Source organism: Rhipicephalus sanguineus, chromosome 3, assembly GCF_013339695.2.
Source record: "Rhipicephalus sanguineus isolate Rsan-2018 chromosome 3, BIME_Rsan_1.4, whole genome shotgun sequence".
Classification (NCBI taxonomy): Eukaryota; Metazoa; Arthropoda; class Arachnida; order Ixodida; family Ixodidae; genus Rhipicephalus; species Rhipicephalus sanguineus.
The window spans coordinates 26,066,670-26,138,758 of NC_051178.1; the positions used below are offsets into that span (position 1 = coordinate 26,066,670).

Consider the following 72,089-nt stretch of genomic DNA (forward strand, 5'->3'; position numbering starts at 1 on the left):
AAGAAACCAGCCCAACGAGTCGTCATCCCGTATGTTCCGGGAACTAGCGAACAGCTCGCCAGGGTTCTCGGAAAAGCTGGGGTCACGGTGGTTCACAAGCCGGCCTCAACGCTCGCTCGCTTACTACCGCGGCCGAAAGATCGACCATCCCGGGAGCAACACCAGGGCGTGGTCTACAAAGTGTCATGTGCTGACTGTCCAGCGAGCTACATAGGCGAGAGTAAGTGCTTCCCGGAAAGAATGCGCCAACACAAAAACGACGTCAGAAAGATGGAAATACAACGCAGTGCCCTTGCAGAGCATTGCGAGAAGCACGACCACAAAATTGACTTCGAGGGCGCTTCCATCATAGAAACGGAAAGGAATCTGGGAAGGAGGCTCTTACTCGAGTCGTGGCACATCCAGAACACACCTGCGAATGTGAACCGGTCCCTCGGAACAATGCCTCCGATCTACGTGCACGGCCTCCGGAACGTGTGGGAAAGAGAAAGGCGGAGCCAAAAACAAGCTGCGACGAAGCCCCCCTGATCAGCACAGTCACCCCTGAAGAAGAGACCAAGGCGGTCTCGAAACGTCGAGTTTCCTCCAAGAATTTGTGGCTGGAGGTATTTCAACTTCTTAATCATGGCTAAATACGCAACAGTCGCTGGAAAATAGCATTGGGTTTTCTGCACTCTACGTTGATCGTTTTATATTTTGGTGAATGCTGCAGTGGTTTTACTGCTGCTGATTATTGGGATGATCTTTGGAGGAAGTGGTACGTCTATTTCTAACTCATGGACGTTACGAAAAACTGATTTTTCATGGAAGAAATTGACTCATCGGCGTATGCGATCTTGAAGCACAACTTTTGACGAACAATGGGACCATTGGTATTCTCGACCCTTGCAGAAAAAGCATAGACTGTCACGAACAACGCCCCGGCGAGTCTTATAAATTGCACATAAAGAATGTACAGTCAAGGATGTACAAAGAAGCCACTAAAAGCGCACTGCAACGGCAACAAGGCGCGTTTCACTAACGCCGCACGCTATCCGGACGGACGACGGTTCGCTATCGTCGTGATCAACTCCGAGAAAACGACAACGCACGCAGCTAGCGCCAAGACCCGACACCTGGAGGGGGCTGAAGAGGTGGCCATCGGGCTGGCCATAACTGACGCAGACACTCAGACTATACTCAGCGATTCGCGCACAGCTTTGTGAAATTTCGGTAATGGTAGGGTCTCTATTAAAGCCCTTCGTATACTCATGAATGCTGGACAGGTTTCCCAGGCTACCATGATCTGGTTTCCCGCCCATATGGGCGAAGTGTGCCCACACCTCCCCAACCTCAACGAGGAGGCACAGTCCGCCGCACGCGTCGCTATAACCCGTGCAGGAGGAGGTTAACTTGTCGAACACTACGCAGACCGGGATCGACTTACGGGATACAAGGTTCTACATGGCCTGACGGTGCTACCCTCCGCCTCGTAGCAATCTATGCACAGCTCAAGCAGTTACCCGGAGACAGCTGCATACTAACACTTATCCCACTCCACTGCTATACCATCTAATCTACCCCGAGACCCGTCACACCAGCATGTGTAAGGTCTGCCAGACAGACACAGCTACGCTTAAGCGCATGCTCTGGGAATGCGAGACTAAAGCTAAAAGTATTAATCCCAATGCTCTCTCGGCTTGGTGGAGAGCCACTCTGCGCAGCTCCAAGCTCGCCACCCAGCTCTGGGCAGTCAAGTAGGCCTGTGAAGCGGCGGAGAGGCAAGGCCCTGACGTCCCGATATGGAAGGCCTGTGCCCGGGCCGTTATTTGCCGGGCAATCAATGAAGTTTTTCCATCCATCCATCCATCCATCCATCCATCCATCCATCCATCCATCCACTCACCCATCCATCCATCCATCCATCCATCCATCCATCCATCCATCCATCCATCCATCCATCCATCCATCCATCCATCCATCCATCCATCCATCCATACATCCATCCATCCGACTTTCCTCACCGAATGTTTGCTACTTGCGCAGCATCATCAAAGAGATGCCGACAACAGTTGGAGGTGCACGTGATTTCCTTTCCTTGGCGGAATGTGTGGACGCATTGTCAGAGTGGAGAGTGCCTGGGACCTTTGCAGTGTTTATCGAACTAATTATAACGTCGTAAAAGAAGGTAAGCGTGCAACGTGCAAACACGGACGCAACAAATCATGAGAACACAAAGGCTTGTGCTGCCTTGACCCGTGGTTGCACGCCTAGCTTTCTTTACGATGAATCTTTGCCTGTCGTTAGAATCATTACAATGCCTACCTAAGGCAAGAGGCTGACAACCCACGTCCTCACCGACGAGTGCACCCTGCCCGCCACCACAGCACGACTGTCTTCGTTCACGTCTCTTTCTCACATTTGTTGAGTAAGGTGGATAATTGGGCAAGTTGGTATATCTTCATCTTAACACAGCGCACACACACGAACACAGAAGAATAAGGAAACGACGACACGAGCGCTGTGTCGTCGTTTCCTTATTCTTCTGTGTTCGTGTGTGTGCGCTGTGTTAAGATGATCACATTTGTTGTTCGCACAAATTGGACAAGCATTAGCACGTAAAATAGCATTTGCGGTTTTCCGATGTCTTGCCCCTGCGAGGCGTATTGGGTCATCAGTATTGCGACGGCATTTACTGAGCTAAAGAGTCTGTCAGGAGGCGACATTGCAAAATCAACCTCTTTTCGACAAAAATGACTCTTGGCGATTGCCTCTCTGAGACCTACTTTGCCGCGCAACCCGGTGTGTGGCTAACGTGAATGCTACTTAAGTGCCCGTGAAACTACGATTAACGTCCTTAAAGGGCCCTGCAACACTTTTCAGCAGGGTCAAAAAAAAAAAAAACGCTGCCGATCGGTATTCGAGGCTCCTGAGTACATGCGAGCCAAATATTATAGCACAGCACACAGCCTGGAATTTAAGATTAATTCTCTAAGTCGGCTAGAAATCGAGAAATCGTTCTCTCATCTCTCGACAAACGATACCATAAGTCCAAATGACCGCGCCATAAACACAATGTCCGCGACCATTGGCCGATTTGAGCATCGTGAGCTGCATAGTTATCGTGGCCGCCGTGGGATGCAGCCCCGTGCCTTCGCGCGCTCTCGCAATCACACTGACAGTAAGAAACGTGTTCGAAGGAAAAAATAAAGTGCTCAAGGTCATGATGTGCGCAGACGAAAAGATGAATCTTCTTGCCCCCTTGTCATAGCAACCCCCCCCCCTTCCTTAGCTTTCAGCGCGCTCGCTGGTAATAAAGAGAGAGAGAAAGTGTCTGAAGCGTGCGACATATCCCTGTAACTCCGCTCGTACTTGACGGATTCTAAACATTTTTGTGGCAGTCCATTCGTGAAGAAATAAGCTCTTTTTATCAAGACAGAGGATAATTACCTAAAAAAGTGTTGCGGGGCCGCTTTAAAGTATCTTTGCGTTTTATATTTGTGTCAATGCGTGCTCTCTTCGCCAAGTTTAAACTGCCAATTTTGTTCATTACAGAGATTAGCCTCAGCCGCACTTCCATGCCCAGCTTCCACGCCTCTACGATTTGTGATTTACTATAAAAAAAAAAAACTCCCTATTGCTTCCCGCTAACACCTCTAACCTGTCCGATCCAATTCATTGGAAAGTCATGACTATGCTACTAAGGTTTGTGTTGCCCTTACTTATCGCTTTCCATCTGTAGAACTGTGGCGTTGATATGTCGGAATTTATCATTTTGTTTATTAGTAGCTTACGGAAAGAATTCAACTTCCATTGAGGACGACGCAGCAAGCCACGGAAAAAACTGACAGGTGTAACATTCAGGGACAAGAAGAGAGCAGAGTGGGTCAGGGAACAAACGGGTTTTAAGTAAACGGTCGGCGAAATCAAGAAGAACAAATGGTCATGGGGAGGGCATGTAGCGCGATGTCAAGGTAACCGCTGTGCATTAGGAGTAGCAGACTGAATTCCAAGAGAAGGCAAGCACGCGAAGGGGTGACAGAAAGTTAGGTAGGGCAATGAGATTAAGAATTTTGCGGGTGTAACGTGGCCGCAGCAAGCACAGGACAGGGTCAATTGGCGAAGAAGTGGAGTGTCCTTTGCCCTGCAGCGCGCGTATTCAGGCTAGTGATGATGATATTAGTAGGTCGCCTGTGTGACCTACTAATATTTCTCCAGCACAGGCGACCTTAGTAGGTCGCCTGTGCTGAAGAAATGGATGCAAATACAGCTCATGACCGATGTAAGCAAGAGGAACGGTCATGTTGTGTAGAAGCCTTCGTACCATAAGTGTATGTTATTCACGCCTGCTTTACTGAAAGGTCCCGAAGAGTCACATGTTTTAAGGGCGAATTTACACAGAATTGTTTATTTTGCACTCATCGGTTGGCCATGTATTTGGCACTGTAGATTGTAACAAAAACGCACTGTAAAGATGCGCATAGATGTAATAGAAATTTGCTGCGGTTATTTTTTAAATCAGCGTAATTATAAACTCACATGTCCATCAGATATGAATGCTCTAGTACATCATATCTTATAACAAAGAATTGCCACAGCCTTCCTCCAGAAACCGGTATCTATTTGTTGGCATCGCGCATGAATGCTGTGCAAAATAGGAAGCAAAGTACAAGAAAAAATGGCGATCAGCAAAGGGTGTAAAAAAGGGAAAACATTTTTAGAGAAATAAATGGAATAATAGGGAGAGACAACGGTAAATAGTTGTTCTTTTCGTTGCATTGAATTTAATCTACGTTTCGTTTTTATTTCAACCGTACAAGAATGTAAATATCTGTTGTCAAAGAAAGTCATATTGTGCAGCACTTTGCATTTGCAGATTGCTTCTGTAAATTACTGTAGACTGCACTTCGAGGAATATAAAACTATAATGCATTTCCGTGCGACATCCTGAAAACGCAAAATAATCATTTTGTGAATATTTTACGTCACAGGAAGCAGCTGCCTTTCACTAAAAATGTGCCAAGGTATTTTGTCTCACGCGTATGTATGCAGGTCGGGGCCACAATATCTGCATTTAGAGCTTGGGAGAGAGCTGGTGTTTGGTACGTACGAGTGGTAGGCAGTTGCACGCTCAGCAGTAAGACACAGCAGCTCGCCATCAAGCCTTGGCCTGGTTGGCTAATATTCTTTTATTTTATTTTACGATGTTTGTCGAAGCCGTAGATGACGCGCTGTATCTCACTACGCTCGTTCGCCATGGCAACACCAAATGGCCCAACCTTTCCTTTTTTGGTAAAGTAATACAGGCGCGTAGAGACCCAGTTTTCTTCAAGTAGAAGAAAGAAATGCGTGCGTGCGCTATACGCGCTATCTGAGCAATAGCCACACATGAGATAAGATTTCTGGGTGCCGCCATGTCGCGTCGTTATAAGGAATGCCTTCGTATCTCGGGTGCTGATAGGAAGGCACGAAGTCTGGCACTCAGTGACTGGGCTTCTTCTGCTGGTATTTCACGCAGAGAAATACCTATTTGACCACCCAGCAAAGTAGGGAAAAACACACTCAGCACATCATTTTATGGATATCATTGCAGAAAGTTCCGCAGAAGTTTCATAGTGAATGAGGTGAAAATGAAAAGAGAAAAACGAAAACTATTAACAAGTATGCCGCTCTTCAAGCAGAAACCAGTACGGAGGAACTGCCACTTGTGCCATTACAAATGCTCTGTGATCCTTGAACCTGTTGGGGCCCACAGGTTGAAATTAATTTTTTTTTTCGCCATACAAAGTCACTCACAAGAACACACACGCAGATCAGCAAAAGTTTAGGGTTTTGGTTTCGCACACTTAGTCACTTCACATTGCACGCATTGGGGCGTGTTTGTGAGGGGTTCGCTGCACCATTTGTCGCGTTGCGGCTACTGCGCCTGCTCTTGCGATCGTCGGCTGAGGTTTCTTTCCTGCTTCACAGTAGGGTGTCGAGGTTTTCAAGACTTGTGTCGGAGACTTGGGCTTTTGGAGACTACTTTTGGAGACTTCTGGCTTTGGAGACTTGTGTTGCTGAGGTGACGTAATCTGCGTTACTCTCTGGTGTGCTGAAGGCCATGAAACGTCATCATGCCAGTCGTAGTGTGCTTTGCAGTCATTTTTTGCCCGAGCAGATAGATGGTGAGCTACACCCGACCTTCGGTGGAGTAGCGTGTCGAGAGACCTGCAAATGCAATGTTTCAAGTGGCGCGTGGAGCGTCATGCAATATACTATTGGTTACTAACGCCTTCTTTCGAGCGAGCTTCGAATCCTTTCGATGAAATGGAGAGTTACAAGTGCCGGTGCCAGCAAACCTTGACAATGGCCAGCAGGAAGAACCCGGCAGCCACGCCCAAAAGTGCTGCTCCCAGCTGGGTGGTGGGCACGTCGTAGTAACCGGCCAAGCTATTGGACTCCGGCTCAACCATGAGCGACAGTGCCAGCATGACACCACCACTTATCAGCAGAAATGCTCCGACTACGAGAAAGGCACAGGACCAGCCGATCATGCGGTCCCGTGGCGCATAACCATCCTCGGTGAGCTCCTTGAGCAGCGCCGGATCGCTGTCGTGTCGTTGGTCCTGGAGACGGCGGCAGTCCAGGACAACCTCACGCGGCTGCGACACAGACTCCCCATCGGCTGACCTGTCTGTTGAGTATTTCTGCGAAGAAAGAACGAGTGATGGCGTTAGCCGTGGTCGAGTTCGTGCACGCATGTGCGACCATGAAGAATTTTTTTCTGCTAGTAATTTTGCGACAATATGCCAGTAGCGACCGCATCCACAGCGTTCACGAATGATGATGCGTTGTATTACACTTGCGCTACGTGCTATGCTACATCCATGATAGGAACACAAAGTTATACTTGCAGCGTTCAGTATCCACTTAGCATTCGCAGCATGGAATACCAAAAGCATTCTTTCGCAGCGTATGCCCCCTACATATAGCTATCACGATGCTCTGAAAGTGAGCGAAGAAAATCAAAGTGAGGCATTTTGACCTCGGAAGCTTCTAGCGAATATGCGGGACTGACGACGGCAACCGCACCACATATCCCCCCTCAGTTCTGGTACACTGGAAGGAACAAACTTTATGTCACTGAGTGCAGCACGTGTATTCGCTATTTAGAGAGCACTTATTTTTGTGTACAAACACTTGAAATTGTCCATCCATGACATAAGCAACAGAATGCTGATGTTTCCATGTTGCTGTTTCGAGTACTAGTACTAGAGGGCAAACGGGGCGCTGTCTCTATACACGATTAAAAGAACACTCCGGATCCTTCAAGTCCTGCACGTACGCGAATCTGCCTTCGCACTGCAACACGTGTGGGTGTACGCCTTTGTACAATGAAACGACAGTGCTCTTCAAACATAGTGATCAGATGACAAGAGAACTGGTAGAAGCCTTCTATATCATAAAAAGAAGGGGAGTCCTGCGTTAGTCAAACATCGGTACCATTGCATGAGAAAGAAGAAATATTAATCAGTAGCATGTTTGTTTGACAACCATTATTGTCGCGCCTGCGCAGTCACTCGCAGCCTTAAGTCTGTAATGACGTAGACAAGGTTCCTCGCTGGCCCCTCTGCGCATGTTCTATGTGTTTATCGCAAGTGTTCAAATTATTTGTTTGTTGTAATAAACCTTCAGCTGAGAGTCAACGCTTGTTTGTGTTCCCTTCTATCCGTCCCGTGAGTGTGTGCGCTGTTACCGCCCATACTAGAATAACATCACTATATTGCAAATGATAACTAGTCAAACATCGAATACACTCTTCCTTTGACACACGCACACAAACACACAACCCGCCAGGCAAATAACATTTATACATACATACATACACACATACATACATACATACATACATACATACATACATACATACATACATACATACATACATACATACATACATACATACATACATACATACATACATACATACATACATACATGCGTATGTGCGTGTCCGACTTCATCGCGACGCTGCAATATCGGTTTTTGGTACCAAGTGACAAGTTTCTAGCTTGGGGATTCTGCTGTTTTTCACCAAAAAATGTCCGACACTCGTCGCAAAACACTTCCGCGCATTATTGAAAAACCTCATTGTTTAAGTCATATAACTTTACCTGGGCGCAGGAGGTTGTTTTAACTTGCTCCTAAGCATCAAGAGCGATTGGCTACGTTGTCGTTTTTGTTGATCCATGCTTCGCTATGGAAACTTCTCCGAACTAGAAATATGGTGCGGTTAGAAGCTGCTATAGAGTTCCTTTTATTACTATTGTTACTATTTAGTATGTATAAATAAGCACACAATTACAGATATCAACGTGGGAAGGATCGGGCTGACGACTGCTACCTTCAGGGGCACAACGCCTGCCTACTCTATCGGACAAAGGGCATAAATAGAGGAAAGAGAAATTGGAGGAAAGAAAGACACCAGAAAATATGAAATAAACAAATGATGGAGACTCGGAAAAAAAAAAAACAAGCAGATACACGAAAATGTGCGTATAAACGGGACACCAAATGCGTTTTGTTTTCATGAGAGTTAGAACGGCTAGATGGGCATGGTTACGTACAGCACTTCTTTTGCCTATTTTTGCAGTGGTTCATTATTTGTTAAGAAAAAAAAAACTAGGGTCATGTTTTCGTTATTTGAACTGAAAAATAAGTAGCAACATGAAAAACAGGAGGGTAAACGTGGGCAAAACTAGCACAGCGAAGCTTACAATGCGCCTGCTTTTTTTTTTCCCGTATGTTTCTATGACCTAAATTATTACTCAGTCGGCTGTATCTCTGCCACGTGCTGCTATCCATGTTCTTTGGGTTGCAGAAACAACGCAGATGCTAGCAGAACAATGATATTGCAACGTAGCAAAGATTTAGGGCATGCAAATAACACAGGTGTCTGACATCCGAAGGCAACCTCTATTTGTAATTCTCCGCCAAGCAAGAAAACGAGCCCTCCACGCGCCTTGTCAGTAGTTCTAACAGCTTATCTATGTTCGCGGAGATGTAGTACGCGTATTTATGTGCTCGCTGCTCGCTAGTCGAATTGACACGATCATCGTATTTCTGCGCCCTATTTTATTTATTTATTTACTTATTTATTTATTTATTTATTTATTTATTTATTTATTTATTTATTTATTGAAAATACCTTACAGGCCAACTGAAGGGCATTGAGTAAAGGGGTCATCAGCAGTTCCATGCAGGGTGTTGGAACACATTATTTTTCGTTTCGGTTTTAGTTTCGTTCTACCGCAAAAAGTTCCATTCTGTTTCTGCTCCGGAACGAAAAAAAAGAATGTTCCGTAACGGTTCGTAACGCTTCTTCTTGTATGGAAAATTTTGAAGCTAATCATAAAAAAAACATTGGATTTGTGATGTAGTTACTTGCCCTCCTCTTAAAAAAGTGGGACAGGGGTAAAACACGTTCTTCCCACGTTCTTCAGAGGAGCGGAAGTAACTGTACCACGAATTCCTACCAACTTGCACAAATCGGTCTACTTTCAAAGCCATAGTATTTATTTTCTCAAAACGCGATTACGATTTTTTTAGCGGGCTCAATGTTTATGTTAAGGAAGTGAGCACTATCTAAGAAGCAGCACGTCATTGAGTGTACTACTCTCTGATGTGCGAGACCGCTGTTCTGATAAAAAACCGCCAAGCCTGCGCAGAACACGCAGCACAGTCACAGCGAAAGCTGGAAGACAGGCCTTTCTAGACTCCGTTGTAGACTCTTTCGGGCCAACTAATACAAGTACACATGCAAGGTACCCGCCATAAATCATCGTCAGTTTTCTGAAGTAGCGAAGCACCCACTATGCCACTCTTCGTCATTCTTCGGAGCATCGTGGTATCCGCTACACATCTTTAGGGCATTATGCGCAATTTGTGCTGTGGCTGATGACGATGAAGAATTCTGGCTGAGCCCTTTGTAACGGGTTGGAAGCATTCAACGACCGACTCGTTGCGCAATTTGCATTGTGCGACGCCAGGTTGTTATTTTACTCTTCTGCCACGCTATATTACATATATTAACATGATTCCTTGCCCAACATGACGATTGTATAGAGTATTTTTGCGAAAGAGTTACAAGCGCCGGCGTGGCACTGTGGTGGAAGCTTCGACTGCCACGCAGAGGGCGCGGGTTAAAATCCCGTCGCATCGCAGAAATTTCTTTCTCATTTAATTTTTTTTTCTTATTTCACGCGATAGCGGTTACCAACACCAGCGGCGGTGGACAACTATGGCGCCAAATCAGCCGTTGTGATCTCATAACAGCTTTCCTGTAACAAACTTCAGCGCCGAGAATGCCCTCTCCACTTTGGCCTGCGTGAAAGGCGCGCAAAAGTACACTTGCGTTATATAAACATCTCTGGTAGCCACCGTTTTCGTTTTTCGCACTATTTCAATATATTTTGCTTTGGAATTCCTGCCTGAGGGACGCGCTAATACTGTACCCTGAAATATGCAAACATTGCATGAGCTGAGTTGTTCCGGATTGCCAAGTTTTCTCGTGAACCGAAAATTGATTGAACAAATTTCGCTTTCACTCCGGAACGAAATGATAGATAAAGTTTCGGTTACGTTTTCGTTACGGTCAAAAATATCGTTTTTTTTTTTCGTTTTTCGCTTTCGGTTTGCGGTCCGTTCCGACACTCTGATTTCAAGAAAAAAAAAAGAGACAAAAAAGAAACAAAACGAAGATTAGAAAGAGGAAGGTGTAACAATGTTATAGAATACTAACACGCAACGAAATCGGGTTATCACGGAAAGTTTCACGATTATAGAAGGATACAGTGTGATAAGAAAAAAATTAGGCAGATCCCACGTCTTGTGGGAATCGATTTCATGCAAAGTAATCAGCGAGTAGTTGTCTATGCTGCATTATTTTGGCTTCGATCCAAGCGTTACGAGATAGATCGACGTGTTTTTGTGAGCGTAGTAGCTGTGTGCAAATCGTGGCCTTACTAGTCACGTCAACTACACTGGCGTTTCAAACCAAACTTAAGGAGCACAGACGTGAATATTATGGAAGCGAAGGGCACTTTTCGGTGCGATGATGTGAATATCATAAGTAACTTTCGTTAGCGTATTCCTCCGGGGTCGAGCAACGCTTGAATATACCTTGCTGAATCACAGGAATGCAAATATAATGTTTATTAGATATCCATGAAAGCGGAGCTAACAATGTAACCACAATTTACGCTAACCCGGCATGACGCCTGTATCATAGGAGAATATATGTAATGTTTATTGCTCTTTTATAAAAGTGCATAGGCACCACTGCATTCAGAATTGACGCTGCTCCTATATTACGCCTGCATAGGGTCTTTCTCCAAAGCAGTTGCAATACGTGGCGTGGCTCTGTGGTAAAATACCTGACTGCCACTCAGAATGCTCGCATTCGATTCCTGCTGGGATCCTGGTTTTTTTTTTTAATGCATTCGTCGGGTCAACGCTGCCGATGGCGGTTTTTCTTTACACTCTTGCATTTAAATTACCAATTATTGTTTTCTCTGTTCCTGGGAAGATATACACTGTCAATCACCTGCGGCGCATATCCGCTTACCGTTTCCCGTGGTAAACGGGTATGTGCCACACGTGTCTGGAGGAAAGGGTTTGACAACGTACGCGACAGGATTTTCACGTTATTGATGTCATCACCAGACAGTCATATTCGCCAAAGCCTCTTACCCTCCCATGCCAATTTCTGTCTACACCAAGCTAAGGAGGCGATCAAGATTGAGAGCAGCCAGACGTAGGCGGCTAGATAGATTGATGGATAGATAGAAACGCTCAAGCTACCTTGGGCTCGTTAAAAAATGATCCGCATTAAAAATGAAGTGAGAAACAAATTTCTATGATCGGATGGGATTTTGACCCGCGCCTTCTGCGTGGCAGTCTAGTATTCCACCACAGTGCCACGGTGGTGCTTGTAACTCGTTCGCAAAAATACTCTATACAGGCGTCATGTCGGGCAAGGAATCCAGAGTGCCGTGGAACCCTTAATATTTTCTTGAGCATGTAGGTGATAACGCCTGTCGACGCGCGCAACCACAGTATATTAAGACTGCCGCGTTGGCCTGAGCTCTCTCTCTCTCTCTTTTATTTTTATATGGAAAGCCATCGCCATTGATGTAGAACTCCCTATAATAGAATTGCGATCCCCCCCCCCCCCCCCCCGCGCTGCTTCTCCAGTCGCGTAAAGGGACCACCGACCGTAGACTGCATGCTTCAGGCACCGAGCAGCGTAAGAAATGCGTTGACGCAGACGAAGCGCCGGACGCACCGCGGCCTGTTTTACTATTTGCAAAACAAAACAAAAAAAAAAAAACATTGGCCGCGTATCTGCGTGCTTCGCTGCAAATGTTGTCGAAAGACGATAGTCTTCTGCCGAACGTTTCTGCGCCGTTTCAGCGCAGCCTAAGAAACACTTGCATTTTCTGCGCAGCCTAAGAAACACTCGGGTCTTTAGAATTACGTATATATGTATTTTCCAGTAAAGGAAAACACCACCTAGTACTTCAGTATTGATGTTGCACCTCAGATAAGCGTAATATTTGCTTTTTGATCGACAATGTTCACAAGTATGAACGCCGCTACCAGTTCAATGGTAAAAATGTAAAACAGCGCTTACTTAAACACAAGACGAAGAAAGAAGAGACACACACGGCGCTGAACTTGCAACTGGTTTAATGAAAAACAACACGTACTTTTCAAGGCGAGCGCGAATGCTCATTGTCAAAGATAAATCACTTGTCAAACCATAAGGCAAAGCCTCATGTGAGCCCCCTAGTCACCCCTGGTTAACAGGCACATTTCTTTCGAAGATAACGCCAGGGAAGGTTGGCTAACGCAATCACTGGCCTTCCTTGATATGTGAAATGCCTCAGCTACTTCTCTAGTGTAGCTGTCATTATGAACAAACAAGATTTTTATGTCGACAAAAAACGGCCGGGTGTTCCGCAAGTGCTGAAACTTCGGCCGGGTGGCTGAAATTGATGTGTGACAGACAGACAGACAGACAGACAGACAGACAGATAGATAGATAGATAGATAGATAGATAGATAGATAGATAGATAGATAGATAGATAGATAGATAGATAGATAGATAGATAGATAGATAGATAGATAGATAGATAGATAGACCAACATTTCTGCGCTTAAGTTCCCCAAGAAAGACTATCGTCGTTAAAGAAGGAAGCCTGTCAGTCGCACAGTGAAACGGCCGTCGACCGATACACCGGTCGTAAAGCGAAGTCTAAGTGCTCGTGTAGCCGGCACGAAGCGACGCCTCTCACGCGTATCAAAGCACTCGTTTCGTGTTTTGATGACAAAACCGACATATAATGATAATTATTGGGGGTTAACGTCCCAAACCCACGATGTCATTAGGATAGACGCCGTAGTGGAGGGCTTCGGAAATTTCGACAATGTGAGGTTTTTTAAAGGGACCGACAACCGATCTTTATGGTACCTATTTTCTTTAGCGCAACGGAAAACGCAGTGGTGATAGCGTCTAATCACGGAATGGCAACATGTAAAACGCCCTGAAACATTTGTAGCCAGAATATTTCTATCTGCGACGAATATGAATTCGTATACACACGTGGCGACAGATGCTGCAGATACCGAGAGCGAGATCGGTTCGTATTCGAGCGGTTCGCATGCGCGCGGAGTGCGCGCATGCGCCGCAGCTTGATATGTTCCACTGGCTGCCGCGAAGGCAGCGCGGCAGCCAGTGGAACATCAATTCTCATCGCGCAGCTCCTTTTACCTCGTAAGCAGCGCAGAAAAGAGCGAGGATGGATAATAATATACACACTCTAATTCTGAGGACATGACCGCATCAGACTATGTGACTATGTACATCAAAGTGATTGACTCCATAATTCAGCTTCAAGGCTCTCCCGCTAGGCTATACGACTCACCGGTTTATTGTTACTTTTAAACGCGATTTAAAAATATATATCCTAGTCACGACGCGAAAAGTATGGTGGAGCCTATCACTATATTTCACGGTCTTTTCATTTCTGCCAGGATCTTATCACACGTTCTGGTCAGTTGTGCGTCCCTTTGTGTGCCTGAATAACGAAACCGACATAGAGCAGTGACAAATCACCGTGTATGAAAACTGTGCCACATGATCGCCGACGCGCCAGGCGCCATGGATAAAGCGCCGAGGTGCTTGTTAATATCGTTTGAACTGGTTTGAACGCTCACGAGCTTGAATAAGCAGCGCCCCGCGCGTTCTGGGTCCGCAAATTATGCAGTTTCATGGCGCGCACTAGATGACGAGTATTTAGTACCCGCGGACGCGGCGTGCGATGGCTTCGTTAAATGCAAAATTCCGCGAAGCTAGTTTGAGAACCCATGCTTTAGGTGATTATGTGGAGCGACAATATTAAGAAATTTACAGACTTCAAATGCAATCAGCTAGCGCAGGACATGGTGCATCGGATGTCACTAGGAAAAGACCTTTGTCTTCCTGTGGACATAGGAAAATCTGACGATGATGATCATGAATAAATAATTCAATCAGCCACACGAAAGCTCCGAATGCAGCAAAATCAGCGGAGCTGCTCGGGAGGCTATGCAGAGATACGCAGTGCAGTCAGATCGAAAGGTACAAAACTGGCTACACAGTTGAAACGTCACAATCATTGACCAGCCGGAATCTAATTGTCTCAAGGTTAAAATAGGAAGCAATGTTATCATGGAAAGTGTTTGGCAGAGAAATAACACCTGCCAGTGCTGAACTAAGATATGAAGAGAATGCGATTGCACTTTGACTAATTGCACAGTTTTTGTGATGTGCAAGAGGCTTCTTTCATACGTTCAATATTGATAGAGCGACTGCGTCATTGCGATAGAAGGAATATTTGGCGTGTATTTACGCTTGCCATAAAATGTGGAGCTTGATTGCGGTTATATTGAAGAACGCTTTACTAATAAGCATGATTGCTTGAATTGGACCAATTTGCCCATTTTTGATGTTTTGTGGTAGAGCAATGAAACATTTTTTTTCTGAGCCTGATACTTAACAGAGATACCTTTAACTTGGGTATAGTGCCGGGGGCTTGCTTTCGCGATTTATCGAGAGATTTTCTTAAGCGTGCGTGACGTCCATTGTTCGTGAAATATACAGCATGATTAAACCACGACATGTCAGTGCAATAAACGTAGAATTGTCTCCGTGTTTCTGCCTGGACGATGACACTTCGATTGAAATTTCCAGAAATGCTCATCGGCCAAAAATGTTTCGTTTGAATGAAATTATTCTGTAGTCGCTGATACATTGCAGGACATGAGCAAAGCAAAACAGCTTTTTGGCCCAAATCACATTCGTCAGAATCATGTAGGCACCAACGCACGAGTGGACAGAGTTATGTGTGGTCTAATATGCAGCGACCTCCCTCATTCTCGTACTTTCCAAAACACTTTATAGTGGCATGTGGCAGGAAGAGCTTTGGACTGCGTTGCACACTGTATAGTTATAGGTGAAGAATTATGCGGAAGTATGGTTGAACATCGCCTTAACGAAAAAAAGAGGCCAGAGTACGCTGCTTCGAGGCTGCAGTATAATAATAAAATCAAGAATAAAAGCAAGGGAATGCACGTTGGGCTAGTTGGTGTTGCATAGCCTGAAGTGAGGTCTGTAGTGTATGGTCTGAAGCTTCTTAGACGTGTCTCGAGTATAGAAAGGTTTTAATCACGATTAAAAACATGCTTTCATCATATTTGGTTACATTTGATTTTCTTGTCTCGCGCATGCGGGGCAGGCTGTTTTTTATTTTGGTTTCTTTATATAGCCTTGGTGTAATAAAAAGAAAACGTTCGTATTCGGCGCTGCTGTCGTTCTTCTCTTTTAGTCCGTGTCGTACGCGCTGTGTTTTACTTCGGAGAACGCACCAGTGACGTGCACAGACCATGCACACTCACACAAGCGACATGCTTAACTGAAACATAAGAAGAGTTAGATAAGAGCTTAAAACTCGTCAAGAGTTTACGGCGTTGTCTCTGCCAATAAACAACGTAGAAATTACTCTTCATGATCGCTGACGCAACATGTACACCTCAAAAATTTATCCACTCTCGAGTTGCTTTATTTGCCGCAACATGGCGCGACACGAATTCGGTGAGGCTCTAGTTCAAGTCGCGGTGGTTTGTGGAGCAATTTGAGCACGTTGTATACTTTCGCAAAAGGGAGGAGTACTAATACAACACTGAGGAAAGATAACCACCTGGTGATCCTATATGCAGCAACTGCGATAGCTCGTTGCGGTAAAGTAATCAGGCACTAGGTCGTATGCCGCGTCGGCAGGCCCCCACCATCCAGGCAGAGACGTCATTTCAGTTGCTGGCACACGTTGACAGCTGTATGTGAGTGATGCCTTTATGAAAACTCCTGTATGTAAATGTTATATACTCAAGTGAAGCTTTATGGTGAGATTCTGATGCAGTGCACTGGCAGAAAAGGGCATTGTGCACGGAGTTTGTACTTATTTATGCTGCTTTTGTTACTGCCGCAAACGGTAATGCCTTGTTGGCATCTGAAGTGCACTTGTGCACTTTCATATATATATGTGCCCAGCGTGCCGTTAGATTCACGTCTTCTTCTCAGTGGCCGGCACAGTATTGTAGAAATGATTTCCTCACTTGAGCACTCAAACAAACTTTCTATATATATATATATATATATATATATATTGTAGCAAAGCGTTCGGAGTCGGTAATGGGTCGTCCTCTCGAGCGCCTTCTAGTGGGTCGCCTCTTCTCTGAGAGCACGCTCCTCGTGCAGAGAGTCGGCCCCGCTTTTGACTGTCGCCGTCGCCGAGTGCCCGCTAATAAACGTCTTGCCAATTTGGTGGAGAGTGCTGTGCCCTTTCAACAACTACGGTCCGCATTCGATGCCCTTGGAGCTTCGATCCCGTACCGTGCCTGCTACCATGACTCAAGACGCCGCCCAGCAAACGCCTCCTCTTGCGCCGACGCCATGTCCAGGTGTCCCCCGCATCCGCGACCCTCCTGTCTTCACCGGCGCGGATGGCACCGACGTCGAGGACTGGCTCGCGATCTACGAGCGTGTGAGCGTCCCCAATAAATGGGACGAGGCAGGCAAACTGAGCAACCTCGTTTTCTACCGCGCGGGTGTGGCCGGCCTATGGTACAACAACCGCGCATCCGATTTCGCTACGTGGTCGGCTTTCAAGACCGCCATCACCGACGTGTTTGGCCGCCCTGCCGTTCGCAAGCTGCAAGCCGAACAGCGTTTACGTGAACGAGCCCAGCAGGCCGGCGAGTCTTTCACGAGCTACATTGAAGACGTGCTCGACTTGTGCAAGAAAGCCAATGCGACAATGTCTGAGTCCGACAAGATCCGGAACGTTATGAAAGGCATCGACGACGATGCCTTCACCATGCTGCTTGCCAAAAACCCTCGCACTGTGGCAGAGGTCATCACACTGTGCCAAAGCTACGAGGAGCTGCGCCGGCAGCGGCTGATGACGCGTCGACCTCCATCACGCGACGCCGATCTCACTGGCTTGTCGGCCACGTCGGATCACTCCGTCTTACTCACCGAGATCAAGTCCTTCGTACGCGAGGAAATTGCCCGCCAGTTTTCTCTACTGGCCTTCGCTCACCCACAGCATGTTGAGCAGCCGTCGACCACACTGCTGCCTCCCCTACGCCGGGCAATCGAGCAGGAAATCGCGGACGTCATGCCGGAATACCACCAGCCCCCTCCAGCGCCTGCGCCTCTCAGTTACGCGCCAGTTGCAGCCAGGCCGCCCCCAGCGCTCCCTGTGGTGCCCCCGATAACTTACGCCGGGGCCGTCGCCAGGCCTCAGGCTTTCGAAGCGAGTGTGCCGGCTGCGTACGCCGACGTCATTCATACGCCTCGACTGCAGACCACCATGCAGTCATATCAGCCGTCGCCCCGTCCCTCGCGTCCTGCGACGCGTCCTGCGACCTAGTCCGGCAAGCCGATGGCGCACTGCCGACAACCGCCCCATCTGCTTTGATTGCGGTTGGGCCGGTCACGTCGCCCGCTATTGCAACCGCGTGCAGCCGCCTCGAGTCGGATTAACCGTCACCAACCAGTCCAGCCGCCCGTATTACGACCCACCGCCGCCTTTGTCGCCGACGTCACGACCAGCTTCATCTACCCGCCGTTCACCGTCCCCACGACGCCGATCACTGTCGCCAATGCGGCCTCGTCCGGTCGCACGGGAACAGGAAAACTAGTCGTCGCAGTCCAAGAGGCAAGGGCTGCGACGCTATCGAACTGCCAAAGCCCTCAGCAAAGCCCATCAAACGTAGTAGACGTGTTTGTAGCTGGTGTGCGCACATCGGCCCTTGTAGACACTGGAGCTGCTGTATCCGTTATGGACGCTAAATTTAGCCGACTACTACGAAAAGTGACGACGCCACTTTCCGGGCTCTCCCTCCGTACAGCCAGCGCCCAAAGTATTCACCCGACAGCGGTGTGCACCGCCCGTGTCATGATTCAGGACGCTGTGTACGCCGTCGAATTCATCATAATTGGTTCATGCTCCCACGACATCATCCTGGGATGGGATTTTCTCGCACGTCACGACGCCGTAATTCGGTGCGCACCAGCCGAAATAGAGCTCTCACCATTCCCAGATTTGACGCCGGCGGACAGTCTACCGGCTGCGACCAAGGTACTCGTCAAAGACGACACCACACTTCCTGCAAACTCGTCAACGGCTGTGTCAGTCTATTGCACCGGTCTCGCTGACACCGTTGCACTCCTTTCTCCATCTGACCGCGTTTTCAACAGGAAAGGCTTGCTGGTGCCATTTGCGACCGTGCAAGTTACTCAGGGCGACACCGATATTTTTGTTACGAACCCATCCCCGTACATTGTTACACTGGTGCTAGGGGAATGTCTCGGCACAGCGGAAGCCCTCGAAGACGCACAAGTTATGGACGCACCGGGTGACACGCACTGCGCCAGCTCCCGTTCGCTCAGTGCTGTTTCCACATCTGATTCGTCACCCGCTGATGTATTTGGTTCCTCGATTGCTGACAACCTTACATCGGTCGAGCGTTCCCAGCTTCTATGCCTGTTGGAAGAATTTCGTTCTTCGTTCGATGTCGCGCAAACTTCTCTCGGCCGCACGTCTGCTGTCACGCATCACATCGACACTGGCACCCAACCACCACTGCGGCAACGTCCATATCGCGTATCGCCAGCAGAGCGTCGTGTAATTAACGAGCAAGTCGAAGACATGCTTCGCCGCGATGTTATTCGACCCTCCAACAGCCCGTGGGCTTCTCCTGTCGTTCTCGTTGCGAAGAAGGACGGCTCTGTGCGGTTCTGTGTGGACTACCGACGACTCAATAAGATTACCCGTAAGGACGTTTATCCCCTACCTCGAATAGACGACGCCATTGACAGCCTGCAAGGAGCAGAATTTTTTTCATCGCTCGATTTGCGCTCAGGGTACTGGCAAGTCCCCATGGCTGATGACGCTCGACCGAAGACAGCGTTTGTCACACCCGACGGCTTGTACGAGTTTAACGTCATGCCGTTTGGGCTGTGCAATGCGCCCGCGACCTTTGAGCGCATGATGGATACCGTTCTGCGCAACTTGAAATGGCACACGTGCCTGTGCTACCTCGACGACGTCGTCGTTTTCGCCCCGGACTTCTCCACGCATCTTCAACGCCTGCGGCATGTTTTGACGCGTTTGAGCGAGGCCGGGCTACAACTGAATCTAAAGAAGTGCCGATTTGCAGCACGGCAGCTGACGATACTAGGATACGTCGTGTCCAAGGACGGAATTCTCCCTGATCCAGCCAAGCTTCGGGCCGTGACAGAGTTCCCCAAGCCTACGTCCGTGAAGGAACTGCGCAGTTTCGTAGGATTATGCTCCTACTTTCGGCGCTTTATCCGAAACTTTGCGACTATCATATCGCCGCTGACGAAGCTCCTTGGCAGCAACGGGCCCCTCAATTCGTGGTCGTCACAGTGCGATGACGCTTTCGCAAAGCTCCGTCGTTTGTTGACGTCTCCTCCCATACTACGCCACTTCGACCCAACGGCTCCTACAGAGGTACACACGGACGCCAGCGGTGTTGGCCTCGGCGCTGTCCTTGCGCAGCGCAAACCTGGGTTCCCAGAATATGTCGTGGCATATGCAAGCCGTACGCTTACTAAAGCCGAGACCAACTACACCGTCACGGAGAAAGAATGCCTGGCAATCATCTGGGCCCTTGCGAAGTTTCGGCCTTATTTGTATGGTCGCCCATTCGATGTTGTCACCGACCATCATGCACTGTGCTGGTTGTCGTCGTTGAAGGATCCCTCAGGCCGTCTCGCCCGTTGGGCACTTCGCCTGCAAGACTACGACATCCGCGTGCTGTACCGCAACGGACGCCAGCATGCTGACGCCGACGCCCTGTCGCGCTCTCCCTTGCCTGACGAAAATGCCCACAGCTGAATGTCTCACTTTGCCGTTTCTTCCATCGACGTTCACACCATTGCTACCGAACAGCGCAAGGACCAATGGATTGCCTCACTGACAGACTTACTGAGTGATCCGTCAGCCACACCATCTACTCGCGCGTTGCGTCGTCAAGCCCACCATTTCGCCGTTCGCGACGACCTGCTCCATCGACGCAATTACAACGGCGACGGCCGCCGGTGGCTACTAGTAATACCCCGCAGTCTGCGTTCTGACATATGCGAGTCGTTCCACTCTGATCCGCAGTGTGCACACACTGGTGTATCGAAAACCTACCACCGCATTCGCCAACGGTACTTTTGGCGAGGCATGTACCGCTACGTGCAGAAGTTCGTTCGCTCCTGCATCGACTGTCAACGCCGCCAAACTTCAACACACCTGTCGCCGGCAGGTCTGCACCCTCTACCTTGCCCTGACCGACCGTTTGGGCGCGTTGGCATCGATCTGTATGGGCCACTTCCTCTGACATCCGCTGGTAACCGCTGGGTCATCGTCGCTGTAGACCACCTCACGCGATACGCTGAAACTGCCGCCCTCCCTGCGGCTACAGCGCGCGATGTGGCCTCCTTCCTGCTCCAACGATTCATGCTGCGTCACGGTCCGCCCCAGGAGCTGCTCAGTGATCGAGGCCGTGTCTTCTTGTCGGAAGTCGTGGAAGCCATTCTCAAAGAGTGCAACGTTGTTCACCGCAAAACTACTGCTTACCACCCGCAGACGAATGGCCTCACCGAACGCTTTAACCGCACGCTCGGCGACATGCTCTCGATGTCCGTCGCCGCCGACCACACAAATTGGGATGCCATTCTGCCCTTCGTCACGTACGCCTACAATACCGCCTCTCAGAGCACTACTGGTTTCTCACCATTTTTCTTATTGTACGGCAGGCACCCGTCGCACACAATCGACACCATCCTTCCCTACAAGCCAGATCAATCTGAATGCGCGCCTCTTTCGGACACAGCCAGGCTTGCTGAAGAATGTCGCGAGCTTGCGAAGACCTTTACAACGCACGAACAAGAGCGGCAGAAGAGCATTCGCGGTGACACCACCACTTCTGAGTCTACGTTCCTCCCTGGAGCGCTCGTGTGGCTCTCGGTCCCGACCACTGCAGCTGGCCTCTCTTCCAAACTACTGCCCAAATACGAAGGCCCCTACCGTGTATGGAACGCACATCCCCGGTCAACTACCTGATCGAACCCATCGAACCATCTTCGGACATGCGCCGTCGAGGGCGCGACATTGTCAACGTGGAGCGCCTGAAGCCCTACCATGACCCGCTCATAGTGACAAGCTGCTAGGTCGCCAGGCGGCTCCCTTTTCGTACCCGGGGTAATTGTAGCGAAGCGTTCGTAGTCGGTAATGGGTCGTCCTCTCGAGCGCCTTCTAGTGGGTCGCCTCTTCTCTGAGAGCACGCTCCTCGTGCAGAGAGTCGGCCCCGCTTTTGACTGTCGCCGTCGCCGAGTGCCCGCTAATAAACGTCTTGACAATATATATATATATATATATATATATATATATATATATATATATATATATATATATATATATATATATATATATTTATATATATATCCTATGGGACGTTAAAGAGGCGTGTGTGGATTTTGATGCAAAGTGCTTGAAGCAGGACTGTGTTGCACGGGCATTACTGGGAAAGCCGAGCGTGCCGTTAGATTCACGTCTTCTTCTCAGTGGCCGGCACAGTATAAATGATTTCCTCACTTGAGCACTAAAACAAACTTTCTAAAGTTACGCCCGATATTAACGAATAACTTCCCAGCGGCTCCCACAAACTGAAGTGTCATTCGGCTACATACTCTTAGAGCATTAGACGGCACATAGAAAAATGCCTGCGGCACAGACAGGCCCACCTTCGTTCCGTTTTACGCGCTGTGATTATGAAACTTAAAAACCAACTCGCCCAGTATATTGTATTGTGTGTTATACAGCAGGCGCTATGATTTCCTCAATAACGGCCCGCAGAGCATTCCCATTTTTCCGCCTATTTATTCAGCATCCTTGGAGAAGGTTAACATATATTCATGCATTTAGATTATCTCCTCGTTGCTCTTCTTAATTTATGCTGTCTACATTCTTTGGTGGACTGCAGAGCTGTAGTGAGACGGCCTCTTTCTGAAGTTTACATAGGTCACATGTGTTCAAAATATGCATGACCATCAACTCTTTAACCGTCACGGCATCTGAAATATAATGCTGTAATACAATAGATGAATTGTCATGAGTGACAGGAGTGTCGCCTTACTCGCCGGCATTCTTGTATTTTTTTTTCGACTATGAAAGATCTCTGTTACATCTGCGAGTTTTGCGCACGTTTTCTGCCTAAAAAGATCTGATTCGGATTGGAAAAACCGCAAAAAAGAATATACAAAAACTAATAATAAAACGTACGACTGAAGCGATGCGCCTACTTTTCTGCTGTGAAAATCTGATCGCATCACACATCCTGCTACAGAGGTTATTGTACAGGAAAGCAAACATATCAATGGCTCATCGACCTTGCAGAGTGGATGCTATCGATTTCCGCTTCTGTGAAGTAAAATGAAGACCGCGGTTGTTTACCGTGTCGATGGACAACATGAAATGAATTCGAAATGCTCACAGGGGATAGGAGAAAGACATCGCACCCTGCGAAAATGCGTAAGAGACGTGGGCGCAGTATTCTTCCATTGCTCTTTATATCCCCGTGCAGCGTTGTCGCTTACCGTTAACATGAAATATACGCTAAGTTCACTTTGCCCAACGTCATCATTCGTGAGCGACAAGCAAGGACCGAAAAGCAAAGTTCTCAGTGCTTATAATTTATTTATTTATTTATTTCTATTTTTATTTATTTATTTATTATTTTTTATCGCACGCAGTCGTCTGCAAACAATGAAAACCCGGAAGAAATGTTAGTTGGAAGATCGTTAATGTATATGAGAAAGAGCAGGGGTCCGAGGACTGTTACCTGAGGAAACCGGGATGTAACAGATGTGAGAGAAGAGGAGTGTTCGTTAACGTAGACAGATTGCTGACGTTTACACAGAAAATCACGAATCCAGTGAAAAACAAGATAATGAAGGTTTAGGCGAGATAGCCTTAGGAATAGGCGGTTATGGGGTACTTTATGGAAAGCTGTTTCAAAGTCTAAAAATAGCGCGTCAATGGATGTGTTAGTATCAAGACTTGAACTGATGTCATTAATGAAGAGAGCCAGTTCAGTATCACAGGAAAGTCCCTTCTGGAAGCCATGCTGACTAGGATGAAAGAAATTAACAGAGCTAAGAAACTTCGCAATATGTGAATGAAGAATGTGCTCCAATAACTTTGAACATGCACTCGTTAGTGAGACTGGACGATAGTTTCTCGGTGACGCTGGGTTACCTTTTTTGGGCACTGGGATGACCTTTCCCACCTTCCAGTCATGCGGTAGGGTACTAGTGGAAAGTGTTTGCTGAAATACGCAAGAGAGAATTTGCTTTGTACTTTTTAGTATTTTGGTGCTGATGCCGTCTACGCCAGCTAATGATGTCATCTGTAGGCTGTCGATTAAGGTAGCGATACCAGCAGGAAATCAAAGGTGTTTCCTGCGTTACCGGATATTCAATCGGGGAAAAGTAGGGCAATTCGCGATCAGGGTATTCGATGAATACTGAGCAAAATTGATGTGCATCACGCGTGCAGTGTCATGTAGTGGAATGGGTTTATTATTTTCTTCACAGAGTGATAACGTTTTAGATGCGCTTGGGTTGATAAATTTCCAGAGCCGCTTGGGGTTAGTGTTTAGCATGTTCGGTAACGTTGAAGCAAAGAAGTTGCGTTTGGATTTTGCAGCAAGTGAATCGAAAAGTTTTTCAGTGGCGCGGTACATTTCCCGCGCATGCGCTGTGTTTTATAGCTTAGCAGACCGGTAATGCCGCTTCTTTTTGTTTTTTAGGCGCTTTAGTGCCACACTAAACCATGGTGTATGTGATCGCTCTGTTACCGTTACGGTGGGGATGTAGGAACGAATGAGATCGTGCAATTTGTTTTTGAAAAGACACCAGTCTGTTTCTACTGGGCGTTCTGAAAAGTCTTCACAAAACCAGCTATAGAATGCTGCAAGTTCCCCGTTAATGGGCACGTAGTTGCCTTAATCGTAAAGTGTCTGTTTTTGTTTACGCTTTTTGATCTTGGTTTGTGAAACTGTAGTGTAGCATTTATTACAGCGTGGTCACTTAGCCCAGTGAAGTACGAGACGGATAAAACAGTTTCTGGGTTTGATGCGAGGAAAAGGTCGAGGATACTTGATGAGTGAGCAGTTTTTTCTCGTAGGGGTGCAAACGAGTTGCGAAAGTCCGAATGTTAGGCAGGAATTAACGAAATAACTTTTCGAGCTACACTTGGACAAAGTTAACGACAAATCAGAACAAGTTATTCCGGGAAAGTTGAAGTCTCCAAGAACTATAACTGGGACATTGGGATAAGAGCCAGAAAGTAAATTGAAAACATCATGATGTTTAGCAATTGTTCAAGCATTGCCACTATTACATAATCAACAAACAATTTCGCTTAAGAAAGGTATTAAACGTCATAATGATAGAAGTTTTGAAACGCTAATTTCTAGAAACAGTCGCTGATAGTGTAATATTGTGGCTTTACTCAACAGGCTTCATACTGTATCGGCTACTGGTACACCAGTATTTCTTAACGTGGTAAATAGGCTGTGGAAGTATGCATATACCGGCAATCAGAAGAAGATCTACTGCGCGAAGGCATGATGTCGGAATTCACGGTGCTGCCTTACGGGGGAAGGCTGAAGGCAACTGCGCGTTTCCGAGAATAGACAGGCTTACAAGGCCATCCGGCACACAGTAAGGTGCCACAACATTTCTAAGCAGCCCAGCATTTATAAACGGCCGTATAAATTGTTGTACATGCTGAAGCAAATAATTTTGATTCCTTTTTATTGGTAGTTTAGGTCTGGACCCTTTCCTGGCTTCTTCGTGTCCGTGAAAACACGGATTGGATACGCACAATTAAGGCAGGTTGTCAACTCCTCGGCAACCATTTAGCCAGTCATGTCTTTGCAACCTTTTCATTTGTGAGGCCATTACTATGAATCATACCCTCCGACAAAATAAGAAGGTATTGCCAGTTTCAGATAAACCTTGCGCAGTATGTGCTCTACGTTAGTCTTGGTACATGGTCAACTTCCATGCGCCCGGTTTATTGTAGAAATGTCAAGAGAGCAGTATGTCGCCTATGAAGTTTCATATATATATATATATATATATATATATATATATATATATATATATATATATATATATATATATATATATATATATATATATATATATATCACACCATTTCCCGCTAAAGGGGACCATGAGGCAATGCGAAGCACCGTTTCGGCATGTAGAGCCCGCGTTTCACAGAGGGAGTGGAGAGGGGGAGGAGAGAGGGGAGGAGGAAGAGGAAAAGGGGAGAGGGTGAATGAGGAAAGGGGAAGCGGAGAGGGGGAGGAGAGGGAGGAGGTATGTGGAGATGGCTTGCGCATGCGCAGTAAGGGTGGTCACGCCGCACACCAATATATATATATATATATATATATATATATATATATATATATATATATATATATATATATATATATATATATATATATATATATATATATATATATATATATATATATATATATATATATATATATATATATACATATACATATATATATATATATAAAGTAGGCGAAAAAGCACGATGTACATCGAAATGCCTTTAATATAATCACAAACGTTTGGGCTGGTGGGCGTTTCTGGTTCGCGAAACGAAATTTTTTCTGAGTACGAGATTTGTACAGACTATACGAGTTTCGGCGCTCATACTTATACTTCGGAACGCTGAGAGCTCTTCCCGTAATTTAGTAAGCGCGACGGAAAACGCGAGAAGGCTCCGTGACGCTCGCGCGCAAGGACTCGCAGCTAGCGCGTAGAAACCTTGAATGCACTGTGAACGTGGCTCACGAAGGATGTAGAAAGAATTGCATACATGAAGACTTGATTCATTTACTTGCGGAAGTACGCAAAACCGTAAGCAAATCACGACTGGCAGCCCTGGCCAGGCCACCACGATCTTTCGGGGACTGCAACGGTGTTCACGTGCGTAGCGCGCAGAAACTACGCATGCAACAAGCATGAATGCACAAAGAGTAAACGTGTTAGCGTATTTGACTGAGCATAGGCGTGCGTAGGTTCCCCAACAAGGGGGTGGGGGGGGGCACAGACTCGCCGCAGCGCTCCCCCCCCCCCTCCCCGTTCGTCGCGTTCGGAAGAAGCTTCCAAGCTTGGCAGTCGATGCAAAAATGCAAATGAAACGATGACGCGCTTCCCACAGCGGCGCCGCCTGCCTTTGTTGCCTAGACTCCTGGGGGTGAAAATGGGGAGCAAACAGCTCTTGGCATGCAACATCAGTGGCCCTCGTCCGCCATTGTCTTCAAAAACCAGCACGGACATAGCCTTGCACTTTAAAGAATGACGAGGCAGGTCCAACTGTGTAATGCTACGGGGCAGACTCAGATGATCAGGGGGGAGGGCGCCCTCCTTGCCCCCCTAGTGCACACCCTATGTTACTGAGCATCAATACTTTGCTCCAGTGAACGCTTCAAGCCACCGCGATCAAAGTGCTTGCTGTTCATTGTCGGAAAACGCCTTGCCGTTCCGACACCTGACAAGCCACTCTTGGCGATGTTACGCGCCGCAGGGATAGGAATGAAAGTTTATCTCTTGCTCTGTGCGGCATTGCGGAACCGAAAACTCGCTCCCCTCGGAAAGTGAAACGTTTTCAAGAGCTACGCGGCGTAGTATGACGATGTAGAAAGGGCAGCCCCGTACACCTCCACACACCGCATGGGCGAAGTATTCACACTAACGTAGCGACGGTGCCGCCGCCTATAGGACGATCTCGCGGCCAATACAATTAAGCCTTCAAGGTAGGACCATAGAAAATTCAGCAAAACGGCTCGTTGGGACGCTCATGAGAAAAAGGGAACACTTGGTGGAACAATGTTTCTCCAATCCCTCTGTCAACATCTTTAAGATGACTTCCAATAATTTACGTCAATATAATGCAAACTTAATTTCGCCCTTTTACTAAGTACTAAGCAGGATTTTTGTTACTGTATACTCCAGTCACGCGCAGATTATTATATATTTGTCCTCAACATCGTCTTGACATCACAGTAAACTAAAGTGGAATATAGGTATGCAAACAGTACCAGAAATGACGCAGACAGTTAAAGGTAAGAATAAAGCGGAGAGCTTACCTTGACATCACGTTAAAAGGCATATTGCAGGAACCAGACGGGAAAAACCATACGGACACATAGGTAATGTATGGGTATAAAAGAAGTACAGCTAATAAAGAACTGATGCTAACAATCAAATTATGATCTAAAACCTTATAGAATAAAAGAAGAGACGTACGCAACGATAGCTCCTGTTAGGTGACTGCTTGCTCTGTTAGATCCAGCATCGGTACCGGTGGTGATGTAGCTGTTAGAATCTTATTTGCAGATAAGTCCATCTCACTGCATCTTAGTCAAACTTGCATCCACGAGTTCCTTCAAGTCGCCGACGTGTGAAATCTACGATAGGCGAAACAACTTGATTCTTGCATTCTTCAAACCTCGTAACGAAGCACAACGCAAGAGAAATTTCGAATAAGGCACTACAGCGGCATCAGAATTTGTGCGAAAGATGCCGCACGCATTGGTGTACGTGGCACAGGAAAGTAGAGAGAAGCCAACTGTCATGCCGCTAACACAACTAAAAAGGAAAAAAAAACCTGAGAAAACAAACGGTCGGCTCGGCGTAGACGTTCGCGCGCTTGTCTGTCAAGGCGACACGAGCGCTACTACATGACTCTGCTCCACCAATAGGGACGCTCAGAGCTCATCGCCTGCCCTCGCTGGAAAACTCCGGCGGAAACATAAAATGATGTCACTGCCTTTTGTTTCATTCTGGTGGCTTAGTTGCTGCAGTATCACCTTGAGAAGCGGAGTTGAGTCAACGTCTTTTGTTTCACGCGGTGGTGTTGCGATCGGAGTATCTTGCATCTTAAGATACACGACAGATTCTTCAATGTATCGGAAATACAGATACTGATACACGTCTTGTGAGACGTGTCGCGATACCGATACAAGCAACCCAAAGAGTATCTAAGACAGTATCTAAGATACATGTATGTTCGCGAACAGTAAGGTGTTCGGTAGTATTTTCGATACTACCCAGCACTGTCTGCGACGCATAGAAGCTTCGTTTAAAAGCTATGTGCAACATACCTGAGGGCGAGAAATGTTGAAGCTCTGGGTAACACAGGCCCACACAGCGCTAGTGTTACATGAGACAACTTTGCTTTCAAACATGACTGAAAAATGATTTTCTACCAAAACACTGAGTGTGTTGCATCAGCAGGTGTATCGAAATTCATTTTACAGTATTGCATTTGAGGCACATCGTTTGCCGCGTAATACGTCGCAGCTGCCAAGAGAGCTGGCTCCATGTTTACACAACCGAGAAAAAATTCTTGCCTTGTGATAGAAAACACGACTGATTGACTTCGATCTAAGTTCTGACCTGCTAGTCAGCGTTAAGAAAGGATAGTGGGCGTGAAAATTGAAACAGAGAAATATGTTAATCACAAGGACGAGCGGGGTACACTGATTGAACACGACAAGCGAAAACCGTTAAATTCGCCGCAAAAACCCGCTACTATTGGTCTCGCAATAAAAGTATGAGCGGGTGCCGGAAAGAGAATGACTTCGTAGGAATATGACATGAAGTGTAATAATGGGAGATTGTGAAATTGCTATATTTTATAGCGGACGACTTACCGGAACGCCAGTCATGTCCTAATAGCGAGCAACGAGGTGGTAGAAATGCATACGGATTAGCAGAGAGGCAAGGAGCAAAAGGCAGCAGCGTGGCTCCTACTTGGGAGTTTCTTTTTTCCTACGATCGCGCTGCGTTTCCCACAATAATGCTGACACTCAGAGAAAGAAGGGCGTTGCGAAGGTCTTTTCCTCGACGGAAAGGTTTATGCTTCACGTCGCCGATGGCAGTGGACTGGTTTTATTACAATGTAGAGGTTAAGCTACATCAAACAAGTGCCCGTCGACTACGTCGGCGAAACGCCTGAGCTGGTTGCGGAAATTTCTATCTTAGGTGAGGCCTGTGACACTGGTGTCATCCCGGCTGTGTCCTGCAGCTGCTTTCTGAGCTTACGAATGCGGAATCGGCTGAAGTGTTCTTGCGGTTCTCAAATCAAGTGACATAATTTATAGTGTTTGTACGGCGGCCACTCGAGTTGTCAGACTGCATGCCATCATTGGTGCAGTGTGTTTACCGTTCACTCTCAGCGAATTCAGGAACACCGTAGTTCATGCTACTGAGACCTCTATTAAAAGGGGCGTTGAAAAAGGCAAATTTCCACGGCTTTCCATCAAGGAATAACACAACCACACGGATATGACGAATACATTTCGTAAAGCGCAAGATTGCTAGGCCGCAGTGCGCTGACGCGGTACAATGTAGACACCACGAGTACTTTAATGGCAGAACGATTCCCTAGGACATGTCAAGCTGAAGCTAATTCCAGGTGGCTACTTGGCAACCTATAATAACTTATGACTTATCGAAAGAACATTTCCTTAGGCTTGTTGGTGCTTGTACTATCATTGTACCGATTTGTTGCTGGCGTGAAACTCCTACCGTGAAAAGGGACAAGGAGAAGACATGATGTGAAGCGTCTGTTCACTGACAGTCTCAGATGCACGCAAAACACACACAGGCCTGCGCAGCACAGCCAAGGTGCGACGTAGGTTAACCTGGTCATGACAGCATTATCTCAGGAAAACACGTTGCTGCCGAGTACTGTGTAATACATTTGTCGCTGATGCAACCAGATCCTTTAATTTTGATATAAAAAGCTTCCAGACATTCAAAAATTGCGTAAAGTGGGCGAACACATACAAGCTTTAGAGTGCGAGAATTTCGACAGCCTGTAACGTAACGCGTTTCCATATGAAGACAGAAAGTGAGAGAAGAAGTACATGGCAAACACCCGCCGCTGTGGTCTAGTGGTTATGGTACTCGACTGCTAACCCGAAAGTCGCGGGATCGAATCCTGGCCGCAGCGGCCGCATATCGAAGGAGGCGAAATGCCTGAGGCCTGTGCCCTTCGATTCAGCTGCAGTTAAAGGTTAACTTCGATCCGCAGCCACACTCCTTGAAAACTTTCAGGAAAACTGTCACACAGAGCGGGGGTTCTGTGCGACAATTTTCTTAGTAGAGTGGACCGGCTGTTGGAAAAAAAATGTTCATGGTCTTGACAAGCATGTCTTCACAGGCAAGACTACCATAGAGAGTGCTGTGAGTTTGAAAGTTGTGAAGGAGTGTGGCTATGGATTGAGCTGCACCTTTGAACTTCCGAGGACAAAGAATCGCAATTTCTTGACCTGAAGCTGCGGTTCTCCTCCTCACATGTATGTTGCGCTTTTTTCTCTAGGTCGACTTACCCACACGTCAATTATGAGTCATCTCACTCGAAGACTTTTAAACATGTCATAGCGTTTTCATGTATCAAGTTTGCCCTCTCAAAATCATGTCGCCATTCTGTTCGTGCCAGCTAGCTTTGCACTACAGATCAATACACTAAAAGCCGCTGGCTTCCCTGAAAACCTCTCTTTGCGAGAGGCTTGTCAAATGGGCAAAATCTGGGTGCCTTTGAGTGCCTCACCATGACAAGGCGGAAAAAGGGAAGGGGAAGGTCGCTGTTTTACCTTGCACGCGTAATACCTCGCACCGTTTAAAAATGTTTGCGCATCGCTTTGACCTTGACGTGGTTTTTCAGTGCGGCTAACAAGCTCCCGCGTGTGTTCCCTGCGGTGGAAAGGAAGGCCACGCTCAGATTATGGACGCTGCTGTGTGAAACACGTGAATACGTATCTGCCTGCCGCGTCGCGATGGTGTATAGAAGATACCGACAACTTGCAAACGCTCGTATATCGGTCAAACTGAGCGATGCCTTAATATACGCCGGCGTGAGCAGGAAAGGACTTTGAGGGCTAACAAGCTATCGCACCTATCTGCTCATTGTCAGGCTTGTGGGCGCCAGCCTTTGTTGAAGGAAACGTGCATTTTGTTTTCTTACCGAGTTCAGAAGAGTCGAGAAATTCTTGAAGCCGCCTACAAAACCGGGTGTTTCGTGCATGAGCTGTCCTTTGGTGGCGATATCTAGACGCGAGGTGGAATAGGAATACCCTGATGACACTTAATCTGATGGCTTAAATGTCCTTGGTGCTTTTTGTAACGTGCATACTCATAGTGCGGTTGCTTGATTCTTTAATGTTGTCATTTTTGTACTGTGTGTATATGTCTTTACACGCTTTTAGTTAAACTTCAGTTGCTACTAGCGCGCCGTCCTCTCCCCTTCAATTCTCTGTGCCGTCAATTTGTTTTTCGCGCTTTCTCCAAATATGTATTATGAGCACCTTTAAGTTTGTGAGCTAAGGCAAGTAACCTATCATAATCATTCTCATTACCGAATTCATTTTCGTGCAACAGATTATCAGATAATTTTACGTTGACAAACTCCTGCCTCATAAACCATATGTAACAACAGAGAGTCAAGGGGAGTATGGGTGGCGCAAGCAATGGTCTTTTCCCACCGTATCGACACTTCAGCGCATAGCGCATGACGCATCGAAACGGATCAGGAGATCCGGGCATTACGTTGGCTCAAGAACATTTTTAGCACATTGCTTTCCTGATAAAAGCTAGCATGGTGTCGCTGGAAGGCACTCGTAATACGGCCATGAAGCCTATGATAAGGACCGCAGGAAAAGAACTACGCCAACGGAAGAAGAGAGGCACACTAAATTACGGTGTATCCTCATACGCAGACAAGTTCGTAGAGTAACTGCAGTGCTACAATTTTCGCTCTTTATGCTCGCCGCACTACGTGGTGGTACAGGATTTACTTTTATATAGTTGGTCAAAAATAGCCTCTGGATTACCTGTGCAAAAATCTCCTTTGTCGAAACTTTTCTTTCTCTCCTGCGCATTATTTGCGTATCTGTATGCTTTTCTTAGAAGAAAACGCATCAACTATTGTAACTTTTCATTGTTACTGAATATATGCAATTGGTTCAGGTAATATTCAGGTAAATTACCTGTGTAGCCGAGGCATACCTGCTTAATATGCGAGGGCACATATCAGCGTCCTCCCCGCCGTGATTTCGAGAGTTGAGCAATATTGCTCCGGACTCCGACCACTAGTTTGCACTAGCTAATGTTGGCTACTTTTGGCTAATGATGACTGATTTCATCGCCTGTTGTCATATATTCAGTGTCAATCAGTATTGTTGACTAAATGAAGATGTTTCCCAATTTGGGATGTCACTTCGCGGCTATTGTTGATACTATGTGTGCGCTGATATAACAGCAAAAATGTCCTTTTCCTGAAACAACACTTGACATCAACCTCAATTTGCACGTCCTGGATTAATTCGTGTGCGGATATCTGGCGTAAAAAATTACAGTTTTGGCATTTACGTGGCACCGTGTTTAGCAATGTATTATGGGGTTTATTACCGTAGAAATGCTGTAATCATTTGCGAAGTTGGTTTCTGCGTTATCAGATTAAGCAAGTCTTAGGAATGTGAGGCCTGCGCTAAGTTGGTTAGCACGCTGATAGAAGACGTAATAAAATAATTCTGAGGGTCATACGCGCAAAATCGACGACATGAGTGTGATGCACCCCGCAGCATTGTCTCTGGATTAATTTTGACAAACTGTTTTTTTCAGCGTGGACATATATTTGAGTAAACTGTTGTTTTTGCATTTCGACTACATTCGGTAATCGAACTCGCGTCCTCGAGCTTAGCAGCGTGACAACTTAAATGCTGAGCCACGATGGCGGGTGCACACTTAGAGCAGTTGTAGTTATTTACTTTCAGATCATATCTCCCAATCTCTAAAAGATTGCTTGTCGCGATCGCATACTTATCAGCCTCTGCGAAAGTGGCATTCTAGGAGGGGCTTGTGTGACATGCATAAACCTAAGTTTGTTGTTTGTGTTGATTATGCTGTCGACAGAATCACGTTAAGCTGCGGGAAATAGCGCTTTGGGCCGATCGCTAGATGCCTATATAATCGCTTCGGGTAACCCTGCGATCAAGTGCGAAAAATCGAAGGGCGGTCTCCTTGCCGCCCACTGGTCTAGTGGTAATGGTGCTCGACTGCTGACCCTATACGGTCGCGGTGTCGAATCCTCGCCGCGGCGGCCGCAGTTTCGTTCTTGAGACCCGTGTACTTAGATTTAAATGCATGTTAAAGAACCCCAGATGGTCGAAATTTCCGGAACCCTCCACTACGTTGTCCGTCTTAATCATATCGTGGTTTTGGGACGTTAAAACCGAATAATTATTATTATCCACAATATCAGGAAGCTGTCGTGATAGTGAAAAATAAATGCTGGGAAAGCCATTACCTGAGGTAGAGATGATACACAGATTGAACAGTCGTTGCGTCAGCACGCCATCTGTTGCGTTATTCGGAGTAGGGCCAGCGGTTATTCGGGCCAATTATAGACCGCTTTTTAATCGTGGCTGTGTTGCCAGGGCACTCAGTGTCCCTCATGCACGTGCGCAGGTCTGTGTTGCTTCAGAGAGAGATTTGTTGAAAGTTATCGCTTGTGTTTTCTTGCCTCTTTTGTTGTTGTCTAAAAATATTTTTCTCTGTCCTTCTGACCCTCGATATTGCGCGATAGAAATGAAACTGGCAGTAACACGGCCTTCATGTCATTGTCGACCACTGCAACTTCCGGTTTGTTGTTTTTCCATGCTGTCCTTTGAAAAGCCGGTTGCTGTTATCGCGGCAGTGCAGCGAGCATCAAGACAAGGACGTCAGACTGATTAACGAATGGGCAAAGTTGACAGCTCTTTTCGATGAGTTTTCCACGAATGGCTCATCACTTAAGCGTATTGGCATTACTGCTTATTACAGGAGACAATATGTACTGTACGACGTTTTACGGATGTTAGGTTTAATAACGGGCAGCTGCATTATCTTTGCCTGCCCTTGGCGCCAGCTGGTGACATAGAAATTCAATTCTTGAGGGGGAACATGAACCCGTTACTTTCATGTCACCATCAGGTTTACACGCACCTCAGCAAGGTGCTTATATGGACAATCGTATTCAACGAAGTGTCGATATATTTAAAAAAAAGTTGAAATGACGCATGGAATAGGCTTTCACCAATCTATTCTAAGAGCAAGCAAGATATACTTTCAGAAATTGCATCGATCTTCTCGCCTACAAACTCTAAGTTGAAGGCTTCTTTTTATTGCATAATAAATATGAAAGCCAGATACATATTTCCCGAACAGGCTTGTTTTCAATATTTGCACAAATACAGAATTTTAAAAGCGAATCTGTTTAGCCAATCATTCCGTGTGAGTCGATCGCAGAAAACTATCATCATCTTGCCGCTGTGCGGCTATCTCAGAACGAGTACAGAGAGAGGGAGAGAAACAAAGAAATAGAGAAACAAACAGAGAGACGAAAAGAAAGGTTTAGAGAAAGAGAAAGAGAAAAAATTCTTGTCGAAAAAAAGCTATTCTTGAGATGGTATTCGAAGCCGCGTGCCCTCCATCCGAAAGCGAGTGTCCCAACAACTCGGCTATCCAGGCGTGCTAGCAGTGCATAGCATAGCCTTATGTAGTATAGTGTAGCAAGGGTGTGGGAAAGGGAAGTGAGCGTGAGGAGGAGAGACGTGATGGCGAGGAGGAGGGAAAGAAGGTGGAGAAAGAGTAAAGTGTGGCACAGAAATAATGAGAAAGAGAGAAACAAAGAGAAAGAAATGCAGAAAGAAAAAAAATCGGAATGGTTCCCAGATATTCTTGCGTGACCTGCGCAAGGCAGTGGTTGCATATGAAATTGGTCGGTTACATAAAAAGATTGGGGAGGGGCTAAACATGTAGGGAAGGGTGTTTCAGCTCTACTAACGTGAAATCTGTGGAGGGGCGAAGCATGCAGTGTGCGCCGGTGTTTCCCACACAGAAATCACTGCTAATGGGCAGTGAGAAACAGAACAGAGATTAGACACAGAGACCTGCAGTCCTCTTTTAGCTAATGTGCACGCTGCTATTCTTTATTGTTCAACTACGCACAAGAGAAATCTCCCACCGGCACTACACTGCAGGTCAAGATCCAGTGCCTCTATATACGGGGTGGCCGGTGAACGGTTGTACAGCGCGAGCAGTCGGTTTTTTTCAATGAAGAAACTCGCTAGCAAATGCTGCCTGCGTCGGCGTTGTCTCTCGCGGGCGAGGGCGCGTTCTCGTTCCTTGCGAGCTGGTAGTTCAGCCTTCATCGCAGAAAGAGCGTTTCTATAGTCAACGCGCGCCGTTTGCTCTCTCTCGCCACACCGCGAGCGCTGAAGTGGTGGCGCCCTCGCTTGCGCTCAAACAAATGGACCGTCCTGACAGCAGACGACGACGGACGGCGCGACAGCAGACGACGATGCACGATGCACGCCGACACGCCTAGTCACTAAGGTGCTTCGCCCCTGAAAGATAAATGCAGTACGCCTGGCTGCGTACTCCCAAGAAGGAAGCCGCGCGTCTCGAAGCTAGACGTGTCGGTCGACGGGGAGTGAAAGCGATGACGGGTCCGTGCTTCGCTGTACCAAGCTTTGCGAGACTTAGTGCACACTGCCTACAATTTCTTCCTCTCAGAATTAACGCCGGGAAGTACTTCATTGGAGAGCGATGTCGCTGTTCAGTCGACGCTTTGTTTTGCCTCCTGCTAGTATGCATTCGTGCACCACGAAAACGGCCCATGTAATTGCGCTAAAGGGGCAGCGCCTTTGTTCGGTACCAACGCTGAAATCTACTTATTATTGATGTTTTAATAATCGAAGCTCATAGCGGGGGATATCGCAAGGTTGCTACCGAAATGGAATTTCCATAATCATTGGTTGTCTGTGCGATGAGTCATCCACAACAAAACTGTTGAGTGATATAGCAGCGTGTAGCGGAGCCTTAACCGCGCTAAACAGCAAGGGGAGATTCTGTAAATATTAAGGGACCGACAACTGATTTTTCTCGACTCATTTTTGTACGGCGCGACAGAAAGCTCACCCTTCGCAGTGTTTGTTGCTGCAGTAGTTAATCCCAAAAGGCTGTAGTTACTTTACAAGCAGTATTTTTCGATCTGAAAGGCTCTAAACACGGATGCACATTTCCTCAACAACGCTGAGAATTGATAGCGATGCCGCTAGCCCTTCTCGCGATTTGTGAAATCTATCGTTGTTCTGATTTCGCAGGAGTTTCTGTAACTATGCTTCCCTGCCTTTATTTATAGCTTTTTTCCAACTATTTTTGAAAATAACAAGCTGTTACAATGAGATGATGTGGCATTATACACCTTTCCTGTATTTGTACCGCGTTGTATGCGCATGCGTCCAAGGTTGCCTGCGCCTGTGTCATGGGTGGTTTGTTCCGGCGTCGTTACTCTGTCGATGCACGAGCCAAGCCAATTCATCGAAAACGTCACTACGAATATGCGTGGCCGCGCCGAGTAGCAGCACGCGTCATTTCTGGGACAAAGTGTAGGTAGCAAAACTATGTCGCTCCAAAATCTTAGCGACCTGAAAAATGCGTGCACAGTTGCATGAGCACACTGAAAAGTTGCTCAAGACGCGCTGACGAGCATGGGATCATTACGTCACGCGAAGGCAGCGCCACTTTAATGCATACTACTAACGCAGGCCTATATGTACATTATTATGCAGTAATACCTTTTAATAGAAAGAGACGAACAATACTTCAATATTAACAAAAAAGTGTCGAGCGCGTACAGCAGTCAACGGTCACGTGGCCGGTTTCATCGGATCGTTCATCTTTTTGCCGCCAGAGGCGTCACGGGTCATTTTTCGCGACTTTTAATTGGATTGGATTGGAAGAACTTTATTAACAAAGTCCGGAGGCGTCCGGACATTCAGTCACAACTTTGGGCTGTCCAGAGGGCCCACGATACGGCGGTAGGTCTCGGGCTGACTGTCCCGTCGTGGGAGCGGCCCGCAACTTTTAATTAAGAAATAAAAATATAAATCAATCCCTACGGAAAAATCAGGGTTGGTTTGAGTCAGTGCGATGGAAAATGTTTCCATCAGTGGAGTCATCTCATTTCATGTTCTTGGCAGTTGTCGGTCCATTTAAAGGGGCAGTGACACAAAAATTTTGGTCTCTTATTTTTTTGCTGCAATGTGTTGCTCGGGACCTCTTTGTCATAACACGGCACATCGTATGCTGCCGCGCGACAGATAAATAATTATAGGCTCCTCATTACCGACGAGTCTCCGTTTCGGTTTGAGAGAGCTCCAAAGACGACAAGCCGCCAGGTGCAACTATCATCACCTAGCATGTGCAACACTCGACCATCAGCACTCAGAACTGTGACGCACTTCCGCACGATACGCAACAAGAAGTCCGTTCGAACAGGAACGGCACAGCACAAACTTTCAACGCGTACGCCGCGGCCACGGACTCGCGAGCAGCCGCTGCGTTGTAGCCTGCTGGAGGAAACGCGGCAAAAAGAAAAATGGCGTCTATGACGTCATCATAACTGGCTGTATTGAACGCAGCGTGGTGACGTGAGCAAAGTAGGGGGATCACCGTGGGTCATATTTGAGGGGGCGGTGCCCGATCTCACACGTAAACTTCAAAATTCATGTAAAATACCTTCCAAGCTATGTTGGCTGTTGATACTTTGCAGACGATATACGCATGTTCACGGGAATAGATCCCGCAGGCTAGTTCGGCCACAAAATTTTGTGTCAGTACGCCTTTAAGCTCGTGTTCTTGATCAGTTGTACATTCGCTGGCTATATATGGGTCATTCAGCAAGCACATCGCGCTCTTCTGATAAACCGTCAGTTTGGCTGTACATTATTATGCCATTATAAAATAATAACACGCAGTTTATTTTACAGTTATAACCTTGACAGGCATCAGGCCTTCTCTCAGCAGAATTTTCGGCCCCTAATGGGTATTTCATAGAAGAGCCCCCTTTTTTTTAATTACTGCCAAAGGTTACTTTTTTTTCTGGGCTAATATGAATGTATGGCTTCAGATGACAGGTACGCATTTTTTACTTTAACTTCTCAACTTCATATGTTCATACTTGTCGACACGTGGCATTCCGCGTGTACTTTACAGTTACTTTTCGACGTCTGTGACCTCGCAACTGTGTAGACGCTGTTAGTGGTCGTTTTTTAAAGAAAACAGACGGCAAGAACGTACTTGACCGCTCCAACACCATTCCATCGGATTTATTGTTCCTAATCGATGTTAACAACGATTTACGGAGATTTCAGGTTTTAAGTACTGCGGGATGCTGACAATGCCCGAGCGGAGCCATATATTGGGTACGTGCCTTCTGCTGTCGCACGATCACGCGGCGTGTTGGAGCTGACGCACGGTTCCTAATTTCTGTTATGGTCGAGGTCTGCCGTGTGCCGTAGATAGAAAATGATCATCATCATGAACCGGTACGCGCTTAGTCACCGCCCAAGCACTCGGTACAGATGGCTCACAAGAGAAGCTGCAACGTGCGGCGCCTGATCGGCATTCGCCGCCGTGTGTTCCCTAGTTAATTTTTAGTGAATCACTGTGTAGAGAAGTGGGTGCTGCCCAATTTCTGTGGCACATACGATCTATAGGAGTTTTACAGCAGAGCTGTTATGGTCGAGGTGTGCCTACAGGCATGGAGAGAAAAAGATAGAGCCGCAGATTAAAAAAAAAGACAAAAAAAGAACAAGCATGGCCATGTATAGAGATAGCACAGCAAGGGGTAGGAAAGAAACGGGTGAGAGGTTAAAAGCCTGGCCAAGTCAGGGCGAGCTAGCTGCCCACCAGCTGTTCTGTGACCCATTCTCGAGCGACCTAGTGCAAACAGTGCTAATGTTTTGAATGTCTGCCACGACTTGCCGATTCCACGCAGCAGTGGCACAGACAATCGGTTCGTAGGATGTAGCGCGTCACAAGGAAATCTGTTTCTGCTCGCTGTTTCCAAACTGAAAAGCCATGGAAGTTCAACTGCGACGCCATTTTGCTGCATGTTTACGCGGCCTATGCAGAGCTTAACGTAGCATATTACCTTCTGGCTGTGCTTTCTGCGGATCATTTCACTGGAAGTTTTGCAAAGAGTTCTTTTGTAGTAAGGCGTGCTTAACCATTTAGAATTTGTACCGGAGAGGTTTAGACATTACTTTCCAATTCATATCTGTTTTCTTGTTTGAACCTTATTCGACACTCACTTTGTTATATGGTTCAGAAGGGATATGAAGTTGGAAGATAGTGGTGCGGATAGTCTGGAATAAATATGCCTGCGATGCGGACGTGCTGTGGATAAGTACGCGTGATTTTCTCTAGAGGACTCAACCTTTCGGCTTGAAAATTTGAATGGAATCTTGCGCATCTCGTGCTTTTCTGTGCCTGTCTTCCCCAATGTAACGTTTAGAGAGGCGTAAGTGTGCTTTACAGATCTCAGTCATAGCACCGAAACGTTGCGACCGTACTGCAGAGTCAGCTGAACTCGTTGCGTGCCCCATTCCCCTCCAGGCCAAGGGGTCGTGATGCGCTCATGTGCTTTACCACAGTTTAGCCATTGAAAAGGTTCGAAGGGTGCCGTTGTATAAATAATACAAATAAGATAAATGCCGATGCTCGCCGTCGTGACTCACCTGTATTGCGGCATGTCCGTTAGCAACGCTTGTCAGGTCGTACGACTGGCGACCCATAGGTGCAGCTGGCGGGATTGATCCCGAACCGGACGCTGCTGTTATGCGGCGAAAGATGTCTGCGATGCAAGCGGTGAGCAGCTGGTGCGCCTGCCTGCCTGAGCGTGTGTGTCAAGAGCACATGGGGACAACACGTGAACGCCAACTTCACCTGACGGATTCTACGGAAGTATATTGCAATGCTCGAGGCCCCTGTACCTGAGCGTTTGCCAGCTCGTGCTTGGCCACTTTAGCTTTTCATTTAAGTAGACCAGGGAGCCGGCATGGGCTCGCGCTGTACATTTCCCTTTTTATTGTCTCCGTAAAATCACTCGCGCGTCCCTGGAAAATACCCTCTCTGACGTAAAACTCTTTCGCTTTCCCTTCTCCCCGACCAGAGCGCCGCACATCGCGTGCAAGGTGGATGTCACACGACCGCCTTTGTCTCCGCTCTTCTCGCGTGCTGCTGAGGGCGCAGGCTTGCTCACGAGTTTGACAACCGAGGCAACGGAGATAACGCCGTGGATGCTTTTCTGTCGCTGCCGCTTTTACGGTCCCTTTCTGAGCTTTCTTTTGTTTCACAAGTATGTAAGCAAGCCGGCAACTGCGGAACATCGGTCAGGGAGACGCCTGCAGGGTCAAACGCTACAGCCGCTTATCGTTTTGTTCCGCGTGTACTTTACCCTGCGATGTGCAAGATCGCGGCTGACACCTGGGCGCCGTCTCCCGGAATAGAAGCGATAGCCACGCATCAGCCACTCCTTTCCCTCCATAGCTTCTCTCTTCGTTTTACGGCGTGCGTCTGCACGAACAGGCTTCCCTCAAGAACGAACGCAGTCTCGCCTCTACGGCGCCTGCGCTTGTGGCAATAAACGCTACAGTTTCAGCGCATTCTTTCCGCCTTGTCGCGCGTCCCGCTCACGTGCACGGGATGGGTCGCGTGGCAGCACATGACTCTGTAGACGCATGGCGCCGCCGCCACGCTGCGCTCATAAACGAGACTCAACCCGATTCCGCATTTACTTGGGCATGATGCGTTGTAGACATACAGTGATGAAACCACTAGTCCAGATAAGAATCGAATATGTTCCTAAAGAGGGGAAAAATACGAAAAAAATATATGCACCTTTTCGACGCACTTAGTGTCTCACGCCCAGGTCGCAGATGCCCAGGTCGCTTGCGTGGAAAGTGGCGAATGCGCTGAGGAAACATAGTCGTAAACGGGCGCTTATGATGCTTACATGTGAGATCTCACTATCAGCCCCTAAATGTGCGCAAGAGGTGTGGGGAGTAGTCCCGTCCTCAGAAATTATAACCACTGGCCTGAATGCAGCCGCTGACACTGTCATAACGTACAGCTCGGCACGTGTCCGTTCATTTATATATTGAACATTATTATCTACAACACATATATACAACGCCCTGAACTGAAAATTTTCAGTTCAAGGCCTTTATCTTAAGTGGGGCCTGTCAGGCAAGTGTCATTTTGTGCCCTGTATCCAATGGCAGAAAAAAATTCGGGGGGAGCCAGGGGGTCCCACTCCCTGGCTACACGACTGGCGCACATCGACCGACCTTTTGGGAACGCTTGTACGTGCTTTTTGCGGTCGTATAGATGCGAAAGGTGAGTAGAAAATGTGCTAGCTAACATAGCGTGGTTAAGTTTTACTGATACAACATTTCTTCATTTTTTTTGGTGCTCACGAAACTCCCGCGTTAGTTTCACATGGAGCCAGCGCCCGCCGAGGCGCAAATGTGCATCGAAGGGCATGTGAGAGCTGTTGCCGTTGTGGTTGTGCGCGGGGCAGTCTCGATATTCTAGCTTTCTAAACAGTCGCTTTACTTGCACGTAGCTACTTTTAACACTCAGCATGCGTAAATGAGCGCCTAAGTGCGTCGTAAGTCTAGAAATGAGCACACATGTGCTTATTTCACCTGTTCCTGCTCAAAACATGTAGCTCACGGTGGTTTTAGCCTTTAGTATAGGTTCATACACAATTGAAAGTGTATTGCTAGAGTGTACTAGAACAGGGGAGTGCTCGGAATGGCCGCAACACCAATGTACAGAAAGTAAAGCTAAACAGGTTCAATCCACCTGCGGCGCTGCGATCGGTTGTGTGCAATGTATCGCCGTTTAAGGGTTGCGCGCGGCTCCGCCAAAGTGGTGCAGGGGTAGAATTCCCGCTTTGCACTCAAAAGGCCCGGGTTCGCATTGCAGCTGTAGATGGTAGGTTTTTATTCTTAGTGTCACTTTTTATAGCCGTGTTGGTTTTCCTCTGTTTCTTAAATATAGTTTCTGTTGCTACTTATTGCTACAAAAAGTAACGTAAAATCACTAAAATGTGAAATCTAGTTTCGAGTCCTGTATTCGCGAAAGTCTCGGAGGCAATACTTTACGTTTTTCTTTAATCCCGGGCGGTGGCGCTGCAAATAACTGCGCTCCAAGGAGGTTAAAATAAAATTTGCTGGAGTGGAGGAGGCGCCCCTCAGCTGAAGCCGCGTGCCGCCATCTTGCCATAGGCAGAAAGCGCGCCTTCCTCAACACATGCTGCAGCAGCCGCATAGATGTTCCAACTGTTCTCTGGCGTGGTGGCGTCCGGACGTTGTAGGGTACATCGTGCGTTGCGTACGGCTGTATATATCGAGCGAAGAGGTACTCTGGGATGAAGTTTCAGTTGTAAGCAGAACATTTCGAGCTCGATGAAAACTTCTCTATATGCCGGAACACATGCTCACAACTCGCAATCTGTCTCTAATTTCACATCTGACGGTCATTCTTTTTTCCTAACCGGTTTCGTAAGGACCCAAATGCTCGAAGCACGTCGGTGCAGGCTGTTTGACGGGAAGTCTGGAAGCCAAAAGAAGGCGATCACATATGTTAGAGGCACTTCTCGCCGAACTGCTTCGACCGGACTAGGCTGCGACCTGGGAGTTGTCCGACTAGCTGTGCTTGGCGCATTTGTAAAACATTTGCGAAACCCAGTGATATACACTCTTGTGCTTCTTGATGCCACTGGTGCGGAGCGCGAATAGGAAAATAACGCACCGTTTGCTATTTGTTGAAATTATATAAATAGGCGAGATTTCGTTATCGGTTGCCCTGTTCGTGTTATAAAAGGGTAGCTCGCAACTACCAGGTTAAGTAACGTCATTTGGGCAACACGCAAGGACCTGTTCTTTTTACATTCGTGCCTTTTTTGTTATATTTGTATTCGCTTTATGCAGTGCAGCGAGCATAGGCGTGCGCAGGGTTCCTCATCAGGGGGCGGGGGGCAAAGGTTCATCGCAGCGCCCTCCACCCTACTAAGTCAATGCATGGGGTAGATTGTGCGCCCCCTCCCCTTCTCAGGTGACTAGAAGGGTCAATGTACGGGGCAGATTTTACGCCCCCCTCTTAGGTGATAGGGGGGGGGCAGCCGCCCCCCCTGTGCGCACGCCTATGGCAGCGAGTAAAACCAGTAGGTCGACTGCGCAATGCTCTTTCCAGCTGCAAACAAAGCGACGTAACCGGGGCCCGGGGGTACTCCGGCCGTTATATGTGTTCAAATTGAAAAAAGTTGTTGAAGATGTAACAGTTGCATCACCTACACGGCAGCATAACGAAGAAATGCTTCGTGTTTCCCAGGAGGAGATAAAACAGCTCAAGATTAAAATTCTGCAGCAGAAAAAGAACGGCAGCTCCCACGCACTGTGGGAATCGATGTAATGCGAAGCAGTCAGCAAGAAGCAAATAATGCTGTATATAATATGAATGTCATCACTCACATGTTCTACATGACATGTTCTACATGACATGCAGGTTATGATTTAAATATTATCACCTGTCATTTGTGTTGGTCACAGAGAAATGTCTCATCGTAGCAATCTTTGAATATATCAAGTTAAGAAAACGGCCTCAGGAGCTCTATGGCCATGGCGTGTAAATCATGGTTTTCATAACAAGTTTGTCATGATTTTCATGATACGACCAGTCATTCATGTTTGTCATACAGTCACGTTATGCCATACCAATTTTGGTATAAATCCCATTAACGATACGGCCAGGAGAGCGCAAAGTCGTAGGCGGCTAGATAGATAGATAGATAGATAGATAGATAGATAGATAGATAGATAGATAGATAGATAGATAGATAGATAGATAGATAGATAGATAGATAGATAGATAGATAGATAGATAGATAGATAGATAGATAGATAGATAGATAGATAGATAGATAGATAGATACGCTCAAAGTCGCCGAAGTTCGCTAAGAAATGCTTCGCATTTAAAATTGCAGACCAACCAAAAAGAGCGAGGCTCGATCCTCAAGCGATAATAAAGGAGATCAAGGATAAAAAGCTCATGTCTGCAGGGGGATGTTCACTGCAGCCTTCCCCTATACATACAGCAACCCCTAGGGCACGAAAAGACCAGAAAGACACGTATTCCATCCGAGCTGCGGACGTTTGCGTTAACGCTGCACTTCTATTCTCCATCAGCTTACGAGTATGTAAGCTCGAAGTTTAATCGAGCACTGTCAGCAGAGCGCACTATACGAGAACGGTATACAGAATTCCATCAAAGGAAATGCTGGCTTCACAGATAAGTCACTGTTTCGAAAAAGCTAGCTCACTGCCGCACAAAAACTCTACCGTACTTTGGTTGTTGATGACAAATGAGGAAATATGTTGAGATTGTGGGCGACTAAGTGGTTAGATATGTGGACTTTGGGACTGGAATACATGGTGACAGACTGCATGTGTATATGCTCGTTGGCTTAAACTTATGACTTAGGATGCCACTTGGGCGTTTTTAATTAATTCATTGACAAGGTAAGAGAGAGCCGAGCCAACGAAATTGTATCGAAAAGCTGTATATCTATTGAAATTGTGTCGACTGCAAGTTGAATGCCCATATTTGAAGCACGTCCATGCAAAGCCAAAACTATTGGTTTTGGAGATCTTGAGCTTGTCTTGAGAAAAAATATTGCTTTAGCCTTGACGAACATATATCCTTCTCGATGAGCATATCTTGAGTGTGGTGCTTTGGACACCCACATGTATATTCCGCTCAAAGAAAGTGGCCGAACTCCATATATGCATAAGACTCCGTCACATGACGAACGAAATAAACAGGAAAATGAGTGCGGAGAAGTGAGGTCTGCTCTTACGAGGATGATTATTTTAAAGAAAACTGTGATACAGGCCCTTCTTTGGTGTGCATGCTTGCAAATAAACGCCAAAAGGAACAGAATAAAACTTACTGCATTCTTATCTGCCATTTGGCTTCTTATTCTTGACAACTTCTCACTTAATGCTCTACCGTTAAAAAACATGGCGAAAAGACGCGAACAGCGCGGCGGGCGCGCTTTGGCACCCGTTTCTTGCCTATGGCAAGATGGCCGCCGCGCGCGCGGCATGGCTTCACTGCGGCCCATTGGTAAGTATAGGTGGCCTCCACTCCAGCAAGTATTATTTAAACCTCCTTGCTGCGCTCACTGTCAAATTTCTTCTATTTTACTTCACATTTTGGCTTACCAACTGAACCTAGTTTTAGGAAACAAATGAAAACCAATACAGCTATAAAAGTTGGCACTAGGAATAAAAACCCATCATCTACAGCTGCGATTCGAACCCGGGCCTTTTGAGTGGGAAGCGGGCATTCTACCCCTTCACCACTTCGGCGGAGCCGCGCGCAACTCTTAGACGACGACACAGTGCAGACTACCCAACGCAGTGCTGCAAGCAGATTGACCCTGTTTGGGCTTCACTTTTCGGAACTCATTCCGAGGACTCCCCTGTTCTAGTACACTCTAGTATTGCGTTCATGCAATTATCTGAGCAAGCCGTCTGTCGCCGCGCGGTGCCTACGGTGCTCGGCTGGTGACTGGAAAAGGCGACACCGGCGGTCGCATTTCGACGGAGTCGAAATGCTCGAGGCCCGCGTATCGCGCGATGTCAGTGCACGCTACACAACCCCAGGCGGCCAAGATTGCCCGGAGCCCTCCACTTTGGCGTGCGTCATAATCATGTCCTAGTTTCAGCCGTAAAAACCCTGAAATTATTATCAGGAAGCGGTCTTTTATAAAAGTGGCAGTAAGCCCAGCCCTTAATCACGCTGCTCGTGTTTCCGACGCAGAAAAGCCGAGTTTAAATATTCAATTATTAGTGCCCAACATGTTATAAAATTCTTTTATTACAGCCGGCGTATATTGGGTATCTAAACTTTCATAATGTGCTCATTCTTTAGGAATGTGCATAATGCTTTGTGTCTGAAAATACGTTGGAGTGTGTAACTGTGTTTGTTTATTAAGGGACAAAATGTTATGCAACTTGCAACCATGATATCAATCTCTCAGCGTAAATGCGCTCACAATAATACCTTGGCTACAAAATTTTTCTCTTTAATCTTTCTAAGACAGGCTTTACCGCAAGTGCTTTTTTTTCGCCTGAGGCTATTTAAATATTTATGCATAAGAAACCTAAAGCGTGGTTAACTAGTGGAAGGTCATTCGCGGCTCGCTTAATTTAAAACCCGCAGCTGCGCGGGCGAAAGGCAGAACACACAGGTGCAAGGTGCCTAGAGTACCGTGGCTTGTACCCAACACGTGCCTATCATATGATAACGCTGGCGAGTGCAGGAATAATGCCGGAGAACTGCATCCGTTCACCCGGCTAGCGTCAGAGAAATTTTGCAATAATGCTTCCGCGTGTCGTATGTATGCGTATGCGTTCTCGTGGAAATATTTCGGGATCTAAATACCAGGTTAGGGAAATGTCAGATTGATAAGAGCAAGCGGCAACACAGGAAACAGGTTCTTGAAGTGCGGCTCTTTTTGTCGCCTTCATACCTCGGCAGAATAGTCCACTGTTCTTCTTTCATTAGTTAGGCACAAACTGGTGCTTATAAGGTCTTCAAGACTTAACGCTCGGGGTGTATATGTTATAAGTGGGCTGCGAGGTTTGTATAATCTACTTAAGCATAAGATAGCCGAAGAATGTACACCGTTACGACTTTTTCACTGGTGAGAAAAGACAGACCTTTGCGACATGCCAATAAAGAACATTTTTCAAAACAAAAGAAAGAAGTTACGCGGTTGTATTCTGTGAATTCGCGCGCAGTCGCACTAATAAAAGCCAATAAATAATTTAACTATGGCGCTTTCCGTGCCAAAGCACGGCGTGATTCCGAGGCACGCCGTAGTGGGGATTCAGGGTGTGTTTGGACCACCCGGGGTTCTCTAACCGACGGAAACTGTTGGGCGTGAAAGACAGCCGCAAGGTTGCGTATGTTAGCCTACCAAGTACGTTTGCTCCAACCATTGAAGAAGCCTGAGTACACACGCACGCATATATTGTGACGTGGTCGTGATGGTGAATAAAAATGCAGTGGGGCTGTTAAAGACGAAACTCTTAAATGGACGAAATTGTGCCCAGGAAATGAAAAGTCAAAGTACAAGCAATACACGCTGTACACTGCTAGCGGCGATCAAAGCCGACGGCCGTCGGCAATCTGTTAGTCGCTATATATATATATATATATATATATATATATATATATATATATATATATATATATATATATATATATATATATATATATATATATATATATATATATATATATGTATATATATATATATATATATATATATATATATATATATATATATATATATATATATATATATATATATATATATATAGATGATAATGCTCTTAGAACTGGCTACTCGCGCTGCAGAACGTTTCACCGGCCACACCTTATATATAGGCACTTCACCTGCAATGTAGTGCCGTGGGAGATTTCTCTTGTGCGTAGTTGAACAATAAGAAATAGCAGCGTGCACGTTAACTGTCTCTGTATCGAAGCTCTCTTCTGTCTCTCATTGCCCATTAAGAGTGAATTCTGTGTGGGAACCACCGGCGCACACTGCATACTTCGCGCCTCCACAGGTTTCGCGTTAGTGGAGCTGAAACACCCTTCTCTACAAGTTTCACCCCTCGCCATTTTTTTTTTACTGATTTACGTTTCGGCCGTGACACGGCCTTCGTCAGCATAAAGAGAAATACAAGCGTGCAGCCGCTTTCATGTCTATGGACACGTGGGTACAAAACACATGGGTACAACACGCGAGTGTACAAAATTCACAAAACAGCAACAACAACCACAATAGGAAAATCTACAAAAAAAAAAAACGATTGCAAATCTAATACAGCAGGCCGGATCACGGGCATGAAAGGGCATTTGTAACGGTGAGCCGTTGACCACAGTAATGACAGGGATCGCACGTGAAGTAACGAATGATTGCGATTGTTCCATAATGAAAACGTTAGGCACGGTTCGTTAAAAGATACAGCAAGAATGCTAACTATCAAGGCATCACGACATTTTTCCTACGCTGTCGTTAATACCGTACGATACAGTGCTGAATTTATGCATTCAAAAAGATTCTCGAACTTCGCGATCATGGTGCTATTTGAAGCCTAATTGTGATAGGGTCACCATGATTTTTTCAAACGAATGACCCGGCATCTGAACATGTTTAGACAATGGAAGATGTGTCAAACTGTTAACGTGTGCTCTGTGATTGTTAAAACGGATACGAAATGATGTTTCGGTCTGACCGATGTATTGCACTGAGCGTTTAAATAAGTAGATGATGTTAGCGCTGTCTCAGTGGAAGTTTCAATTAGTCTTTACCGAAAAATTAGATGCCATCATTTTAGCAGTCGTCGCAGTTGTCATGTGCGCACAAACTTTACACAGCGGTCTGTTACAGGGATGACAACCAGCAGGAGCAATGGCTTTAGTCTTGGAAGAAGTCACAATATCGTGCAGGTTCCTTGAACGCCAATAAACCACTCTTGGTGATTCCTTGAAAATGTTTTTAAGCCGATCGCTCTGTGTAAAGCGGTTGTAATGGTTTCTAGGAATGTGAGACACGTTAGGAATAGATGCACAATGTGTTAGGATGAGGTTGGTTCGTGAGGCTGGTGCTAGTCGCTTGCCACCACTGATGAGATCTTTACGGCCGAGGCGATCGGCCCGCTTCAATGCGTCGTCAGTGATTCGTGAAGGATATTGTTGTGCTTTACGGAGCTGGACTCAATTCTGAGCGAATTCAGTGTCGTCCGACCAACTTCTTTCGAAACGGATAGCTTGGCTATTGGGGACACTTGTTTTGCAGTGCTTGACATGGCTGCTTTTCAAATGGCGATATCGCTCTCGGTCAGCAGGCTTTCTGTAAAGAATCATCACTAATTTACTATTACATAAAGATACAGCGACGTCAAGGAAATTTATGCTGAATCATTTGTGAATAAAAAACGGAGAAGCAAATTGATGGTTTGATCGATGGAAATTGATTTCTTTCAGCAATGAAAGGAAGTAATGCGGCTTCATCGTGTTGCCAAATTAAGAAAATGTCGTCGATGAAGCGTTATTAATCAAGCGCGTTAAGATTACGAGTGGCGAGGAAATCATTTCCTAGCATGGCCGTGAAGATGTTTACCATCTAATGCTTACGGCATTAGATGGTAAAATAGATACTTGTGTTAGTGACTTGGCTAGATTGCAGAAAACTATATGTACCCTCGAACTTAAGATAGACGATGCGGAAAATCGTTCCAGAAGGTCAAACATGATAATTTATGGTGTAGCTGAAAATGAAAAAGAAAGTGACGACTTCCTTGAAGAAGTTGTAAATGAAACAATCGTCAAAAACATTCTGAAAATAGAGCCAATTACTTGCGAAAGAATTCACTGACTGGGGAAACCTGCGGCCAAAAAAACACGACCGATAATCTTGAAACTTGCCGACTTTCGAGACACAACTAGGGTGTTTAAAAACTGCCACAGGTTGAAAGGGACCAAATATTCCATAAGTGAAGATTTTTGAGCAAGTAGTCGGGACATAACAAGGAACCTTTGGAACTATGGTAAAATAAAAAAAAAGCAGGCTGGAAAGAGCGTTTCTTTAACTTATGACAAACTAAGAATAAACGGAGAGTTGTATTGCTGGGATGAGTGTCAAGAGAGTGTGGTACCTTTAAAGGGAGTGTCGGGCATCCCCCAATTCGAAAAAAAAAAAAAAAAACCCAGCAAGGCGAAGCGAAGTCTCTACGCCCACGACGAGCTGTGAAATAAACTTCATAAATTTGAATGCACGCAGTATTGTTAATAAAGTAGATTCCCTAGAGTCTGTCTTAATTAGCCTTGAACCAGATTTCGTTGCTCTGACAGAAACATGGCTAACACATGATATCATGGACGTTGAATTGACCCGGCAAAATTATTCAGTAGTGCGAAAAACAGACAGACACGTGGCGGGGGTGTTGCAATATTTATAAAAAAGGGTATCTCTTTTTCAAGACTTCCTGATGTAGAAAATGTTGAAGCTATCTTCTGCAAACTAATGTTGGCCCAACATCCGGTGACGGTAGGGCGTGTTTACCGTTGCCCCTCATCAGATTCTAGCGTCACCCGTTCACTATATGACTATCTACAACGTCATGTGTCATGCGGCCGGCTAATCTTAGTGGTCGATTTCAACCTACTCGATATTGATTGGAAAGCCATGCACTTTCCATCGGCACCCTCGGAAATAATCAGCGATATGATGTTGCATTTTAACCTAAATCAGATAGTTACACAGTCCACGCGAACTAAGGGATCCGCATCAAATATTCTTGGTCTGACATTTGTCAGTCATCACTTTCCACTTGAAAACATCAATTTACCAATTTTGGAAGGTATATCAGATCACGAAATAACATATTGCGCCATCCGCTCACAAAACCATGTCCCTTGCGTTGAAAAATGTAGCACATTTTACGATTTTTCAAACGCTGATGACGTTAGTATTATCGATTACCTCAGCTTTTAATTCATCGCATTTGAAGAACTTTCGACAAACAGTTCTATAGATGTAGACGCGTTGTGGAAAAAATATACAGAGATTATGTTTTTCCTTCTTAAAAATTTTGTACCAGTGACGTCAAGAAAGGCAAAAAAAAAAAAACAAATCCGTGGATAACACGCGAAATAATCCACGCTAAACGAAAAGTAAAAAGGCTACGCAAAACCCTCAAGCTAAAGCCAACGCACGCGAACAAACGCGCCCTTAACGCATACATAAAAGATATGAAATAAAAAATCAAGGCAGCTAAGAATAACTATTTTTCTTATACTCTTCCTAACTTCTTGAAAAGTGCACCACAGAAGTTTTGGAATTACCTGAACCCAAAACGCCATGACAGCCCCGCCACTGACAGTGATGATAACAGAAACGCTGCAAATTCTTTTACCAGTTATTTTCAGTCAGTATTCAACATCGACAATGGAAAACAGCCGAATATAGTCCCATATGACCGAACGCCGATCGAGCCAGTCGAAATCACAGATTCAGGTATGTTAAACTTCTTCTTGAACGTAGACACAAAGAAAGCGATTGGACCTGATAACATACCAAATATGTTTCTGTAGAGATATGCGGAGTGGAATGGTAGATACCTGTGTCACATCTTCAACAAATCATTAAAGACGTGCTCACTTCCTGCCGAGTGGAAAATTGCTAAAATCATTTCCATTCACAAATGTGGTAGCACATCACAGGTATCTAATTTCAGGCCCATTTCCTTAACCTCGACCGTGTGCAAACTGCTCGAGCACGCAGTACTTAAACATACACACACGTACCTTGAAAAGGAATCTATTCTTTCGCCCTATCAACATGGCTTCCGTCGCGGTCTCTCAACAGTCACACAGCTATTAGAACTAACGCATGACATATCACAAAGACTAGATTATTGGAAACAAACAGACATAATTTTATTGGACTACTCAGAGGCTTTTAAGTGCGTACCACACAAGAAACTAATCAGGAAGCTTAAGTGTACAATAGGTGAAGGCCCTATTGTTAATTGAATAGAGAACTATCTGGGTGACCGCTTACAATTCGTGCATTTCATAACGAAAATTCCACTTTAGCATCTGTTACGTCGGGAGTGCCCCAGGGCAGTGTACTGGGTCTTGTATTATTTCTGCTGTACATTAATGATTTGCCTTCTAGATTGAATGTTCACATCAGGCTCTTCGCTGATGATTGTATCTTGTACCGTGAAATTAATTCCGCTGATGATCACTATGTACTGAATAATGCACCGAGTCTGTATTTTCTTGGTGTAAGGAGTGGCAAATGACTCTGAATGCTAACAAATCCGTAACGCTTACTGTAGCTAGAAAGAAAGCAGTACCTGATTTCACGTACACTGTTAATGACACACCTCTTACTCGCGTATTTGAACATAAATATTTAGGCATCAATTTAACGCATGACCTTCGATGGGAAACCCATGTCAACAATATAACCTCAAATGCACTAAAGCGGCTTTTCTTTTTGAGAACGCGCCTTCATCTGGCACCCCCAAACACAAAGCTGCTGGCATACAAGATGCTTGTCTGACCAGTGTTAGAGTACGCCTATTTTGCTTGGTTTCCGTACACAAAGGAACAAATCGCAAGAATCGAAGGGGTGCAGAGGAAGGCAGTAAGGTTCATTTATAATAAATATAGGCAAACGGATTCTCCTAGACAATTATACAAGTCTGGTCTGTCAACACTACAAAGTCGGTCAAAAATAGCAAGACTAAAGTTTTTGTTTCAGTTAATTCACGGAGACATAAACATCGATGCATCAAAACTAATCTCTTTAAGTCGTTCTAGGTTAACACGTTGCCGGCACTCTCAAACACTTAACGAATACACTTTTCATTCAAACTGCTTTAAATATCCATATTTCCCGCAAACCATGAGAGATTGGAACCAACTTAGTCCTTCTGTTACCAACACTTCATCTTTGAATGTGTTCTTAGAAATGATAGAAGCAAAGGTACACGCTGAGCAGTTTTTGTGAACCCTGTTGTTCTTTTAAATGCGAAGCATTTCTTAGCGAACCTCTGGCACTTTGAGCGTTTTTATCTATCTATCTATCTATCTATCTATCTATCTATCTATCTATCTATCTATCTATCTATCTATCTATCTATCTATCTATCTATCTATCTATCTATCTATCTATCTATCTATCTATCTATCTATCTATCTATCTATCTAGCCGCCTACGTCTGGGTGCTCTCATGATCGCCTCCTTAACGTGGTGTAGACCGAAATTTGCATGGGAGGGTAAGAGGATTTGACGAATATGACTGCCGGGTTATGACATAAATAACGTTAAAATGCTGTCGCGTACGTCGTCAAACCCTTTCCACCAGACACGTGTGGCACATACCCATTTACCACGGGCCGCGGTGTACGGGTATGCGCCACAGGTGATTGGCAGTTTATGTCTACCCAGGAACGGCGAGAACAGACATTGGTAACTTAAATGCTAGAGAGTTAAGTAAAACCAACATCGGCAGCGTTGACTCAACGAATCGAAATATTGAAAATTAGGATCCCAGCAGAAATCGAACCCAAGCATTCTGCCTAGCAATCAGGTATTCTACCACTGAGCCATGCCAGGTCTATAAAGTGGTTTGGAAACACAGCCTACGCAGGCATAATAGCGGTGCAACGTCAATTGTTGTTGTGGTGCTGGCTATCTAATTTTACAAGAAAGCAATAAACACTACATGATACTCCTACGATGTGTACTCCTACGATACGGGCGCCATATCAGATTGACGTCTGTAGTTCCAGTGTTGGCTCCGTTTTTACAGCAGTCTAATAAACATTACGTTTGTATTCCTATGATTCAGCAAGCTATATTGAAGCATTGCTCGACCCCGGAGGAATACATTAACGAAAGTTACATATGATATCCACATCACCGTATCGTAAAGTGCACTTCGTCCACCTGAACGACGAAGTGTCCTCTTCATTTCTTAAGAGGCTGGGCGATGGCCTCATGCTGACCGAGGATGATATCATATTGATTGACAGCCATTTGTAGACTAGGCTACGTAGGCCACATGCTCCCAGGTAGTCTACGAATAGGACAAAAACCATCAAGTGATGTTGGTCTACGTAGCACTATCCAGGCCTACCAGCCTCGACGGCCTATGCCTCACCAACGCGAAAGGTGGCTTCAGGTTCCGACATGTCGCGGCCGAGGCATCCACGAATTCCAAGGCATCCGAGGCAAATGACCGAGGCATCCACGAATTCCAACAGCTCTACTATACCACATACTTCAATACACATGGAACCCTCTTCACCACGATCACGACTAGATCCTATAACAAGTCATGACCAGCTGCTGGTGCTCACTGGTCACGGTGATGATGCCCTTGTTCAAGAACTGTCAAGAACTTCTTGCACACATGCACACGGGTTCGTGAAACGCGCGTGCGTTCTCGGGACACGTATGAGCACTACATATCAGCTTACCGCTTCTGGTGTTGGTAATAACCACGTTGTCATTGGCAGCGTTACCCAACCGTAAACAAATGCTTATATAACACATATGCAGCTCTTCAACATATATGTCTGCGTATAATATATATACAAATCTTTAGCGTCATTTTGTAAAGTGTCGCTCAGTAAAAAAAGTTACGCCACAGTCACGTAGCCGCCGCATGCTTCGCATAACATCGACTCCCACGGTACGTGGGATCTGCCGAATTTTTCTTTTCTTTTGTCATCTTGCATTTTGTATGCAGGCTCTGTATATCGATAACGTGATTGCATCATTGTACACCTTGTCATTATAGTTGTTGTAATTCGTAGTTTTGCAGTGATATGTACCCTCACTTTGCTCATTGCTACAACTGATTCTCATGTATTGATTACCTGTTGTTTTGCATACCTGAAATGATTGCTTCGTGTTTCTTTTCTGTTTCATATGTGTGCCCTCCCTGCAATGATCTCCTTGTGAGATCGGCAGTATTGTTAAATAAATAAATAAATAAATAAATAAATAAATAAATAAATAAATAGGGACCTATTTTTGTGCCCATTCAGGTGCCGCTGGTTTGAACGTAATGTTCGCCATCGAATTCAAAGTTTTTAAGTTAAAGGACTAGTGGTAGAATAATGCCTAAGGTGGAACCATCGATGGGTTTGTCATCTATTCAGTCGTTTTAAGCATGGAGTGCAGACTGAATCCTGTCAGGATGGGGAATGTTCGTGTACAGCGACGCCATGTCTTTTGTGACCAGAAGAGCATCACATGAAACATGCAAATTAACTATGTGACACAGAAAGTGGACATTGTCCTTGATATATGAAGAAACTTTAGAACGAATTGAACTCATTTGGCTGTCTACCTAGCGGGACAGGCTTTCTGTGACGGTTCCTATTTCTGAAACTACTGGTCGGCCTAAATTATTTTCTTTATGAATTTTAGGGAGCAGATAAAATGTGACAGCTACCGGACTCAAGGGGACTAATGATTTAAGGGCAGATGCTTGCGTTTAATTTTCTTTTACTTGGTCTTCTACAGTTTATTTTATGATCAGTCCGCTTGAGAGCGTTGACAACCACGGTCCTGAACTGTTCGGTCGGATCGTAGCTCAAATGCCTGTAAAATACATGATTATTCAATTGCCTGTAGGCCTCACGAATGTAATCAGTTTTATTCACCACAAAGATTGCACCACCTTGATCAGGCGGTTTAATGACGATGTTGTCACAGCTAGCCAGCGTTTTAATCACTTCCCTTTCTTTGGCGCTGAGGTCACGGTGAAATGGCGATTGCCTTTTGTACGTTTCGAGTACATCTCACTGAACTGATCCGGTATAAATAACGAGACATATATCCCTCAGTGAAAGTGGAGTCCAGTGCTTAGTAGAAGAAAACGTTGTTTTGTTAAATGTTGGCCGATAGCGGAAGTATTCACGCAAAAGCATGTTTCTTTCAAAATTGTGCAAGTCATTCATTAGCTGGAATTCATTATATCCGCCAGTAGCAGGACAAAAGTTCAAACCACGGGAAAGAAGTTAGAACGGTCCGCTTTTTTGTCGATAACATGGTACTAGAAATACCTACTATATTTCCACCATCTCTGGGAGACGAATGCGCCGAAGACGCGCGGTTCTGCCTTGGTGGGTGGTTTCGTCGGCCATTTCTGTGGGAGCGGTCAGTGACGTGTTTTGGAGTTTCATTTTGAGTAGCCCACACCTCTACCACTCTGAAACTGGGCTTTTAACGACAAGTAGCACTTGAGAAGGAGGCTTACGGACGCTTAAGGCGGCGGGCGAAAACCGGCACAAGAATCACACAGCCAGCGCTAATGGCTCGCGCTCGGCTTTTCCAGTTAAGGTAGGGTACAACTGCGGCAAATTGATCATATTCCTCCTTACACCACTAATGCACGCCTGCGCGTGTTTAAAGCCCGCGAGGGCAGCCCGAGCATGAATTCCTGCCGTGTCCTGGCGATGGAAGCGAGGTAGATGGTCACGTGAAGCTACGAGCTGCGGACATTCAAACACAAGGAGAATGAATGCAGTTAATGTGCGAGCAGGCAAAGCAAGAAAGTTCCAAGGAGACGATCAGTGCTCCTTGCCGCATGAACCATTCAATAACGACAGCAACCACGGTGTGGCTGTGGGAGTATTTGCTGGGGCAACAAACCACTACCATCCATCGCTACTTGATATGTAAAAACGCTTCCGACTGCAGCGCGCAGCCTAGGCAAATTAAAACTACTGTCGGGACTAGGGTGGCTTGATGTTTTAACCCCATAGCGTTACAGCGCACATCCGAAGAAAAGGCGCCTATGTAAAAATGGGTAATATATTACAAAATTTTTTTCACTTTGCTTCCACAAAAACTTTGCGAAAGGGAGTATAGTCCCATGAAAGCTTGGTTAATGCTAGTTGCGACAACACTGAACCTATGGGTACCTGCTGGATAATCGTACTTTCTTCGTTAGAGCGGCAAGTTCGTATAATTGGGTTTCGCTAGATCGAGTTCTATATATATATATATATATATATATATATATATATATATATATATATATATATATATATATATATATATATATATATATATATATATATATATATATATATATAATGCCATAGCGACGGACGCCGCCACCGCGTTGCGCTACGGTCGCGCAACGCGCGTCGTTGGAAGGAGCAACGCACAACTGTTGCGCGTTGACGGATGGACGCCGCCGCCATGCCGCGCTATAGTTACGCAACGTGCGTTGGCAGGAGCAGCGCGCAACTGTTGCTATGCGCCGCCGTGCCATGACGGGATTGCTGAGAGAGTTGTGGGAGCCACGCCCATCGCAAGGCCGCTATCCTAGCGACATGCACGTGCTGCGCAGTGGCGATGCGCGTGGGCCACTCGCAGGCTTCAAAAGCGGCAGCCGTGGCACAGCCCGGATAGTCGGAGACGGACCGCGGTGCGCGCGGAAAGGAAAGGGTTTGCCCCGCCGGGGCGAAGGCTAGAGGCCAGTACCTGCGGCCGCGACCAGTTGTATCGTGCAGCGTGTTTTCCGTATTCTAAGTTAATGTTAGCAAACGTTTATTAAATGCGAAGCATTTCTTAGCGAACCTTTGGCACTTTGAGCGTTTCTATCTACGTATCTATCTATCTATCTATCTAGCCGCCTACGTCTGGGTGCTCTCATGGTCGCCTACTTAACTTAGTGTCGGCCAAAATTGGCATGGGAGGGTAGGAAGATGTGGCGAGTATGACTGTTGGGTCATGATATGAATAACGCGATAATCCTGTCGCGTACGTCGTCAAACCCGTTCCTCCAGACACGTGTGGCACATACCCGTTTAACCCGTGCCGTGGTGTACGGGTATGCGCCACAGGTGATTGAAAGTTTATATCTACCCAGGAACGGCGAGAACAGACATTAGTAACTTAAATGCGAGAGCGTTAAGAAAAACCGTGATCGGCAGCGGTGACCCGACGAATGGAAAGAATAAAAATTAGTATCCCAGCAAGGAATCGAACCCAAGCATTGTGCGTGGCAATCAGGTATTCTACCACAGAGCCACGCCAGGTCTATAAACTGGTGTAGAAAAACAGCCTATGCAGGTGTAATGCGGTGCAACGTCAATTGTGGTTATGGTGCTGGCTATCTAATTTTGCAAGAAAGCAATAAACCCTACGTGATACTCCTACATGATACCCCATGCGTAGCGTACTCCTACGATAGAGGCGTCATATCAGATTAACGTCTGTGGTTCCGGTGTTGGTTCCGCTTTTATAGTAGTCTAATAAACATTACATTTGTATTCCTATATATATATATATATATATATATATATATATATATATATATATATATATATATATATATATATATATATATATATATATATATATATATATATATATATATATATATATATATATATATATATATTGTAGTGAAGAAAAGCGACGCTCGGGCACGGGCGCAAGCTAGGCTAGAGAAGCCGGGAAGACGAGGAGAATAAGAACAACCGGCCCAGCGAACGGGCGTTGTCTCTTGTTTCTCTGCATGACAATGGCGCAGTCGTCGGAAACGAAGCCTTAAGGCAGAAGACGCCTGTGTTCGTCCGTCTTCGCCAGTCAAGGAACGCCTTCCGTGCTTCCTAGGACATGGAAACCGCATACCTGCCGCCGCAGGAAGGACAATTCGGGGACGGCGTCCGAGCCTCCCCGGCAACCACTAACCTGCCGGCGCTACAAGCACCCTCCGGGGAAGGCGTCCAGGCCTCCTCGGCGACTCGGCGGTGCTGTACCGGGGCTCCCATTCATAGCATCGACCAGGTTTCCTTGATTCACGACATCGCCGCGCTTATTGCTGCGACGACTACATATTCCGCGGCCGCCGCCACTGGTTCTCCGGGCGGTTCACCCGAAGATGCAGCGGAGATCATCCGCACCGCTGCGAGCCTGTCGCAGCGACTTCCCCGCATGACATTACCTCATTCCGGGTTCTCGACCACCACCGTGAGTGCTGCGGCCCCCGTAATCTCCGCGGACACCACCCCTGGCTCTTCAAGCTCCTCGCTTGACCACCTCACGGACGTCATGCGGGCGACATCCCTGTTAGCTAAGGAGCTAGACCATTTTGCCGCGAGAACTTCCGGGTCCTCGCAAGGCACATTAACATCAATGGCTCCATGGGAACTACCGGTGTTCCGGGGTTTTCAAGATTACGTTTATGTGTGGGTGGCTACCATCAATGCGTTCGGCTCTCGCCATGCCTGGCCGGAAAATCGCAAATGGCTAATGGCCATCGACCACCTTCGCGATGCCGCCAAGGCATGGCGCCAAGCTGATAAGCCTTTTTCGCCCGCTATCACATGCCTGCGACCCCATAACTACCGACCCACTGTCTGCCGCGGATGGGAGCTGTGCGACGTACAAGCTCGACGGTGCAGCTCGGGCCCCCACTACCATGCCCTCCCTCCGTAACCGAGACCGTCAAAAACACTGTACGGATGGTGTACTTGTGCCCTACAGCACCTTCACAGCAAGCTTCGCGCAAGGTCCCGCGGCAGATGCAGACACCGACACAGGCCACAAGGTGGGCTTCGCGGTCGAGAACTCAATCGTCTCGTCACGACCTACCTCACTACGTTCCTTACCCGAATCCTTACCTGAGTCCTTACCCGAGACAGTGCGGCCCCCTGTCTCACCTTCACTAAGGCACATGCAGGTGCCACATTCTGTCGTGTCGGAGACGCTACCTGTCTCGCCTTCACTAAGGCACTTGCAGGTGCCACATTCTGTCGTGTCGGAGACGCTACCGGTGAAGGAACTCGAAGAGCGTATAACAACCATCACCGCTCACGTGACCAATCAAGCTGGCGTAATACTAGACCTGCCAATACATCCCAAGTTTACCGGTGGTTTGGATGCTGACCTCCGCTTTCCGGAACAGGGTAGCCCTGCGACATTCGACATACCGGCAGACATAAACTCGGCCTCACAGCTAAAGTCTGCCGAGGATCTCACAGTTGCTGAGGTCATCTTTCCTAATCCTGTGATTTCGCAGCCGGCCACCATACAGTCTCAAGGACCTCCTACAATGCGTTCAGAACTGCGACAAGACAGTCGTCGCAGGCACCTTCGACCCTCTCTGAAGGGTCGCAGGCACCTTCGGCCCTCTATGAAGGTTCAGTGCAGCCCGATAGCGCTACCTTCTGCAGAACACAACGCCAGATCGCAGCGTGGCCGAGACCTGCAGCCACAACGAGACAGCCAATGTCGCCCACCAGAGTGTTCGGCAGCCCAGCAAGGCAGGTCGGGGCGGCCACCCAGACACAGCCAATCCCGCCCGCCTGAGACATTTGCGCTTACGGTGCGACGACGGTCACGACATAGCCAATGGCGTCCACCAGAACCATCAGCGCCTGACTTCCAGAGCAAGTCACAGCGAGGCCGTGAGCGGCCTCCGCGAGGCAGCCAATTCCGCCCGCCAGAGGCATCAGTATACTACGGATGGTGGCCCAGGACCTCTGAATGTTTCCACCTGCGAGGAGAGGACCACCGCCATAAAGGGGCGATTTTTGGCAGGACTCCATACTCGCAGCGTGGCCGAGTGTAGTGAAGAAGAGCGACGCTCGGGCACGGGCGCATGCTAGGCTAGAGAAGCGGGGGAAGACGAGGAGAATAAGAACAGCCGGCCCAGCGAACGGGCGTTGTCTCTTGTTTCTCTGCATGACAATAGATATATATATATATATATATATATATATATATATATATATATATATATATATATATATATATATATATATATATATATATAAAAATATATATATATATATATATATATATATATATATATATATATATATATATTGACGCATTGTTCGACCCCGGAGGAATGCATTAACGAAAGTCACGTGTGATATTCACATCATCGCACCGTAAAGTGCATTTAGTCCGCTAGAACGACGTAGTGTCCTCTTCATTTTTTACGAGGCTGGGCAATGACCTCATGCTGACCTAGAAGGATGCCAGATTGACTGACAGCCGCTTTGTAGACTAGGCTACGTAGGCCACATACGCCCAGATAGTCTACGAATACGACAAGCGTCATCCACTGATGTTGGTTTACGTAGCACTATCCAGACCTTCCAGCCTCGACGGCCTAAAGCTCACCAACGCGAAGGGTGACTTCAGGTTCCGACATGTCCCCGCCTCTATCGAAAGACAATTTGTCGACGAAATGACCGAGGCATGCACGATTTCCAACAGCTGTACTATACCTCACACTTCACTACACATTGACCCGTCGTCACCGCGATCACGACCGGATTCGATAACAAGTCATGACCAGCTGCTGGTGCTCAATGACCACGGTGATGATCACCTAGTTCAAGAACTGTAAAGAGCCTCTTCCACACGTGCACACTGGTTCGTGAAACGTGCGTGCGTTCTCCACCATAACGGACAAGTGTAAGCACTACATATCAGCTTACCGCTTCTGGTGTTGGTAATAACCACGTTGCCGTTGGCAGCGTTACCCAAATGTAAACAACTGGTTATATAACACATATGCGGCTCTTCAACATGTATGTGTGCGTATAAAATTTATACAAATCTTCAGCGTCACATTGTAACGTTTCGCTCAGTAAAAAGATTACCCCACAGTCACCTTCCCGCCGCATGCTTTGCATAACATCGACTCCCACGGTACGTGGGATCTGCCGAATTTTTTTGGAGCTTAAACCAGTGAAGCATAATTTCCGTGGCAGGAAGACGGCCCGTACACCCCAGAGTGTGAGGGAAAGAGGCCACAGCGGGCACCGTGCCAGGGCACGGATGGACGGTCACCGCAAGTATGACACATTAAGGCTTTCGCCTTAATGCATGCGTGTCTGTGTGCGTGTGTTTGCACTTGCGCGCGCTGCGCGGGGGGGGGGGGATGTTCTATAGGGAACCAAAGCTCAAGTTTGCGGCGCGACGACAGCGCCGCGCCAGCCGCGCTGCGGCTCTGTCGCAAAGCTCTGAACCTTCCGCGCGGCCGACTCAGCCCCTTTCACGGTAGCGGTAGTGCACGTGCGCACGCGTTCTTCTCTGGGTGCGGGTAACTGGGAGGCCGTCAGCTGGGTACGTTGAACCGAGAGGCTTGCTGTGCGAAGCTGCGCATTTCCACGATGGCAGAAGCGACCCCGCGGAAGCGCAAGCGTGGTCCGAAGTATTGCGGTTTAATGGCCAGCCACAACAATGCAGACAAGGTACACGATTCACGTGTTAAACTGTATCGGTTCCCGGTCGTGTCGCACGAGAAATAAAGGCGGCAAGCGTGGATATCTGACAGCGCTGTCTCGCCTTCTATTTTGGCTGTGTAAGTTCATCGCTTTCGTTCGTTCCGACTACCTGAATCGGCAAGTAACGCGGCGCATGCACGCAGCGACTACATTAATGATTACTCGTTGTCTTCTCGCATTGTTAAAGTCCAGTTACGGTTGTAGGTGAAGCAACTTTGTGTTTTGATTCCCCGTGCTCGTGAGACGTACCCGTCGTTGTTGAACGTTCACATTCGCGTTATACCGTTAGCGTTGCGCGGTTGGTTGAATTCAACTGAACTCCGCACATTGTCAGAAGTCCGGCGCCTGCATTTCACGCGTCGGGAAGGCTGCTTTATCCTGCCGGAACGGACGTCTGTGCATTTTCAGCAAGCTTTGACATCGTTCTGCAGGTTTGCTTTGTTTTTGTCCCTTTATTGGGGTGATATATATTTAAGCCGCTAATTATAACTGGCACTTAATACATGCTTTACAATTGCAACCTTGAAGTAACCACCTTCTGACTCCGTGCGATTTTCTAGCCGCGTTCACGCAACAGGTTTTATACGCCTGTCAAGTCGATATCATAAAAAGAGACTGCAAGCATGACGCGAGAGCCGAAAAAACGGGGCGAGCAGTTCATCTTGCTTCACAGTGGTTAAAGCTCAGCTAGCTGCCTCGCGTCTTCATCGGCGGGTGATTCTCCAGCGGCACGGAGGACTTGACTCTAGCCTTCTCAGGAAGCAGTGTCATGGTCGTATAATCTTTTTTTTCGCACGCCGCAAACGTTTGTTCACGAAAGTACACGGCTGCTACTGTAAGCATGCCATATCAAAACAACAATCATATGATTCGTAGTCCACGCCGCAGAACATCGATAGCGTGTACGGCTTCATTTTGGAGTGCATGTGGACCATTATTCATCTTTAACATGACAGAATGAGACTTACCTCGAGGTATACGTCCTACACGGTGTAATCGCAACTTGGGAAATGCATTTCGCTTTGAGTCGGGCGTGGTTGTCGTCGATCGTCTGCTCTTCACCATTAACGTGATTGACGAGCCTTTCTCATTTTATCAAGTTCGCTTTTCGGAAGTGGCAGTCAAGCTTGAAAATCCTTTTGAAGCTGCACTGCAAGCGGTACATTGCGAGGCGCCAAAAGTGCACCGCGAGAGCTCTGCACGTGCACAGAAGCGAGCAGCAACGCGGTGGAGAGAAGGGCAAACGCGCGCTGCTAACACGCCAGTTTCTCTTTTTCTGCCAGAGATGGCGCTGCCTGTCAAGAGCAGCAGCGCCGCTAAGCGTTGCTTGGGAAGCCTATGGTATTAGGCAACCGCTTTCGTGAGTCAGAGCCATATGTGGGACAGAATGCGTTGGCAGGCTAGTTGGTGAGAATGCATAGAGCTTTTTTTGCGCAGAAAACGACACCACAAGAAAGAAGACAGAACAGCGCTGTGTTCTGTCTTCTTTCTTTTGGTGTCGTTTGTTGCGCTAAAAAGCCATATGTGGAAATTATGGTTTGGTACATTATTCACCCCAATTCGTGCTCCAGCTCGCATTTTTTGCCACCGACTACAGCAGCATAATTCACAGGGGAGGAACCGACGTCCTCCACACGCCTTTCTCCATGCTGCTCCACTTCGGTAGTACAGTACGGTGCTCGGCCGGTGACAGTTATGTCGCGGGTTCGATCCTGGTCGTGGCAGTCGCATTTCGATGGACGCGAAAGCTAGAGGCCCGTTGTGCTGTGCGATGTCAGTGGGTGTTGAGGAACATCGGATGGCCGAAATTAGTCGCCGTCCTCCGCCACGGCGTCCGTCATAGTCATGTTGTCGTTGTGGCAAGTGAAACTCCAGATGTTATTATTGTTCCTAGCTCAGCGGCTTTCTTTCATACCCGTGGGACGGTGCGTACATTCACAAGCCACAAATTGTTTACAATAATGCCGCTTTTTATCGACAGTGTTCGTGTAGGCGAAGTGACATTTCTGCCTTAAAACTTCAGTTGGGCCAAGGTGGTACATAGTCCTGAGTTTAAAGTTACAGCACGAACACACAAGACGCCCAGCGAAGAAAAGACAGGACACTTACTGCCCACGTGTAAGTGTCGCTGCAGGTGACATGTCCTGCGCGCCGAGGCGACATATCTTGCATGCCGTACCCAGCACCACAACGAAACTCCAATCGCGAGTACGCAGAGCTGTTGCAGGAGGCTTGGAAAATTTGCGAACATTTGACTGGTCCCGGCTCGGCAGTCATCTAGATGTTGAACGACGCCGTGTTACGCGCCCCTCTTTCCCGGTTCCCCTACCTTGAATATTCGATATCTTTACCACCACCGCCACCTTTCTTAATCTCAACGGTCACAAAAAGGAAGAGGGAATGATGAAACGGCGCAACTTTGAAACATCGTGTCATTTACAGTTAAAACTTTTTGTCTAGAGGGAAAAATAATTCGGCCAAGTTATTATTCATGACAAACAGGTAGCTGCTGAATGCTCACCGTAGTTTATTCATACAGAAAAAAGGCTAACAAGTAACAAGTATAGATATCAGACTGCCCAGGGCGGCACTGCGTAAAAGACCTTCACCAGTGCCCTCATCCCAGCCTTGGCGCTAACTGGGTAGTACAAAGAGAGCCGTCCGCAAGCGAATGTGCATAGGCCACAATAGACACCCCCCCCCCTCTCTCTTTCGCTTGTGTCGAGGCACGGTTTTCTGAAAATCAAGGACCTGGAAAGCTGCTTCCGCCAAGCCACGCTTTATAAAAGTAGGAAACTCGTCAAATCTAACTGCGGGCACAAGGCACAAAAAGTTTGTTATTTCGGCGCGCTTCAACTCGCAATTACAAGTGAGTATCGCACGACATCGAGTTCGAGACAAGCTCTCCGACGTCCGCTTTGTAGCGCCTAAGTCCGTTAAATTTGGGTATCTGCATGATGTCGAAGCGATGAAGAATCTACCCGATCAATTTAGTTTGCTAGGTATCTTACAATCAGTGGTGAAGCTCGCTTTATCAGAGACGAATGGCCCCGGCGATTTTCGCGTTTTCAGTTGCATTCTCCCTTCATCTCTCGTTTCCTGTGCGTTGAACTGTTTTATTACGCATCTTCGAATGTTCTGTCGACGGTTGTCTTCCGTTTGGATATACTGCAAATGGGGACACGTGCGTGTCCGTTTTTGGTGGGGTACAACCAAGGGCAAAACAAACCTGAAGGTGGTGACGACCAACATTTTGCAATTTACTTGTTTGACGCACGTGTTAGCGTTTGCCTGTTAAAACCGGAACATTGAGCCTCCAAAACGTACGTGCGCGATGCTGTGTGTTGACGACGAATTGAGGTTATGGGAGGTTGAGATATGCGCGTATTTCGCGTGCTTGAGTCTGCCACTAGCTGCTCACTCAGTGTTACACGGCGCACACCGCGGTCAGAGACTCTGCTGAGCTTCATAATCAAACTTGCCTCGGTTCTCCGCCAGGGCCATAGGCGTGCGCACAGGGAGGGGGGGGGGGCAAGGGGGGCGGCCGCCCCCCTAATCACCTAAGAGGGCGGGTGCAAAATCTGCCCCGTACATTGACCCTTCAAGTCACTTAAGAGGGGGGGGGGGGCGCAAAACCTGCCCCATACATTGACTTAGTAGGGGGGAGGGTGCTCTGCGATGAATCTTCGCTCCCCACTGATGGGGAACCCTGGGCACGCCTACGCCCAGGGCTACGCAGAGCAAAATATCACACTTTCGCATGCGACCGGCTGTGGAGAATGCGAGTAATTCGCATGCCCAACATGTTCGACAGCCCGTATCCAGCGCTCTCGCCTTTCTGCTTCGTAAGACAGGTATGGAAATCGGTAAAACTGACCGTTGTTATTCAGTACTTTACGTCCGTGGCAAGTCACAACGCAACAGCAGCGTCGAATACGACGTTTCTTCGTAGCGAGTGGAACTGTCGTGTTTGCTTTTGTTTCGTCATCGTTTTGGCAAGGGATCCAACAAGTAATTTGTGGTGGTTCGGTGGCACGTCCGCCAAACGGAGAGAAATTCGCAGCGCTCTTTCTGAGTACTAAACGCGCAAAAGACCCGCAATATTAAGTTAAATCGTTGTTTCGCACTCGCTGGTTGCCCCTCGCTCCACAGCAGAGTTTGCAAGGAAGTCGGACTTTGCACTACTCAATTCTTTCCTTCTTGCTCCGACAGGTGACACTACGGGTCTTGCGAAACTTCAAAGCCTGACGTCTATAGGGCGTCAAAGGTTTTTGAGTGAAAACGAAACAGATGCATTCTCAACAACGTATCGGGAATCACGCTCCACGTACCGGCCTTACAGAAAGTACGCACTGCCATTTCTGAAAATATTGAAGCATAAGAGCCACAATACTTATCAGTAGTCCGATATGCGGTTTTGGCAACTTTATACTTGTATGTATACAGGTGGAGATTCACAGGATAACGCACCTCAGAAGCGGCGTTTTCTGGGCTACACTGGTAGGTGGGCTGATGAGACTGCCAGGTGTTGCCAACCAAACTGAATGTCGGAGCGTTCGATATCTATTATTTTACAAGGAGGAGCAGTTGTACGCAGTACTGTTGAATGTAATGGCCAATATTCTAGCAGCGGTGTTACGTAGCGTCAAGAGACACCATCAAAATAAAATATTAATGAGCACTAACAGACAATAATGCCAAGGAAAGTATAGGGGATGTTTTTTTTTTTTAGTAGTAAATGTAAGGTAAATGTGAAGAAAGAAAAGTGGACGAAAAGATAGCTTGCCGCGGGCAGGGACCGAACCTGCGACCTTCGAATAACGCGTCCGATGCTCTACCAACTGAGCTACCGCGGCGGCCATCCCTCCGTCCACTTTATAGGGTATATATGTACATTTAAACGTGGGAGCGTCAGTCAGCGCCGCCAGTAGCCATGACGGCGAGTGTGGAACACTCTTTTTTGCCTGTTGGCGTCACGTAGCACGTGAACTTATTACGAGCTGGCAGCTGACCAATAATCCCTCGCATACCACCTGAAAGCATCAAGTCTGCCAGAACGAGACCCTTGCTATGAATGAAGGAAAGAAGTGTTAATTTCTAAGGGCTCGCTTTCTTTGTTATACATCAAAATAAAGTTATTAGAATGACGCTGGATGCCTAGAGCTATACAAGCGGGAAAGCGCAACTCATTTGTGATTGTTGTCAAACATCATGTCAAAAAACGCCAGGCCTGCGCTGAAACCGCAGCACAGTCACAGCGAAAGCTGGAAGAGCGGCGTTTCTAGAGCCCGTTTTAAGCTCTCTTGGGGCGATAATACAAGTGGACTAGAAAGGTACCCACTACGCCATAAATCACAATTTTTCTGAAGTTGGGAAACACCTACTAAGCCATTATTCGTCATTGTGCGGACAAGCGAGGCACCAGCTACACGTCTGTAAGGCATAATGTGCACTTTGTTGACGCGACGACTGATGACGATGAAGAATTATGGCTCAGCCCTTTGTAATGGGTTGGAAGCTTTAAACGGCCCACCAGGTATGTAATTTGCATTGGGTGACGCCCGGTCGCTATTTCCTTCTCCCGTCATGCTGTATACCATACGTTGACGTGGGAGAGAGACGGGGGGGGGGGGCGAAGAACTTCACTGAGACCCCGAGGAAATGGATCATGCGCTAATTAGCTTCCTTGGCAACCAATACAAGTTCACTTGCGAGGAAACCACTACGCTATAAATCAGTGTAATTTTACTGAGACCCCGAGGAAGTGGATCATGCGCTTATGGGCTTCCTTGGGAACCAATACAGGTGCACTTGCGAGGAACCCACTACGCTATAAATCATTGTAATTTTTGAGAAGTAGGGCAGCAGGCACTGTGCCATTTTTCGTCATTCTACGGAGAGCATTGGTACCTGCTAAACGCATGTAAGGCATTATGCCACTTTGTTGATGCTGTGCCTGATGACGATGAAGAATTATGGCAGAGCCCTTCGTAATGGGCTGGAAGCATTCAACAACCTACTCGTTGCGCAATTCACATTATGTGACGCCTGGTTACAGAATTCGCGTTGTGCGACGCTTGGTGCTTATTTTACTACTCAACCACGCTATATTGCATATGCTAGTGTGGTTCCTTCCCGACATGAAGCCTGTATAGGACCTTTTTGCAAAGCAGTTTCAAGCACCGGCATGGCTCAGAGGTTGAATACTGGGCTCCCACGCAGAGGGCCCAGGTTCGAACCTTGTTCCGTCCTGGAAATTTTTTCTTATTTCCTTTTTTTTCTTATTTCGAGCGATACTGGTTACGGACACCGGCGGCGGCGGCGGCGGCGGACAACTACGGCGCCAAAAACGGCTGGCGAAATGATCTCAAACAGCTTTCGCTGTAAAAGGACGCGTGCAAAAAGGAAGAGCACACCACGCAAACTCCACAATTTGATCTCTTCCGTTGTCTTTGTCTTCGTTTTAGCGCGACATCTTCTGCATGAATAAATACCAACATGCTGAGTTCAACTTAGCATTTATGATAATTTTGGAGGCCGCAATATGTTAAGAATGCACCTCATGTGGATAATATTACGTAAGTTCGAGCTTTCAGCCTTCACCAACCTTAAGTGATATGAAAAGTGCATTTTAATCAGCTCTGACAGTTCTTTTTATTCATCAGTACCGTTATCGTAAGAGAAATAATGCTAGGACAGCTACTGTTCTCATAAGTTTTGGTGGCCTGGTCCCCAAGACATTCGTGAGTACGACGGATCATATTTCTGCTTCTGTATCGTATACACACATACATTACTGCCAGTTGACATACTTGCTTCCTTTTGAGTCACTTTACCCACCGAACGTCTTGCGAAGTATGTTGGAGGTTCTTAAAAATTGTATCGCTCCTCCTAAGGTTGGAAAAAAAAGCGTCCAAAAACGAGAGAAGGTGAAGTACGGCCTAGGTTTCGTTCCCGGTGAAACGTCATTAATGCCAGCTCACTTATCGATTCGGTCAACAGTGCACGCATAGCTCACTCATGTGTGAACCCTCACGTGCGTGTATGTCGCCGGGGCATAAGTAATCTAGTGTCAATGCACGCTTTGAAGAGCACAGTGTACTCTAGTCCTCGCGTTACCGGCGCGGAAGTAGCAACACAGGTTGATAGAATGTTTTCACCGTGCAGACAATCAAGAGATAAGCATTTCAATACGAAAACGCGCATTATATGAAGGCAAATGCTCGAAACACTTCAGACTTCAGCTTGTGATTGTCTGTGCTTTGCAGCAGCGCTGTTCGAAGCTACTTTTTACGCTATAGCGTTGAAGTATCTCTATCGCCGAAATTCCGGTGTCGGTGCCGTTGATTGTGAGCGTGATATCAGCGCAAAATTGGGGCGCGAAATGTCAGTGGTCATCAAATTGCGATAGATGTAAATAATGAAAATCATAAATAAAAAATGCGCCGGCAATTATGATACTGCCTAATGCGAATTCTTAGCGCAGTTTGGGGCAAGGCCAACTGTGTTTAAAGTTTGGCTTTCCGCAAGGTATGGACTATGCCATAAATCATAATGTTTGTGAATTAGGAAAGCACCCACTACGCCATTATTCGTTTTTCTGCGGATAAGCGAAGTACCCGCTCCCCATCTGTAAGGTATTATATGCATTTTCTTTCTTCTCTACCTTTTCCTTTCTATTATTCCCCCTCTCCCCCACCCAAGAGTAGGGTAGCCAACCGAGCCAAAGCTTGGTTAACCTCCCTGCCTTTCCTCCTCGTTACTCTCTCTCTCTCTTGTTGATGCTGCATATGGCCGATGACGACGCAGAGTTATGGCTGAGCACTTTGCAGAAGTTGGGAAGCATTAAACCACACATTCCTTGCGCTATTAGCATTGTTTGATTACTGGTTGTTATTAAATGCGAGGCATTTCTTAGCGAACCATCGGCACTATGAGCGTTTCTATCTATCTATCTATCTATCTATCTATCTATCTATCTATCTATCTATCTATCTAACCGCCTACGTCTGGGGGCTCTCATGATCGCCACCTTAACTTGGTGCAGACCAAAATTGGCATGGGAGGCTAACATGATTTGACGAATATGACGGTCGGGTCAAGACATGAATAAAGTGAAAATCCTGTCGCGTACGTCGTCAAACCCTTTCCTCCAGAGACGTGTGGCACATACCCGCTTACCGCGGGCCGCGGTGCATGGGTATGCGCCACAGGTGATTGACAGTTTATATCTACCCAGGAACGGCAAGAACAGACATTAAATGCGAGGGCGTTAAGAAAAACCGACATCGGCAGCGTTGACACGACGAATGGAAAGAATGAAATTTAGAATCCCAGCAGCAATCGAACCCAGGCATTCTGCGTGGCAATGAGGTATTCTACCACAGAGCCACGCCAGGTCTATAAACTGGTTTGGAAAAACAGCCTATGCAGGCGTAATGTCGGTGCAACGTCAGTTGTGGTTGTGGTGCTTGCTATCCAATTTTACAAGAAAGCAATAAACACTACATGATACTCCTACGATGTGTACTCCTGCGATACAGACGTCATATCAGATTAACGCCTGTGGTTCCAGTGTTGGCTCCGCTTTTATAGCAGTTTAATAAACACAACATTTGTATCCCTATGATTCAGCAAGCTTTATAGTCAAGCATTGCTCGACTCCTGAGGAATACATTAACGAAAGTTACGTAAGATATTCACATAATCGCACTGTAAAGTGCACTTAGTCCGCCAGAACGGCGCAGTGTCCTCTTCATCTGTTACGAGGCTGGGCGATGCCCTCATGCTGACCGAGGATGATGCCAGATTGATTGACAGCCACTTTGTAGGCTAGGCTACGTAGGCCATATACGCCCAGGTAGTCTACGAATACGACAGGCGCCATCCACTGATGTTGGTCTACGTAGCACTATCCAGGCCTACCAGCCTCGACGGCCTATACCTCACCAACGCGAAGGGTGACTTCAGATTTCAACATGTCACGGCTCTATCTACAGACAATTTGTCGGCGAAATGACCGAGACATACACTATTTCCAACAGCTGTACTATACCTCATACTTCGCTACACATGGACCCCTCGTCACCGCGATCACGACCTGATCCGATAACAAATCATGACCAGCTGCTGGTGCTCACAGATCACGGGGATGATGACCTTGTTCAAGAACTGTCAAGAACTTCCACACATGCACACGGGTTCGTGAAACGTGCTGCATTCTTTATCATAAGGGACAAGTATAAGCACTACATATCAGCTGACGGCTTCTGGTGTTGGTATAATACCCACGTTGCCGTTGTCAGCGTTACCCAACTGTAAACAACTGGTTATTAACACATATGCGGCTCTTCAACATATATGTGCACGTATAAAATTTATACAAATCTTTAGCGTCGTTTTGTAACGTTTCGCTCAGTAAAAAAATATTACGCCACAGTCACCTTCCCCCCGCATGCTTCGCATCACATCGACTCCCATGGTACGTGGGATCTGCCAATTGTTTTCATTCGCATTTCTTTGTCATCTGTTCGTGTGTATGTTACCAGCGTCACATACATGACAGAAATTATGTCA

At 46.7% G+C, this 72,089-nt stretch overlaps 1 protein-coding gene across 1 annotated transcript; it reads right to left on the bottom strand.

The window, feature by feature from the left end:
* Positions 1-5,036: 5,036 nt before the first annotated feature.
* LOC119386513 (uncharacterized) lies at positions 5,037-40,656 on the bottom strand. The gene is made up of 2 exons (XM_037653778.2): positions 40,313-40,656; positions 5,037-6,668 (listed from the first exon to the last, which is right to left on the bottom strand). The coding sequence occupies exons 1-2, from the start codon at positions 40,367-40,369 to the stop codon at positions 6,297-6,299; spliced, it is 429 nt and encodes a 142-aa protein (XP_037509706.1). The 5' UTR covers positions 40,370-40,656; the 3' UTR covers positions 5,037-6,296.
* Positions 40,657-72,089: the final 31,433 nt, after the last annotated feature.

Bases quoted from the DNA above. Each gene is read 5' to 3' on its own strand.
- LOC119386513 (XM_037653778.2), bottom strand. From the start codon at position 40,369: ATGGGTCGCCAGTCGTACGACCTGACAAGCGTTGCTAACGGACATGCC. The intron at 6,669-40,312 runs GTGAGTCACGAC...CTTTCTTCGCAG, and splicing joins ACGGACATGCCGCAATACAG to AAATACTCAACAGACAGGTC.